Below are 72,089 nucleotides of genomic sequence, written 5' to 3' on the forward strand. Positions count from 1 at the left end.
CAGGGGGTGACACAATTCAGCCCATATAGTCCCGTAGATATATATAAAACTGAAAGCCAATGGACTCAAAATTTTGGATCCATTCACAACCCACCAAGAGGACCAGGTGGCTATAGATGACTGAGAAATATTCATCTTAATAAGCAGTCTGTCCATGGCATAAAAGGTATTTGACAAATAGGTAGGGTAGTTCCCCATGACATCAACCTCAAAACCTTTCTGTGTATTTCCAAACCAGTCCAAGTTTAATAACTTAGTATAAATTGAGTAGCCTTGATTTTAAAAAATTTTTTATTTTCTTTTAACTTTTATTTTAGGTTCAGGGGTACATGTGCAGGTTTGTTATACAGGTAAACTTGTCACAAGGGTTTGTGGTACAGATTATTTCATCACCCAGGTACTAAGTGTAGTACCCAATAGTTACTTTTTCTGATCCTCTCACTCCTCCAGCCCTTTACCCTCAAGTAGGCCCAAGTGTCTGTTGTTCCCCTCTTTGTATATATGAGTTCTCATCATTGAGCTCCCACTTATAATTGAGAACATGTGGTACTGGGTTTTCTGTTCCTGCATTAGTTTGTTATGGATAATGGCCTCCAGCTCCATCCATGTTCCCTCAAAAGACATGATTTTGGTCTTTTTCATGACTCCATAGTATTCCATGGTGTATATGTACCACATTTTCATTATCCAGTTTGTCATTGATGGGCATTTAGGTTGATTCCATGTCTTTGTTATTGTGAATAGTGCTGCAGTGAAAATTCACATGTATGTATCTTTGTGGTAGAATGATTTATATCCCTTTGGGTATGCACCCAGTAATGGGATTGCTGGGTTGAATGATAGTTCTATCTTTAGCTCTTTAAGGAATCACCACACTGCTTTCCACAGTGGTTGAATTAATTTACACTTTCACCAACAGTGTATAAGCATTCACTTTTCTCTGCAACCTCTCCAGCATTTGTTATTTTTTGACTTTGTAATAACAGCCATTCTGACTGGTGTGAGATGGTATCTCATTGTGGCTTTGATTTGCATTACTCTAATGATCAGTGGTGCTGAGTTTCTTTCATATGCTTGTTGGCTGCATGTATGTCTTCTTTTGAAAAGTGTTCATGTCCTTTGCCCACTTTTTAATGGTGTTGGTTTTTTTCTTGTAAATGTGTTTAAGTTCCTTATAGATGCTGGATGTTAGACTTTTGTCAGATGCACAGTTTACAAATATTTTATCCCATTCTGTAGGTTGTCTGTTTACTCTATTGATGGTGTCTGGCTGTGCAGAAGCTCTTAAGTTTAATTAGGTCCAATTTGTCAATTTTTGCTTTTGTTGCAATTTGCTTTTGGCAGCTTTGTCATGAAATCTTTGCCCATTCCTATGTCCAGAATGGTATCGCCTAGGTTGTCTTCCTTTGGGTTTTATATTTAGGTCTTTAATCTATCCTTGATTTTTGTATATGGTGTAAGACAGGAGCCCTGTTTCAACCTTCAACATGTGGCTAGCCAGTTATCCCAGCACCATTTATTGAATAGAAAGTCCTTTCTCCACTGCTTGTTTTTGTCAGCTTTGTCAAAGATCAGATGATTATAGGTGTGCAGTCTTTATTTATGGGCTCTCTATTCTGCTCTATTGGTCTGAGTCTGTTTTTATACCGGTGCCATGCTGTTTTGGTTACTATAGCCCTGTAGTATAGTTTGAAGTCAGGTAACATGATGCCTACAGCTTTGTTCTTTTTGCTTACAATTGCCTTGGCTATTCAGGCTCTTTTTTGGTTCTATATGAATTTTAAAATAGTTTTTTCTAGTTCTGTGAAGAATGTCATTGGTAGGACAATGATAGGAATAGCATTGAATCTGTAAATTGCTTTGGGCAATATAGCCATTTTAATGATATTCTTTCTATCCATGAGCATGGAATATTTTTTCATTTGTTTGTGTCATCTCTGATTTCTTTGAGCAGTGTTTTATAATTCTCATTGTAGAGATCATTCACCTCCCTGATTAGCTGTATTCCTAGATATTTTATTCTTTTTGTAATAGCCTTGAATTAATTACAATTGTTAGCCTATATTGCCTCTTGGAGTATTAAATTTAACAGCTGCCTATTAAAGTAAGTTGTTTCTTCTTATTTATTTTAAAATTGATTTGTCAAATACTGAAGTGTGCCCCCAGATTTTTGTATTTTGGAATTAGATATAAATGGTCTTTTTTTTTCAACAAATGGTCCTTTTAAAATTTGATTATATTTTTTTCAGATTTTGCACTTCTATATCCATGATCTGTGGTGTCAATCTATCCTTACTCAGCAATTCTTTTATTCTCTTAATCATCTTACAGCTTTACAGCCTTTTCTAGATCTTTACTTAGGATTAAGCAGTCAAGATTCTAACAGGAATTTGAACAAAGGTAGGATAACATTCTCTAATTTTTTTCCAGTTTTTAGTATGAGGATGTTACTATTTTTCACTTCTGTATTCATGGTTTTATCTCTTTTTGCTTTTATCTAGTTTTTGGGCTGAGGTAACATATTAGGTAAAAATCTTCTGGAAATAATCCAAATGGGCTCCTAAATCCTGTCCCTATGTCGGAAATCACAGCTTGGAACTCATTAGCCATATGTATGATTCCCAAATTGCAAGTCTTATACTTGATCCATCTGCCCACAGCCTCATTATATCTTCCTGCAGCTTATCAACATCAGTGTGGTGTTGCACTATCCAGTGAGCCTAGATGCCATGTATGAATGGTACATTTTTTCTATGTACTTCCTTTACTGCATAATTTTGAAATGTTAAATTCTAGCACAGATTGTTTCCACTTCTCTATCCAAAGAAATGACAAGAAATTGAATTGAATAAATGTTCATTATGTACCAATAAATGCAAGGTATTAAATGGGGATAAAAATTAATGCAGTCTCTACTTTCCCTTCCAGTCAAGAGAGGAGACAGCCATGTAAACAATTAACCTTAACAAGTGAAATAAAATAGTACAAATTCGATTTAAGTTTGGGACATGGCTTCTAACTGGGTTGAGTGCATAAGCCTCAAATGTAAGAGACAGTTGAGCTGAGCCTGGAAGAGTGAGCAGGCTTTTGATAGATACGGTTGCCTGAGGACAAAGTCCACACACACAGCTGGGGAGAACATACAGTCTCAGAGAAATGGAGCTAAAGCCCTGATCACACCATGCCTGGAAACCACCCTATCTATGTATTCCCTATTAAGTGAGATTATACATTTCCTTACCATTTAGACCACTTTGACTTGATTTTTCTATTACTTGCACTCGAATTGATATAACATCTCTAACACTCAGCCTCTATTTGTAACTGTCAGCTAGGCATCTTCAAATGGATGTCTCAATAACACTTTGTGTTAGTATGAGTTGTCTGAAAAGTAGACGGGATTAAACATACAAGAGATGAATTAGAGCTATCACTGGCGAGGGAAAATGAGGTGGAAGCCCATGAGGCAGGGATAGCTGTCAAACTGGTGGATATGTGAATTTGATAGAATCCACATAAGAGGGCCCATCAGGGTGGCTCACGCCTGTAATCCCAGCACATTGGGAGGCTGAGGCGGGCAGATCACTCGAAGTCAGGAGTTTGAGACCAGCCTGGCCAACATGGTGAAACCCCGTCTCTACTAAAAATACAAAACTTAGCCGGGCTTGGTGGCGTGCGCCTATAGTCCCAGATACTCAAGAGGCTGAGGTGGGAGAATTGCTTGAACCCGGGAGGCAGAGGCTGCAGTGAGCCAAGATCATGCCACTGCACTCCAGTCTGGGCTTCAGAGTGAGACGCTGTCTCAAAAAAAAAAAAGAAAGAAAGAAAGAAAGAAAGAAAAATTCACAACAGAGAAGGAAGGATAGAGGGTTGGGTGAAAGAGCCTTAGATTGCTATGCAGTTCTAAGAAGGTTCAGCTAAGTCGATGGAGAGTCCTCAAGCCAATATTGCTGATTAAAGGAAGAAATTTGGAAATGTATCTGTACAGCTTGATCAGTATACCTACCACACCCAGTCACTGGCTAGGAGCAGCCCATGGAAGGTGTGGCATGGGCCTGATTGACACACTGGATGTCAGAGAGCAACAGTACCTAGGGTTTTTGGTCAATCAAGCTACCGTAGTCAGCGAATTTTGAGAGCTGCACATTCCTGACCTCCACACACCTCAACCTCAAAACAACCAAAGTGAATTCAGTTTTCCTTGCTCCCAACGTTCCCTCTCTGCCTATTTTCCCTACCTTCCTAGTCATCCAAAACAGAAATTACACAGTCATCCTTGATCTCTTCCTCTTCTTTTCCCCTCATACCCAACAATACTCCTATCTGAATGAATGTTCCTCCATCATGCCTCTTGCACCCACCCCTGCTTCCAGGCTCACTGTCACCTGCCTAAGTCAGGCTTTCATCTCTTCTTGCCTGTGCTGTTGCACTAGCCTAAGAAGAACTCACTTCTGACCCCCAATCCAGTATTCTTTTCATTACATCAAACTACCTTCAACACGTCTATAGTTGGAAAGACCATCTAATTCATTCCTCTTCAGCCTTTTTTCCACCCTAGCACACCTGAGAGATTCGGATATGCCAGTCTCCTCCCCAAATGACAATTGCTGACAATTTTCAAAAACCCTTGCAGAGAGTTAAAGGAATCATTCTTTCATCAGGGTACACCATAATAACTGTTCTATGCAAGGTCATTTCTGGTTTTAATTCTCTAAACCTTTTTATCCCCCATTTCCTTCTCCAATAGGTAATCAGTCTAATGTGTTGGATGTGTATCCTTTTATTTACATGTGAAGTTTTTTTTCAAGAGTTGAAAAGGGGGCTCTCATGGAGGCAGGTAGCGCGAGGCTGGGGAGGGCTGAGCCGCGCTTCATGCCCTGCGCTGCCCAGACTAGCGAACAATACAGTCAGGATGGCTAAAGGTGACCCCAAGAAACCAAAGGGCAAGATGTCCGCTTATGCCTTCTTTGTGCAGACGTGCAGAGAAGAACATAAGAAGAAAAACCCAGAGGTCCCTGTCAATTTTGCAGAATTTTCCAAGAAGTGCTCTGAGAGGTGGAAGACGATGTCCAGGAAAGAGAAATCTAAATCTGATGAAATGGCAAAGGCAGATGAAGTGCGCTATGATCAGGAAATGAAGGATTATGGACCAGCTAAGGGAGGCAAGAAGAAGAAGGATCCTAATGCTCCCAAAAGGCCACCGTCTGGATTCTCCCTGTTCTGTTCAGAATTCCACCCCAAGATCAAATCCACAAACCCCGGCATCTCTATTGGAGACGTGGCAAAAAAGCTGGGTGAGATGTGGAATAATTTAAATGACAGTGAAAAGCAGCCTTACATCACTAAGGCGGCAAAGCTGAAGGAGAAGTATGAGAAGGATGTTGCTGACTATAAGTCGAAAGGAAAGTTTGATGGTGCAAAGGGTCCTGCTAAAGTTGCCCGGAAAAAGGTGGAAGAGGAAGATGAAGAAGAGGAGGAGGAAGAAGAGGAGGAGGAGGAGGATGAATAAAGAAACTGTTTATCTGTCTCCTTGTGAATACTTAGAGTAGGGGAGCGCCGTAATTGACACATCTCTTATTCGAGAAGTGTCTGTTGCCCTCATTAGGTTTAATTACAAAATTTGATCACGATCATATTGTAGTCTCTCAAAGTGCCCTAGAAATTGTCAGTGGTTTACATGAAGTGGCCATGGGTGTCTGGAGCACCCTGAAACTGTATCAAAGTTGTACATACTTCCAAACATTTTTAAAATGAAAAGGCACTCTTCATGTTCTCCTCACTCTGTGCACTTTGCTGTTGGTGTGACAAGGCATTTAAAGATGTTTCTGGCATTTTTTTTTTTTATTTGTAAGGTGGTGTTAACTATGGTTATTGGCTAGAAATCCTGAGTTTTCAACTGTATATATCTATAGTTTGTAAAAAGAACCAAACAACCGAGACAAACTCTTGATGCTCCTTGCTCGGCGTTGAGGATGTGGGGAAGATGCCTTTGGAGAAGCTGTAGCTCAGGGCGTGCACTGTGAGGCTGGACCTGTTGACTCTGCAGGGGGCATCCATTTAGCTTCAGGTTGTCTTGTTTCTGTATATAGTGACATAGCATTCTGCTGCCATCTTAGCTGTGGACAAAGCGGGGTCAGCTGGCATGAGAATTTTTTTTTTAAGTGCGGTAGTTTTTAAACTTTGTTTTTAAACAAACTGTAGAACTCTTCATTGTCAGCAAAGCAAAGAATCACTGCATCAATGAAAGTTCAAGAACCTCCTATACTTAAACACGATTTGCAACGTTCTGTTATTTTTTTGTATGTTTAGAATGCTGAAATATTTTTGAAGTTAAATAAACAGTATTACATTTAAAAAAAAGAGTTGAAAAGGGATCAGTTATTAAACATGAAGCATTAAAAAAATTATCTAAGAGATGAATGAAGGATAATAAATATATGCAAACTTATAAAATCAATTACTAAAGCAAAATGTATTTTAAAAGTATTTCTTAGTGAAAACAAGTTTTTAAATCAGGAAGAGAGGATTTTAGCTGCCATAATAAAAGTAGCACAAACCTCATGTTTGCTTGTAGATTCTCTGGTTCTGAAAGTCCACATCAATCTCTGGAAAGTGGCTGAAAGGCCTCCAAGGAATTGATAATCTCATATCATCTCTTTATCCCGTAGTTGGAATCCTGAGGACTTTCTCACTCTTTTATCTTTATTTTATTTTTTAGAGACAGGGTCTTGCTGTGTTGCCCAGGCTGGCCTTGAGCTCTTGGGCTCAAGCAATCCTCCCACCTGAGCCTCCCAAGTTGCTAGGATTACTGGCATGCATCACCACACCCAGCCATCTTTATATCTTTGTATTCTTCAGTGGAGGCAAATTCAGGTCAACAGATTTGATTCTCAACCACCTGACTTTAGCAAACTCCTTGGCCTGCCTCTCTAAAGATGTCTCCTAGGCACTGGCAGTTTTCCCCTCAAAAGTTTTGAATACAAAATTATCTACCTTTATAGAGTGGGCAGAGGCCTGTCTTTTGGCACCACCTCCCTCTTTAGTGTCTTCCAGGTTATCACTATCGACCCTAGGACCTCCAGGTGGAAAGAGCTTTAATAAAAGCTCCCAAGTACAATGACTTCTCCATTTCCCTACCATGTGCTGGATCTACATATGCATTTTTTGTTTGGGTTTTTTTTTCTATTAAAAAAATTGATAGTTTTATTTCTTAGAGCCATTTTAGGTTTACAGAAAAAAATGGGACCGAAATTACAAAGAGTTGCCATATTCTCTTCCCCTGCACGCCTATACGTTCCCCACTTTCAGCTCCCCTATTAGTAAGATCTTGTACACAAGTAGTACATTTGTTACAGTTGTTGAATCTATATTGATACATTATTATTAACTAAAATCCATATATTATATTTGGATTTACTCTGTGTGTTGTACATTCTATGAGTTTTGACAAATGTATTATGACATATATTACATGACATGTTACATGACATGACATTATGACATATATTATATGACATATATAATGTATATATTTAATGACATTATGATAGATATATGACATATATCTATCATTCATAATAGATTTACTACCCTAAACATCCCCTGTGCTCCATCTATTCATCCCTGTCTTCCCACCTTCAAATCCCTGGGAACCACTGCTCTTTTTACTGTCTTCATAGTTTTGCCTTTTTCAGAATGTCATAGTTGGTATCATACAGTTTCTTTCACTTAGCAATAAATACTTAAGGCTCCTCTATGTCTTTTCATAGTTTGAGAGCTCATTTCTTCTTATCACTCAATAATATTCCATTGTGTTTATGTACCATGGTTTGTTTATCCATTCACCTATGAAGGACATCTTGGATGTTTCCAAGTTTTGGCAATTATGAATAAAGCTACTGTAAACATCCTTGTACAGATTTTTGTATGGATATACACTTTTAAATTATTTGGGTAAATATCTAGGAGCAGAATTGCTGGACTGTATGGCAAGACTATGTTTGGCTTTGTTAGGAAACTGCCTTCCAAAGGGGCTATACCATTTTCTATTACCACCAACAATGAATATTGCTCCACATTCTCATCACCATTTGATGTTGTCAGTGTTTTGCACTGAAGCCATTCTAATAGGTTTGTAGTGGTATTTCATTTTAATTTGCAATTCCCTAATGCAATTTAATGTTGACATTTTTTCATATGTGTATTTGCCATCTGTATATCTTTGGTGAAGTGCCTGTTCAGATCTTTTGACAACTTTTTAATGGGAATTTTTAAGTTGTTGACTTATAAGAGTTCTTTGTATATATTTTTATTTCACTTTTAGTTAACAAATAATAATTATATATATTAATGGGATACATAGTGATATGATACCTATAATATCTGCTGATCAGATTGGAATAATTAGTATATCCATCACCTCAAACATCATTTCTTTGTGTTAGGAACATTTGATATCCTCCTTCTAGCTATTTGAAAATACAAAATATATTAACTATATTCATCCTATAGTGGTATAGAACACTAGAACTTATTCCTTCTATCCAGCTGTAATTTTGTGTCATTTAACAAATCTCTTCCAATCCCTTTCTTTCCCCTCCCCTTTCCATCCTCTAGTGTTCTCTGTTCTACTTTTTACTTGAACGAGATCAAGATTTTTTAGTTTTCACATATGCATGAGAACATGCAGTGTTTAATGTTTGGATCCTGGCTTACTTCATTTGACATAATGGTCCTCCAGTTCTACCAATGTTGCCACAAATTACAAGATTTTATTCTAATGACTCCAATATAATGATTTCTTGCCTTTGGACAAATTCCCAGTAGTAGGGTTACTGGATCATATGGTAGTTCTATTTGTACATTTTCCTTGTTTTTTGGCTTGTTAAGTGAAGTGTTGTGAGTGGAGAAAGAACAAAGAAATCTGTAACTTGTTGTGATCAATTAGTTGTATCTATTTGTAGTGTTTTAGAGTCCTCCATACTATCCTCCATAGTGGCTGTACTAGCTTGCATGTTCACCAACAGTGTATAAGAATTCCCTTTTCTCCTCATTCTCACCAGCATTTGTTATTTTTTGTCTTTTTTATAATAGCCATCCTAACTGGGGTGAGATGATACCTCATTGTGATTTCGGTTTGCATTTCCCTGATGATTAGTGATGTTGAGCATTTTTTCATATATTTGTTGGCCATTTGTTGTCTCCTAATAAATGTCTGTTCACATCATTTGCCCATTTTTTAATTGGATTGTTTGATGTTTTTGCTGTTGAGATGTTTCCGCTCCTTTTATATTCTAGATATTAATCCTCTGCCAGATGAGTAGTTCACAAATATTTTCTCCCCTTCAACAGGTTGCCTCTTCATTCCGCTGATTGTTTCTTTTGCTATGCAGAACATTTTAGTTTGCCATAATCCCACTGGTTTATTTTTGCTTTTGTTCCTTGTATTTTTGAGGTCTTATTCATAAAGTCTTTTCCCAGGCCAATGTCCTAAAGCATTTCCCTTGTGTTCCTCTAGTAGTTTTGTCATTTGAGGTCTTACATTTAGGTGTGTGATTCATTTTGATTTTCATATAGAGTAAGAGGTGGGGGTCTATTTCATTCTTCTACATATGGATATCCAGTTTTCCTGGCACTATTTATTGAAGAGACTGTCCTTTCCCCCAGTGTTCTTGGCACATTTGTCATAAATCAGTTGACTATAGATAGATCGATTAATTTCTGGTTTCTGGGTTCTGTTTAGTTGGTCAATGTGTCTGTTTTTATGCCACACCATGCTGTTTTGATTACTACAGCTTTATAGCATATTTTGAGGTCTGGTAGTGTGACACCACCAACTTTGTTCTTTTAGGACAGGATTGCTTTGGCTATTTGGGGTCTTTTTTGGCTCCATACAAATTTTAGGATTTTTTTCTTATTTCTTTGAAAAATGTCATTGATATTTTGCTAGAAACTGCATTGAACCACTTGATTTCTTTGGGGGATATGGTCATTTTAACAATATTAATTCTTCTAACCCATGAGCATGGACGTCTTTCCATTTGTTTATATCCTCTTCAATTTCTTCCATCAGTGTTTTGTAGTTTTCCTTGTAGAGGTCTTTTACCTTTTTTGGTTAAATTTACTCCTAAATATTTTATTATTTTCTGTAGCTATTGCAAATTGGATTGCCTTCCTGATTTCCTTTTCAACTAGTTTGTTGTTCATGTGTAGAAATGCTACTGAATTTTGTATCCTGGCACTTTACTAAATTCGTTTATCAGTTCTAGGAATTTTTTGATATAGTCTTTAGGTTTTTGTGTATATAAGATCATGTCATCTGCAAAAAGGGACAATTTGACATCCTCCTTTTCGTTGTGGATGCCCTTTATTTCTTTTTCTTGCCTAATTTCTCTGGCTAGGACTTCCAGTGTTATGTTGAATGAGTGTAGTTAGAGTGGGCATCCTTGTCCTGTTCCAGTTGTTAGAAGAAAAGCTACCATCTTTTCTCTATTCAGTAAGATGTTAGCTATGGGTTTTTCATATACAGCATTGATTACCTATATATGGGTACTTTCATCCTATACCTAATTTATTAAGAGATTTTAGGAATGCTAAATTTTATCAAAAGCTTTTTCCGCATCCATTTAGATGGTTTTTGTCCTTCATTCTGTTGATGTGATGTATGACATTTATTGATTTGCAGATGTTGAACCATCCTTGCACTCCTGGGTTGTATCCCACTTCATCATGATGTATTATCTTTTTGATGTGTAGTTGGATTCAGTTTGCCAGTATTTTTGTTAAAGATTTTTGCAGCTATATTCCTCAGGTATATTGGCCTATAGTTTTCTTTGTGTGTGTGTGTGTCCTTTTCTGGTTGTTGGTCTCATGGAATGAGACAGAAAGAATTCTTTCCATTTTTGGAAATAGTTTGAGAATAATTGGTATTAATTCTTATTTACAGGTTTGGTAAAATTCAGTGGAGAAGCCACCTGGTTCTCAACTTTTTTTTTGGAAAGACTTTTTACTATCACATTACTTGTCATTGGTCAGTTCAGGTTTTCTATTTCTTCTTGATTCAAATTAAATGTGTCCAGGAATTTATCCATTTTCCCTAGGTTTTCAAATTTATTGACATGTAGTTATTTATAGTATTCTCTAATGAGGCATTGTATTTCTTTTGTATCTGTGTGATGTATCCTGTTTTGTTTTTGGTGTTATTTATTTAGGTCTTCTCTCTTTTCTTCATAGTCTAGTTAATGACTTATTGATTTAGTTTCTTTCCAGAGAACCAACTTTTTGTTTCATTGATCTTTTGTATATTTAGTCTCTATTTTATTATTTCTATTCTGATCTTTATTATTTATTTTCATCTATTAATTTGGGGTTTGTTTTGTTCTTGCTTTTCTACTTCTTTATGGTGTATTATTAGGTTGTTTATTTGGAATCTTTCTAATTTTTTGATGTAGACATTTATTGCTATAAACTTGCGTCTTAAAACTGCTTTTTCTGTGCCCCATAGGTTTTGCTATTTTGTGCTTCTATTTTTGTCTGTTTCAAGAAACTTTAAAATTTCATTTTTGAGGCTTGATACAGTGGCTCATGCCTGTAATCCAGCACTTTGGGAGATGGAAGCAGGCAAATTGCTTGAGCCCAGGAGTTTGAGACCAGCCTGGGCAACATGGCAAAACTCTGTCTCTACAAAATTACAAAAATTAGCCAGGCATGATGGTGCACACCTGTAGTTTCAGCTACTTGGGAAGTTCTGAGAGGATAGATTGAGCCCAGGAGATGGAGGCTACAGTGAGCCATGGTCACACCACTGCACTCTAGCCTGGGTGATAGAGTGAAACCCTATAAATAAATTCATTTTATTCTTTATTTCTTCTCTCACCCATTTGTCATTCAGGAGCAAATTGTTTAATTTCTTTGTACTTGTAGTTTCAAATGTTTCTCTTGTTATTGATATCTAGTTTTATTCCATTGTGATCACATATGATATTTGATATAATTTTGATGTTTTAAATTATGGGGGAGCTCTCACCTGTTATCCTAACACTTTGGTAGGCCAAGGTGGGAGGATTGCTTAAGGCTAGGAGTTTGAGACCAGCTTCGACAATAAAGCAAGAATGACAACAATGCCTATAATACAAACATTTGTTTACTTAATGGTGTTGCATAAATTCTGTAGTCTTCCTTCATTCTTTTTTGTTGTTATTTTCGTCTGCATCTGTTATTTCAAAAGACCTGTCTTCAAGTTCAGAATTTCTTTTTTCTGTTTGGTCTAGTCTATTGAAACTCTTGATTGTATTTTTAAATTTTATTCACTGAATTCTTCCACTTTAAGACTTGTTTGTTTTTCCTTAATGATATTTATCTCTTTTTAAATTCTTCCTTCAAATCATGAATTGTTTTCCTGGTTTCATTAAATTTCCTATCTATATTCTCTTATATTTCACTGAGTTTCTTTAACATTATTATTCTGAATTCTTTTTCTGGCATTTCATATATTTTCTTATGATTGGGGTCTCTCACTGGACAATTATTATTTTCCTTTGGAGGTGACATATTTCCTTGCTTTTTTGTGGTTGATGTCCCTGTGTTGATCTCTCTGCATCTGGTGGAAAATTTGCTCCTTCCGATTTTATGGAGTGAATTTGCAGGGAAATATTTTTTGTATAAATGGGTCTTGGGATGTCAGTTTGATGGGGTGTTTCAGCCTTGGTTCTAGGTGAATACAGTAGTGTATTCTTAGTGTAATTTCTTCAGTTGTAATCCACACTAGTGGCATTAGCGACGTTCTCAGTGGCCTAGGCTGAGATAGTTTGTGGCAACACCGGTGCAGATTTTCCAGGGGTAGGCTCATTGGGCTGTTTCTTAGGTCAGGGGCACATGCATGTGCACACAATGGGTTGGCCAAACTGGGGCCTGGCTCACTGGGATGGGGGCCACAGGGCTATTACTCTGGCAGAGCACATGGGCATGTAGTTGCTTGGCTGGCCTGGAGGCATGTCCACAAGGGGCAGCCCACAGGGCTGTTTCTCAGGCCCAGGACATGGTCACAGGGCTTCTCAGCTGGCATGGGTATGTGCCTGCTGGGGGTGGGCCACAGGGCTGCTTCTTTAGCTTGGGACATGGATGTACAGCTGCTTGGTTGACCTGGGGGCATATTTGCCAGGGGTGTCCCATGGGGCTGTTTCTCAGGCTGGGATGTGGATACAAAGCTGCTCAGTGTGCCTGGATGCATGTCTGCTGCGGGTAGGACACGGGGCTGTTTCTCAGGCCCAGGACACAGGCACACAGCTGCTTGGCCAGCCTAGAAGTTTGCCTTCCAGGAACAGCATGCATAGTTGTTTCTCGGGCTCTGATTGTAGGAGCTGGGCCACTGGTCAAGTCAGGTTCTTGTGTGTAGGGGATGGGGCACCTCAGGACTGTTTCTCAGGCCCTGGGCAGAGCCATGTAGTCACTCTGCAGGCCTGGGAGCATGTCAAATGTTCAGAGACTTGAGGGCCTCCTCTGCATGGGACAGGGTATGCAGTTTGGCCAGCTCAAGGGCGAGTTCACCCTGAGCAGGACTGTTCCTCTGGCTGGAAGTGAAGGTGGCAGGAGGAGGTTTCCCTGCTGTTCAGGACCAGCATCACAGCCTGTTCCATGCTGCTGGGGTTGTGGCATTCAGCCACTGGTGTGGGCTTTGTGAAACGAACATGGAGCCCAGTGCTATAGAGGTGCAGTAGCTACTGGCTCCCAAACAAGGGCACACTCCAGAGGTGGCTCTAGTCTCAAGACGGCATCATGTTGCAGCAGCTTGGGTCACAAGGAATGGGCTGGGGTGGGGAGTGCACACCTTGCGCTCCTTATCCAGGGCAATTCAGTTGCATGAATTCCCAGCAGCTCTCCAAACTGGGAGACTGTGTGATTCTCCTGTAAGGACTGTAGGTGTTTGCTGTGGCAATGAGGGCTGGTGGGAATCTTCTGCTTACTTTTTCCCTGAAATAGGAAGTCCTTCCTGACTCCAGGCAGATCCGATCCAGGTGGAGAAGACAGGGCTGCAGAGGCCAGATTCCTCCGCACTGTCCTCCTAGACTTCCAATCACCACAGGTGCAACTCCACTCCCCCATTGCACTCCAGCACTCTATCTTTGACACTCCAGTGAAATCTTAGCTGCTTATTCAATTGCCTTGGTCCTCTTTTGTTGAAACAAGGGATGAATGCCAGGCATCTCTAGTCAGCCACCTTTCTCGGGAAAAGTAATTTATGTTCTTTCCTTTGTATATTTTGGATACAAGTCCTTTATCAAGTATGTGTTTTGCAAATATTTTGTCCCAGTCTATGGCTTATCTTTTCACTCTCTTAACAGTGTCTGTCACAGAGCAGCAGTTTTTAGTTTTCATGAAATCTAAGATCGATTTTTTCTTTCATGGATCATGTGTTTGGGTTATATCTAAAAGTCATTATCAAACTCAAAGTCACCTAGATTTTCTCTTATGTTATCTCCTAGGGGTTTTATAGTTCTGCATTTTATATTTAGGTCTATGATCTATTTTGAGTTAATTTTGTGGTAAGTATAAGGTCTGTAGCTAGACTCATTATTTTACATGTGTATGTCAGTTGTTCTGGCATCATTTGTTGTAAAGACTACCATTGCTCCATTGAATTGCCTTTTCTCCTTTGTAAAAAATCAGTTGACTGAATGTATGTGGATCTGTTTCTGGGCTCTCTATTCTGTTCCACATCTCTTCACTTTTTATCAGTGTCTTTAAAGTGGATTTCTAACAGACAACATATATTTGGATCTCATTTTTTTATCCTCTCTGATGGTCCCTATCTTAATCTGTGTATTTAGATCATTCACATTTAAAAGATATTAATGCAATTGAGTTAATATCTATTATATTTGTAACTGTTTCCTATTCATTGCTCTTGTTCATTCTTTCTATCTGCCACTCTTTTTCTGCCTTCTCTGGTTTTACTTGAGCAATTTAAATTATTCCATTTTACCTCATCTTAGCATATCAATTATACCTCTTTCTAGAAAATTTATTTAGATATTCCCTAGAGTTGCAAAATACATTTATAACTAATCTAAGTCTAAGGACAACAGGAGGCCATGGGAGGGTTTTCAATACAGGTGTTCCTCTATTTAAGATGTATTTGAGTGATAGATCAGATGTGTTTTAGTGATAGATCACTATGAGTATAGTGTGGAGAATAGATTGGAGGGGAGTAAGAGTTGAAGTGAGAAGATTTTTTAGGAGATAGTGGTAGTAGGCAAGAAACGATGGGACTCTGAAGGAGGATGGTGGTAATAGAGTGGCAGTATGGACAGACACATAGACAGATACCAGAGATAAGCAGTAGGTAGAAGCAACAGGACTTGGCAATTTGATTGGATATAAAAGATTCCTCTGTTTCCAACTTGGAAAACTCAGTGAATTATGTGACTTTTATTGAAACACCAAACACTGGAGAAGGAAAAGGCAGGGGAAAAGATCCTGAGATCAGTTTTGGTCATGTGAAGTTTGAAATGAAGTGCTTACGGCATCCCCACAGATAAACAGGTATAAGGTTTGAAGCTCGGGAGAAATTTCATGGCAGGAGATACAGAGTTAGGGGTTACCAGCCTATAGACAGGAATGGATGAGACTGCCCAAGGAAAGAATGTAAAGTAATAAGGGAAGAGGGTGTAGGTTAGAGCTCTAAGAATTCCAATATTTAAGAGACAAGCCGAGAAGGAACTATGGAAAGGAAAGAATAAATAGCTGGAGGAAAAGGAGAAAAATCTGAAAGGTATGGTATCACACAAGCCAAGTGGAGAGAATATTTCAGAATGAAGAGAATGTCTGAGGCTCATCTTCACAGGTAAAGAAACTGAGATTAAGAAAGCTTAAGTACATTACCCAAAAAGGCTCACACACAACTCAGGATTCAAACCCAGATCTCCAACTGTGTTCATAACAACTCCATCTTTATGGGCCTGTTTCCTCATCTGTAACACACTGAGAAAGTAGAGTAGGAAGACAGAATTAGACTGGATAACTTCTATGATCCCCTTCAAGTTCTATAGGTGTACAACTACCAGAGAAAGTATGGGATAAAGTATATGAGTAATCATTGGTGTGCCCTTTAGTTTTTTGTTTCTTTATTCCTAATAGTAGGACAGACCAGACATGCAATAAATATTTGCTGACTTGAATATGGGTGTACACAATTATTGCCAAAGCAAATTCATAGGACACCATTAAATGTCCATTAATGCAGAAGGCATTAGAGGCACAGATGAAATCTGTTAGTAAATAATCATTAATTGCCCAACATCCACCCTGCCAAATGCTGTTTTTATTTTTTATTTTTTCCCCACTTGTTCTTACGTGGCCTGGCCACACAGAGAAAGAAGCCCAGCAGCAGCTGTATCTATTAGCAATATTATGATATGAAAACATGAAAACTGGTTTTAAAATGTGATTGTGCAATATGTGTGGTTGCAGGATGATTCTGTATATCTGTAATTTGCACAATAAATTCATCAGGGATTAGGACTTGCTCTTTCCAGGGCCTGGAAAGAATGTTTGGATTTAGTTTTATTGAGAAAGATGACCCTACCAGTGCATACTTTCAAAAAAACCTCCTTTTGTTCAATCACCCAGGGCAAGAACCAGACAGAAATGGATGGCCGCTTGTTGGTGAAGGACTCACAGTGAGGCAAGGAAGATCTCTTCTTCATCATGTTCCCTGTCATTGACTTCCATGCTCCCTTAACTCTATGCCTGATCAGAACCCACAAACCAAGGAGACACACCTGGTCTTGTTGGTCCATTTGCTATTTTATAGTTGAATTTCACCTCAGCATTCTACATAGAAGATTTGTATTTTTTTCAATCACATGCCCTAATGTAAATTCCATGCATTCAAGACAGTTGATTGGTTTCCAAAAAATTAAATACAGAATTACCAAATATATAATATAACAATTCCACTTAAAGCAGGGACTTTAACAGATCCTTGAACACTAATGTTCACAGCAACATTCATGGCAGCTAAAAGGTAGAAACAACCCAAGTATCATCAATAGATGAATAGACAAATAAAACATGGTATAGAGGATATGGAGAAAAGGGAACCCCTGTACACTGTTGGGGGGAATGTAAATTAGTACAACCACTGTGAAAAACAGTTTGAAGGTTCCTCAAAAAACTGAAAATAGAGCTATCATATGGTCCAGCAATCCCACTGCTGGGTATGTACCCCAAAGAAAGGAAATCAGTATATCAAAGATATATCTGCACTCCCATGTTTGTTGCAGCAGTGCTTACAATAGCTAAGAATTGGAATCAACCTAAGTGTCTATCAGCAGATGAATGGATAAAGAAAATGTGATATGTATACACAGTGGAGTACTATTCAGCCATAAAAAAGAATGAGATCCTGTCATTTGCAACAACATGCATGGAACTGGAGGTCATTATGTTAAATGAAATAAGCCAGGCACAGAAAGACAAACATTGTCTGTTCTCACTTATTTGTTGGAGCTAAAGATAAAAACAATTGAACTCATGGACACAGAGAGTAGAAGGATAGCTACCAGAGACTAGGATGGGGAGTGGGGGGCTGGTGGCAGAAATGAGGATGATTAATTCGTACAAAAAAATAGAAAGAATGAATAAGACCTAATATTAATATTTTATAGCACAACAAGGTGACTATAGACAATAATAATTGTACATTATAAAATAACTAAAAAAGTGTAATTGGATTATTTGCAACACAAAGGATAAATGACTGAGGGGATAGACATCCCATTCTCCATGATGTGATAGCTTCACATTGCATGCCTGTATCAAGACATCTCATGTACCCCATAAATATATATATATACCTACTATGTACCCACAAAAATTTAAAAAATAATTTAAGTATGGTATATACATACGATGGAATACTATTCAGCCTTAGAAACAGATGAAATTCTCATATGTGCTGCAACATGGATGAACCTTGAAGACATTATGGTAAGTGAAATAAGCCAGACACGAAAAGGACAAATACTGTATTATTTCACTTATATGTGTCACCTAGAAGAGTCAAATTCATGGAGACAAAAAGTAGGATAGAGGTTACCAGAAACTGGGGAGAAAGGGAAATGGGGAGTTATTGTTTAACAGACACAAAGTTTCCACTTGGGATAAAGAAAACATTCTTGAGATGAATAATGGTAACGGCTGCACAATAATGTAAGTGCACTTAATACTTAAAACAGTAAGTTTTGTGTTATGTGTATTTTATCCCATTAAAGAAATACTATGCCTACAACTTCTAGTATAATAGAAAGAGGCTGAGTTTGAAGACAAGAGGAAGAGTCCTAGCTGTGCAATTTGGGGAAAGTCATTTAGCCCCTCAAAGGATCAGTTTTCTCATGTCTAAAATGGGACAGAAGGGATGCAGAAAAAAGAAGTTCTAAGAGGAAAGTTTATAGCAATAAACACCAAAATCAAAAAAGAAGAAAGATCTGAAATAACACAATATTACACCTCAATAAATTACAAAAAGAACAAACTAAGCCCAAAGTTAGAAGAAAGAAGGAAATAATGAAGAGCAAAGCAGAAATAAATGGAATAGACACTAGAAAAATAGTAGGAAAAAAACAATACAACTAAGAGTGGCTTTTTTAAAAGATAAACAAAATTCAAAAAAGAGAAGACTCAAATAAATTCAATCAGAAATGAAATAGGAGACATTACAACTGATACCACGAAAATACAAAGGATCATAAAAGACAACTGTGAACAATTATACACCAACAAATTGGATAACCTAGAAGAAAAGGATAAGTTCCTAGACACACAACCTACCAAGACTGAATCATGAAAAAATAGAAAATCTGAACAGACCAATAAGAAGTAAGGGCTTTAAATCCGTAATAAAATGTATCCTATCAAAGAAAAGCCCAGAATGTGATGGCTTCACTGCTGAATTCTACCCAGCAATTAAAGGATTAAAGCAATTCTCAAACTCTTCTAAAAAATTGAAGAAGAAAGAATAAAATGAAACAATAATCACTAGTTTGCATGGTTGTTCTGAGGTTTAGAGATAATATGTATAAACAACTAACATAATATCTGGTCTCCAGTGAGTGCTCATTAAATGGTATTCTTATGAACCTAAAAAAATGCACATTTCAGCCTGGTATGGTGGCTCATGCCCATAATCCCAGCACTTTGGGAGGTCAAGGTGGGTGGATCACTTGAGCCTAGGAGTTCGAGACCTGCCTGGGCAATATGAAGAAATCTCATCTCTACAAAAAAATACAAAACTTAGCCAGGTCTGGTTGCACACACCTGTGGTCCTAGCTACTCGAGAGGCTGAGGTGGGAGGATCACTTGAGCCCAGAAGGTTGAGGCTGCTGTGAGCTATGTTCAGGCTACTGCACTCCAGCCTGAATGACAGAACGAGACCCTGTCTCAAAAAAAAAAAAAAATACACATTTCAATACAAAGAATAATACATGTAAAGAACAAATTCACTTTTCAAAATTTGAAATTATATACATAAATTGTGTAGGTCACTCTTACCAATAACTATTTGCTAAAGAGAAATTGTTTAATACCAAAATACCTTATTCTAAACTTTGCTTTCACCATCAACTCTAACTTGGTCATAAATCACAGCAATAAAGGCTGCCTCCGTGTGAGTCTGAATGTCTAAGCTCCAAGAGCCAAAGGATGATTTTTTTTTCATCTATCTTTGGGTTCCAGCTTACAAATATTTTCATTAAACATTTAATTACTTTGCAATGAAGTTACTATTTCTCTGTTCAGTGCCCAATTTAAAGCTAAACAAGTGGAAAGATTTAATATAATTTAATATAATTCTTGCCTCGTAAACTATCTAGGGTTGGAATTAATCCCTAAATTACCTGTATGTATACATAACTTTAGGAAGACACACTAAGTAATAAGCAATTCCTTTTGTGCTGTTTTGTAAGGTTGAAGGCAGAAAAACAGCTTCTGTTCAGAGGAGGCCCCCAGTGAATTAAGGTTAAAAGGATTTGCCCTTGCAGGACCCCAGGTCTCTAATTGGGGACTTCAATTCCTGTAATCCAGAAGGATTGAGACCAGACGCTTCTAGATTATTGCCAAAGCCCACAGGTGACTCAAAAGGAAAAAACAATTAGTGCCCCAAAAACCCTTCAGATAGAAAAGAGGTATTTAATGAAACCTGAAGCAGGCCCAGCCAGGGCAAGCTTCTTAGTGAATATTCAGCCATTAGCAAAAGGGAAGAAAATCTATTTATTTCCCTGTTCAGTTTTAATTTCACTAAATATCTGAGGTTTTTCTTTCTAGGGTACATTAATTTGCTACTTTAAAGGGACTACAAGGGTGATTAGATCCATATTTAAGAAAGATAGTTTTCTTTGCAATGCCACAATCTTTAATAGTAATAAAAATAAAACATATCATATAAAGAATTCAAATTCTATACATTTTTATTCTTGTAACACATAAGCCTGTGTGAAGAATCTAAAATCTTACAAACCCATTAAACTGCAAGAACAATTCAAGCAGGAAAGATTAGTATGGAAGGAAGGTTCTAGAAGCTAGGCTCCAAACGTACAGTGGTTCTCAACCTGGGCTGCACACTGGAATCACATGAGGAATTTTTTAAAATACCCATGCCCTGTACGCACCCCTGAAGATTGTGACGTACTTGGTCTGGGGGCAGCCTGGACATTAGGAATTTTAAAATCTCCCCAGGTGATTCTAAAGTTCATCTAAGGCTGAGAATGACCTCTTTAAAGAAAAGTCAACAGGAGGATTGAAGACAATCATCTATCCCATTCAGGACCAGTTGCTGCGTGATTTTCAGGGCCCAGTGCAAAATGAAAATATGGGTCCCCTTGTTTCAAAATTACTAAGAATTCAAGATGACGAGAGGCAAGCATTAAACCAAGTGTGGGGTTCCTCTAAGCACAGGGCCCTGTCTGACTGCCCAAGTCACAGGCCCATGAAACCGGCCTTGATTCCATTCTTTACTAAACCAAACTTTTATTTTTTAGGAACTAGTTTCTTTGGAATGGTGAGGAAATATGTCATCTTCTCAATATGGTATTCACTGTGTCTCTAGGATCCCACAAGTAACTAATCTCTGAGCAATATCATTGTCTATTTAAACAGCCTGATTTGCCTTGAAAGCTCCCTCACTCTGTCAAGATGAATAAAAGGCAGAACTATAGAATGATTTTATGGGGACATTTGGGAATTTCACTTCATAACCTCATCTACAATAAAAAAAAACTTACCTATGAAATATTAACTCTGAACGAAGGCTTCTTGGTCTAGAAAATAAAACATCTGGACGCAGCTGCTCATGCCTATATTCCCCACACTGGGAGGCCAAGGTGAGTGAATCGCCCTGGGCAATAGAGTAAGATCCCGGTCTCTACAAAAAATGCAAAAATTAGCCAGATATAGGCCGGGCGCGGTGGCTCACGCCTGTAATCCCAGCACTTTGGGAGGCCGAGGAGGGCGGATCACGAGGTCAGGAGATCAAGACCATCCTGGATAACACGGTGAAACCCCGTCTCTACTAAAAATACAAAAAAATAGCCGGGCGTGGTGGCAGGTGCCTGTAGTCCCAGCTACTCGGGAGGTTGAGGCAGGAGAATGGCGTGAACCCGGGAGGCGGAGTTTGCAGTGAGCCGAGATCGCGCCACTGCACTCCAGCCTGGGTGACAGAGCGAGACTCCATCTCAAAAAAAAAAAAAAAAAAAAAAAAAAAAATTAGCCAGATACGGTGAAGCATGCCTATAGTCCTAGCTACTCAGGAGGCTGAGGTGGGAGGATCACACGATCTGGCCACTGCACTTCAGCCCGGGCAACAGAGTAAAACCTTGTCTCAAAAATAAATAAATAAACACAACAAACAAAAATCCTTGAGTCTGGAATAGTCTCTTTTAAAAACTCACTAATTCTCACATCTCTGCCCCATGCATCTGGCAATTATCACACTACAAATTTTATTTGCCAACATCTATAGTAAAGATTCAAACTTCCAAGCCTCCATTTGTTTAACAAATTGTTATCTATTTACCAAAAGATACAGTATCTGTTTACCAGTATGTATAGTTCTTATCTATTTACCAATGTTTATAGTATATTAAATATTACTATAATTTGTGGGAAAACCTGATAATCAAATAGTGTAGAAACTGCCTAATTGCAAATTTTGTCACTCTAGTCTTTTCAGGTTAAAGGATCACTTTTTTCCCCCTTCCACATTATACAATGTTAGGAGAGCCCCCTGCTGTCCAAAGTAAAATTCTAATTTCAGAAAATTTAAATAAATGGAGCACAATGCCTGCCTTCTCCTCACCCAGTTTATCCTCTTAGTATCACTGCTCTTGGAACTAATAGGGGAAGATTTAAGATTAGAGAGAATTAGAAAAAAGCTGTGAAAAACAGGCTTTGACTTGGGAGGGAAAAAAAAGACTCCTAGTTAGATAGATCTCAGATGCCCAATCACCCCAACACACACACACACACACACACACACACACACACACACACACACACACGCCTCAGCCTCTACCCAACATTTCTAACCCTTCATTTCTCATTTGCATTTTGCAATGCTCCACTGTCTGGGATTCGTTAGGTTGAAACGAACCAGAAACTCAGGGGATGAGAGCCCAGCAATCTGTGTTTTAATAAGCCCACCAGGGGATTCTGATGCATGCCAAAGTTTGAGAAACACTAATTTGCAACATCACCTCTTCTGATGAAATGAGAGATTTCATTTCAGAGGCACACAATCTGAATGTTCATAAGTGACTCAAGGAGTTTGTTACAAATCCAGATAGATTTGCAGGCCCCACCTCACCCTCAGATATTTTGATTCAGTAGGTCTACAGTAGGATCCAGAAATCTGTATTTAACAAGCACCACCGGTGATTCCAATGCAAGTTAATGGAAGGACCATACTTCCTAAGTCACTGATATAGGGAGTGGGGTGGGTAGTTCTAGAGCATGGAGCACATTAGGAATATGTTAGACTTGAGTGGGAAACCACAAGGTGGGAAGCATTTAAGATAGCATGGGAGTCCTGGTTCTTTGGGAGAAGGGTGCAGAAAAGGAAGCTGGCACTGGCCAAATATAAATTGTTCTTGTTTTAAAATTTTTGCCTGGGTTTTGTTCTGCTTCATAAAAACAAAAGACCCTACTTCCTTCTCATGTCTATTACTGCATGGCTCCTTTCTACAAGCCCCAGAAATCAGGCTACAGTTATTGTGAAAGTCATTATGGTTTAATTGAGCTTTTGTTGACTAGTCAGAGAAACTAACCATCATATATGATCATTTTTATGGGAATGTGTTCCTATAAAACAAATATTTAAAAGAAACTTTTGGAACATAACCCGTTTATAAGTTGGGAATTGGCTGATTTTATTTAATTTTTCGTAATTTTGTCTTGAACTTATAGATACGCCAAATAGTGAGTAGGGAAGAGTTTTACAGTGAGTGGCTGCCCAATTAAAGTTTAATTTGATTTAAACTTTAGAATATGTAATCACTGATATATATAACCCTAAGTCTTACTGAGTACATAGTAGTCTTTTTATTGCTTGCTGTCCCACGATATACAATAAATGGCAGCTGCATACATTAATGTACAGAATATGCATTATATATCTATATCAATATTGAATACATCACACATGCACAATGTATTATATAACTGCCTCATATGCATATATTACAGGTACTTTATATAATATAGAATGCATATGTATAACCAATTTAGGAACAAGCAGTATCATGAGATGTTACATGGCAGTACACTCTGTTTTTAAGAGTTTGGCCCTGAAGAGATTAGAAATATATGAACACTGAGTCCAATTATTCACACAACTATTCAAAACAGTATTTTGGGGAAAAACATATGTTCAAAACCTCCCCTCAAAGAATATTCCAAAACTTCAGTGCTAAACGAAACCATGATCAAATGCTAGATTCTGAACAGCAAATATGATCTGTGGATTCCAAAGTGGATCAGATAAGAGTGGACCAAGCTAAAGCCATTCCCTCACCTGCCCTGCAAAAAACAATTTAAAGTAACCTTATCTCCAAAGGGGGAAAAAAATCATATTATTCTAAAACAGCAAACCAAAATGATTAGCCTGAAATACTTCCTCTATGTGCCCCATGTAGAACTCTGATTTTTTACCTCCTCTTCCCACAATACTTCCAAGGAAGCAGATAAGAAGAGAGCCCCCCACTAACTAGGCTGAGCTTTCTCTGTTTAGGGAGAAGGTGGGTGTTGCTCAATAGGAAGAAACCCTATATTCCTGATTTACCTGGCCAACCCAACCCATCCTCCCCTGGGGACGTTTCTGGCAACCCCTTTCTTCTTGGACTGCATCCAGCTAACACCCCATGTGAGAAACAACTGCCACTTTAAGCTGATCACACCCCTTAGCATTCCCAACTTAGGTTCTGTTCTGAGTGTTAAGGGTCCCCAAGTGGATATTTTACCATGGAATCTGCATTTTTTTCCCTTGGTCTTTTGAAACATCCATAAACACCTAATAACTTTTCTTACCAGAAATACTGCAGCAATTGTTTAAAAAAAAAAAAAGCCAACAACCTCTAATGCAATTTAGTGCTTTGGGACCTCCCTCTCCTGCCTCCATTGCACCCTTCCAAATATAGCCCTTCAACAGCTAAGGCTATGCCAAAAGTTTGTCGGGCCGACCAAACAAAACAAAAACTCAGGGCATTTAGGTAGTAAATACCATATTCCTCAAGAACACTCCCAGGAAAGCCTTGATAACTTTCAGCAAAAGCAAAAGCACTCCTTTGTAAGATGAAAATGAATAGTGATTTAGAGATGAAGTAGGTCTTTTCATTCCAAAAGTAGATGTACCTGGGAATTAAAAGCCCTCTAAGGCCAAGGAGGGTAAAGCCCAAGAACTTAGGTTTTCAGCACAAGCAAAAGATGACCATCTCCACTGCCTCCAAGTGGCGGTTAGCTCTTGCTGCAGAGCACCAGCACCACCTTGTGTGCAAAGGCGTTTTGTTTTGTTTCCTCAAGAACCAACTAGAAGCCTACACTCTGCATTCTGAATCACAGAGTCTTTACCAGATTTTCAGAAGAGGCTGCAGGCAGAGAAAGACCGAAAAGACTGTTCCTGCCTCTGGCCAGAAGGTGAAATCTTGGGAATTATCTGTCAGCACTATGTCCAGTACAGTCTTTAGCACGTTGTAACTCTTTGTTTACTCGCTTGACACCCCACTGACCCTGAACTCCCAGAAAGAAGAGACTGTCTTCCATCTTTTTATTCCCAGAGTATCCCAGCCCTTGCCACAGAGTTGGCACATCGTAGAGATTTAACAAATACCTGATATATGAAAAGGATTCAGTAGAATTTTTAGGTGGGAAAACAAATTAAATCTAACATCAGTACCAAACGTCTTCCTCCAAATAGCTCTGCAGGTTACATTGTAAAATTTACCTTTAGAATTTGATCAAATACAAGAAATGAAACCAACTTTGAGACACAAAAGTGCATTGATGTGTCTGGAAATTTCAATGGAAAATTAAGTGATTTCTAATTGACTTGCCTGAAGGATGAATTATGAAAGCGAGCATTTCTGAAAATAGGTAACAAAGCCCTAATACTCAAACTTGCCAGAATTATCCTACAAATTCTCATACACCTAAATACATGTCATATATTAGTACAGCTTTAGCAATAATTTGGGCAATCTTATGATGATAAAACAATCTAAGAGCACTTATAACTACTCAGCTTCTTTCTAGGAGTCCTATGTAATGCTCTAACATTCAGAAAGTAAGTAAAACTGAATTATTAAAAGCCACCCAATGTGGAGTTTTGTCTGATACAACAAAAAAATTACAGCCAATTCACACACACCCTTCATCTGTCAAGAACCACAGCAGTGAATTCAGCAAGCCAAGAAAACTTTAACAAAATTACACAGGCCTCAGCGTCCAAGAGCAGTCTCTCCATCCAAAACTCTTACAAATTCCAAGGCCAGAGAAGAGTGTGATTAATCCTAACGAAAATAAAAACCAGCTGCCTGAAGCACTATAATAAGTATATATAAAAATTTAAGAACAATGTGATTTAAGTAGGGCCAGAACAAGGCACAGAACATAATAGTAAAGAGAGGTCAGTCTGAGAATAACTCCAACCTACTTCTGACTCTCAAAGTTCTGCTTTAACAACAGTTCAGAGAAAATGCTCTCTGATGTACTGATTTCTGACCAAAAAATTTTCAAAGGTAACAGTCATTCCTATTGGGATTCAATAATAAAAATCATGTAGGTGCCATCATTATAAAGCCCTGAGTACTGAAACAGCTACACCAAAGTCCTGGGGGAAAAGTAAATATATTTCATCATGGATGAAAATCACAGTTTTCATCTGTTTAACACACTCTTAGTCCATAAAGTATATGAGATTTATATGGTGGCCCTCTATGCTTCTAACATAATTATGATTTTCCTTTTTAAAGATGCCAACTAAATCTTAGAAAATAGGTGTCATTTTAGAATTTCAAGAGGAAGAAAATAAAAAGGAAATATTAAATCTTAGAAAACAGTTGTGTCTGAAAATTTAATTTTTTTGTAATGGGCGTTTATACAATTCACACTGAGAATTTTTATACATTCACAATGAGATATCACAGTGAAAAAAGGCAGTACTAAGATACCTGGTAATACCAGCAATGCCAACCTAAAATAAATACTCAGAGCTCCAACAACAGCTGTGGGGAAACTTTGTGTCTATTTTCTTTTAATATTTGCAAATTGAGGGCACACCAGAAATGCTAAGGTGCTACGTGGACATTTGTGTTTGTTAATTGTCAGAGCAGCCCCAGGAATTACAGTGAAATAACTAACTCCCTCCTTTCTCAGATGAGGAGGGCAGGACACAGGGAATTCAGAAAACCTTATCAGGATCACACCAGGCACGACTGAAACTGGCAGGTGGAGAGCCTGCGTTTCAGTCAAGTTGAGGGTCTTTCATGTAGCTGGCACTCTGCTAGGCACTGTGATATGAAAACAGAATGCCACAATCCCTGCCCACAAGCCTTGGAATCTAATCGGGAAGAAAAGATACACTTATTAAACACGTATGAGCCAGGGGGCATGATACACACTTACAAAGCACTTCCAATCTCTTGTGTCTCTGAAGGTACAGCTGCACTTCGTCACCACCATCAGAATTAAATGGGACTGATTGTCCAGATGCAACAGCACAACTGAAAGTTGAGGCAGGCCGGGCGCGGTGGCTCACGCTTGTAATCCCAGTACTTTGGGAGGCCGAGGAGGGCGGATCACGAGGTAAGGAGATCGAGACCACGGTGAAACCCCATCTCTACTAAAAATACAAAAAAATTAGCCGGGCGTGGTGGCGGGCGCCTGTAGTCCCAGCTACTCGGAGACGCTGAGGCAGGAGAATGGCGTGAACCCGGTAGGCGGAGCTTGCAGTGAGCCAAGATTGCGCCACTGCACTCCAGCCTGGGCGACAGAGCGAGACTCCGTCTCAAAAAAAAAAAAAGAAAGAAAGAAAGTTGAGGCATTTACATGGTTCCTGATTAAATCCGCTGAAGAGCAAAGAAATTCCTTCAGCACTCAATGGGTTTCAGGGTATAAGGATATTCTCTAACTCCATGGTTCCTAAATGTGTGTACATAAGGAACCATAAGGGTTCTATTAATGTCTACTAAGAGATTGCTGTAGGCTAGGCCTGTGTTAAGCTCATTACATATATTACCTCATTTAATCCTCATTACAAACAAGAAACTGAGAGTTAACTTACCCAAAGTCACTGCTAGGAAATGGTGGCAACAGGACTAGAAGACAAGCCTTAGACCCCAGACCCCATGTTCACAGTGCAGTGGGTCTCCACCCTGGCTGTACATTGTACATTTGTATCACCTAGGGAGCTTAAAAACAAACAAACAAACAAACAAAAACTTGGCTGAGTATGGTGGCTCATGCCTGTAATCGCAACAGTTTAAGAGGCCAAGGTGGGAGGATCACTTTAGCCAGGAGTTTGAGACCAGTCTAGGCAAAAAAGTAAGACTGCCCCCAACCCCCATCTCTAAAAAAAATAGAAAAAACTAGCTGAGTGTGGTGGCATACGCCTGTAGTCCCAGCTACTCAGGAGGCTGAGGTGGGAAGATTGCTTGAGCCCAGAAGGTTGAGGCTACAGTGAGCCATGATCATGCCGCTGCAATCCAACCTGGGCGAGACAGCAAGTCTCTGTCTCAAAAAAAAAAAAAAAAAAGTGCCAATTTCTACACCAAACCCAAAGAACCAGAATCTCTGGGAATAAAGTTAGAGTACTGCTATTGTTTTTAAGTACTTCCCGGGGACTTCCAGTGTGCAGCCAGCTCTGAAACCACAGCTATTTCATGCACTCAGAGACTCTGAAATACGGTCTGGCTGATTAAACAATCAGCCCAGGTGATTCTAATACACAGGGTCCATAGTCGCAGTTTGAGAAAAACTCATCTAGGGCAGTGGCTCGCAAACTCTAGCAGGGATCAAAATGACCCGGAAGGCTTACTGAACCAGTTTGCTCGGCCAACCTCCAGAACTCCTGATTCAGGACTTAAAGGGTAGGGCCTAAAATATGCATTTCTAATAAATCCCCAGGTGATCTTGATGATGCTGGTACCAGGAGACTACACTTTGAGAATCACTTTGATTTTCTGAAAAATCTCAGAGGGAAAAGACAGGTAGATAAGTGATTATTTGAGTATCTGTATAGGTATCTCTATTACACATTTATAGGAATTTGTTTATTCTTTCTCTTTTTTTTTTTTGAGACAGAGTTTTGCTCTAGTCACCCAGGCTGGAGTACAATGGCTCAATCTTGGCTCACTGCAACCTCCACCTCCTGGGTTCAAGTGATTCTCCTGCCTTAGCCTCTGGAGTAGTGGGGATTACAATGTGCGCCGCCACACCCGGCTAATTTTTGTATTCTTAGTAAAGATGGAGTTTCATCATGTTGGCCGGGCTAGTCTCAAACTCCTGATCTCAGGTGATCCACTCGCCTTGGCCTCCCAAAGTGTTGGGATTACAGGCGTGAGCAACTCCACCCAGCCTATTCTCTTCTTTGATAAACATGTATGGGTTTCCCCAGTATATCAACCACTATACTAAACTCCGGGATTTGAATATGTATCCTGCTCTCAAGGAGCTTATAGCCCAGAATCATAATTACATGTTGTGACTAAAGAAAATAAGAGTCCATGAGAACCCAAAGAAGGGAATGCCTGGCGGGGGGCGAATGGCTCATCCGTGTAATCCCAGCACTTTGGGAGGCTGAGGTGGGGGGGAAATCACTTGAGGCCAGGAGTTCAAGACCAGCCTTGGAAACATAGTGAGACCCTGTCTCTACAAAAAATAAAAATAAAAATAAAATTAGCTGGGCATAGTGGTAGCTGTAGTCCTAGCTACTCAGGATGCTGAGGCAGGAGAATCACTTCAGCCCAGGGGTTTGAGGCTACAGTGAGCTATGATTGCACTGCTGCTCTCCAGCCTGGGTGACAAAGTGACACCCTGTCTCTAAAAAAAAAGCAGGGGACAGTACTCACCTCTGCACAAAAATAGGGAGGGTTAAATAAAGACTTACTTCATAGTGGCAGTAATGCTTGAGTTGAATGTTAAAAGTGAAGTAGATGTTACCTGGGTTGACAGGATGAGGAAGGACATCTTAGGTTGCCTTGGAAATGTCAAGCCATAAAAAGGCAGGTACATAGGATCCAAGGTGGGGTGGAGTGAAATTTAAAGGTGAGCAGAGAAGCGACCATGCAGGATGGTGAAAGAAGTTCAGGCTTTATCCTGCAGATAATGGAGAGTCCTTAAATGGTTTTAAGGTGGGGAGTAACACAATCAGATTTTCACTTTAGAATACCCACTCAAGTAGTAGTGTGGAAAAGAGAGAAATGAGGACAATATCTGAGTCAGGGTGACAAGTTAGGAGAGAGTTCAGGCAAGAGAAGATTAGGTGTGAGCTAAGGCAATATTAGTGAATGTTTGCTAACCTCTGAACTATACAACACTACTGAGAAAGATTACTTTCCGTTTTGGAATGTTGTGTTCAGAATGCCTATGGACTGTCCGGGTGGAAATGTCCTGTTGGCAACTGCATAAATGGATCAGGAGTTTGGAAGGGAGATTTGGGTTAGAGACATGAACTTGGGAATCATTCACATAAAGGTGGCAAAGTACACCGCAAGGCAAAGAGGGCAAGAAAAGAACAGAACAAAAGTATGGAAGACACCAAAATTAAGAGGATAGGAGAGATGTAAAAACCAGAAGGGGAGGCTAAGAAGGATCAGAGAGATAAGAGAAGAATTAGAAGACAATATTGTCATGGGAGCCAAAGAAAGAGTCACAAAGAGAGTAGGAGTGGCCAGCAAGGGTAAATTAAATGCACCTGAGAGATCAAGAAAGATCTGAGAAACATGAAAGATTCCAATGGATTTGGCGATTAGGAGGTCAATGATTGCCTTTGTCAGAGCAATTTCAGGAAAGTGGTAGAACTAATGTTTCATTGCAGTGGTTTCTAAAGCAAACGTGAGATGGGAAAGGGAGAAAACAGGTACAATTTATTTTTTGAGAAGCTTAGCAGTGAATGAAAGAAATAAATGAGGTAACAAGACAAACGCTAATCTAACCTGGATGCCAGAAAAAGGCATCCTGAAGGCAGCTCCTTCTAGTTCATTCCCACAAGCTATCTGCCTCTCTTGAGTCATGGGGCTGCTAGGACCTTCAGGCAACTGGTTATGGATGAGGCTGTAGCTACACAAGGTCACAGTAGAATGACCTGATGTGAGGTTTCCTTCCCTGTAAACTGAACTCAGAGGTGAGAACCAAAGGCAGTGAATACTGGAGAGAGCTTGGCATTTGGCAAACTATGGCTCCTACTGATGATCCACCTTGACTCCATGTGTGAGTACTCTGGTCATCCTGACCCACAAAAGCCAGGAGAGAGCCAATGGTAGGCCTATGTCTTCCCTGACTTCTAAGCTAGCAAGGTACAGGAATGGCAGAGAGCAGAAGGCCTCCTCCAGCATCTCTACTCTACAGGCCTCTACAGCATCAACTACCAGGTCAAAGACCCCGTTGTCTTGCATTTCTGCAGGATTCTTGCCATTTAAGACACACTAGATCAGGTGCAGCAGTGCACGCTGGTAATCCCAATACTTCGAGAGGCCGAGTTAGGGGGATCACTTGAGCTCAGGAGTTTGAGACCAGCCTGGGCAGCATGACAAAACCCTGTATCTACAAATACAGAAAAAATTAGCTGGGCATGGTGGCCCATGCCTGTAGTCCCAGCTACTTGGGAGGCTGAGGTGGGCAGATCGCTTGAGCCCAGGAGGTCAAGGCTGCAGTGAGCCGAGATCGTGCCACTGCACTCCAGCCTAGGCAACAGAATGAGACCCTGTCTCAGGAAACAAAACAAAACAAAACAAAACAAAACAAACAAACAAACAAAAAACAGCAGCAACATAGTCTGAGCTCTAAATAAGCCCAAGAGAAAAATAATACCTTACCTAAGGTTTCCAAGCAGCCAGAAAGCAGTGGAACAGGTAGAATGATTAGAATGCAAGCCCAGCTAGGTGCAGTGGCTCACGTCTATAATCCCAGAACTTTGGGAGGCCAAGGCGGGCAGATTGCTTGATCCCAGAAGTTCAAGACTATCCTGGGCAACATGGCAAAACCTCATCTTTACAAAAAATACAAAAATTAACCGGGCATGGTGGCATGCACCTGTAGTCCCAGCTGCTCGGGAGGCTGAAGTGGGAGGATCACCTGACCCTAGGGAGGTTGATGTTGCAGTGAGCTGTGAGTCTGCCACTGCACTCCAGCCTGGGTGACAGAGTGAGACCCTATCTCAGAAAAAAAAAAAAGAAAAAAGAAGGCAAGCCCAGTGAAACAGAGCTGCTCCTGGAGGAAGCAGATGAACACCTGAGTAAATAATAATAAGAGCACTTAAGACATCATAATGCAACACCTTCCTCTCTGAGAGATGAAAGGAGATGAGAGAGAATACAGATACTGATTGGGTCGCATATGTGAGGTGAACCATTAAAAGAACAGGTTCCCCAATGGCCTCAATTATGTGTGCAGGCTGACACATTAGCTGAGAGGGGATAATGATGGGATAGGACACATGAGGTGCTGCTAGACCAAATAACACTATTATGCAGATCAACTTCTACAAATGTATTATCTTCAACCTCCACTGGATCTTCATCAGTGTGTTATTTTTCACCAGCCATACTCAGCAGCAAGGGTACACATACAGAGGAGGTGGATGTAGGGAGTGGGATTTGCAGTGAGAAAGGGTTGAGGGTACTTATCTCATGCTTCTAGGCCAGTATTTTTCAAATATTATATCGCAACTCATCATTGGGTCATCAAATCGATTTAGTGGGTCATGTACAGTACTTTTTAAAAAATGAAGCTAAATAAAATGGAACAGAAAATAACTGTGAATCACATTTAGCAACTTTTGTCTCAGTTAAATACATGCATATATATATACGGTATATGTATATATGGTATATTCATATATATATATATATATGGTAGAATTGTACTTCTTTGTTTTTCTTGAAGTAAGGCATGGCAAGGTAACCTGCTTTGACCAGTGAAAAGTGAGCAGAAGAGCTATGGGGCTTGCTTCAAGAGTTAGTGCACTGTTAGCCACATCTCTTGTGCTTTGTCACTGCATTAGGCAATGACATCACTTCTCCATCAGCCTTAGTCCCAAAACAAAGAGACATGGAACACAGCCTTCAGCCAATCCACAACAGATATGTAATATAGGTAACAAATATGTTTATGTTACCATAAACCATTATGATTTGCGGTTTATTTACTACTGCAACATAACTTAGCCTATCCTGCCTGATAGAGAAGTCAAGTTTAGAAGGACATGATTCGAGACAAAAATGGAAGAATCAAAGAACATTTTATGTGTAGGTACTCAATATGCCCTGATAGTCTGTTAAAAAATAGTTGGCAGGTGATTGAGTGCTAACTATATAATAAAAGGAAAGGTAGACAAAAGGGAAATAGAAATGTTGATAGAAGCCCTGAATTGGGATTCAAGCTGCTCCTTTGAAAGATAAATTGAAAGAAGTGCAGAGGAAAGAAGGCTCATTCAGTGAATGGAAAACAGGATGAGCCAAGGGTAGTAAGAATGGCATTCAGAGTGGAAGCTGAAGGTGAAGGTGGGCATAGAAATGAGACCCAGCCTCTCCAGAACAGATTGTTCATGTTAGAATAGAAGGAAATAAAACTTAAAAAGGAGGGTAAGATCCAGTTTTATTTTTTTGTTTTTTAAACCAGAACATTTATTGAATGACTAATCATTGAAATTTTTTTTTTTTTTTTTTTTTTTGAGATGGAGTCTTGCGCTGTTGCCTGGGCTGGAGTGCACTGGTGAGATCTCAGCTCACTGCAACCTCCGCCTCCTGGGTTCAAGAGATTCTCCTGCCTCAGCCTCCTGAGTAGCTGGGATTACAGGCATCTGCCACCACACCCAGCTAATTTTTTGTATTTTTAGTAGAGACAGAGTTTCACCATGTTGGCCAGGCTGGTCTCGAACTCCTGACCTCGTGATTTGCCTGCCTCAGCCTCCCAAAGTGCTAGGATTACAGGCATGAGCCACTGCAACCACCCAAATCATTGAAATTCTTAAGATGAACTGGATGCTGCAACAGCTGCCCTCTTTGGTTTATGTGTTGTTCCTTCATAGAATCAATGCTTGAATCTGCGATATACAATTTTTAGGTGCCTCATTGGACCAGTCCCAGTGCTATTTCGTCTTTTAGCCTTGGCACCCCAGTTGCACTTCCTCTTGCGCTTGGCAAGGTAGCCACGTTTGCCACAGGTTGACTTCTGAAGGTGGTAGGCCTTGGAGCTGCAGCAGTGGCACAACATGTGCATCTTCTTGTGACGCTTTCCCAACAATGACATTCCCTTCATCATATCGCTTCTGTGGCCGACACCAAAGAGATGGGAAGAGCAGATCCAATTTTAATGGAATCTTCAAAGTTATGCAGAAATGTTTATAATATGTAAAGCCCTTAGTGCAATGTCTACTCATAATTGAAGGCTTGGCCAATATTAGTTGCTGTTGTGTTGCTGTTATTGTTGATATTGTTGTACAATGAAGAGCCACAGGAGACTTTTAGGAGATGTGCCACAAAAAGCAGTGCTTTATAAACTTATTTGGCTGTTATGCACAGGATGGACTGAAGAAGGAATAACTGAAAATGAGAAAACTAATGAGGCAGTGGCCTAGGAGTGAGGCAATGAGAGAAGAGGAATGAATAAATAAATTCTACTGCAACTAGTAATTTTTTGTCTGTCAGCCATTTCTCCACATGACACCAAGTGGACACTCATAAAAGCAAAATCTCCCCATATTAAGAACCAGTGATGCAGGGCCAGTGGCATGCTAGTCCTAGTTACTTAGGAGGCTGAAGTGGGAGGATTGCTTGAGCCCAGGAGTTCGAGGTCAGTCTAGACAACTTAGAGGAACACCATCTCTTAAAAAAGAAAGATAAAAAGAACAACAGAAAGAACCTGTAAAAGTAGGGTTTGATAATCCCGTAAGGCATTTAGGGATTACTAAAGCACTCTCCAGGGTGATGTCTATCTCTTGTGCTTTTGTGGAGAGTGAAATTAGGCAGCACAGGTACCATTTATCCAACCCTTAGCCTGCTCTCTTAGACCCTGGACCCTCCAGTGTATCCACAGTAATACCTTGGAGGGCATCTCCATTCTTCAGAAACACTGCCTTTATGAATTCCACCAAATGCCATAGAATCTACCCAGGTGCCAGGTGCCAGGTGGGAATGAAGCCTTCAGCTTCTGAAAAGAAGACAGAACCAGTCAGTCTCATGGTAACTGTCCCTCCCTCACTTTGATGGGATTGCCTCCACTTCTGCATAGAAGACAAGCATTTTGACATGTCTGAGAACTTTAGCCAATGGCACCAAGGCTGACTGGCCTTCTTTCAAAAATTGCTTAGTTGACTTCTACCAAGTGACTTTATAGTGCTGCAGGTTAGAGCAAGTAACTTACAAACAGTCCCTGTGGTTCTTAATGGCAGTGTTCAGGAAGGAAATCTTGGGAAGCTTCTGAAGTGTTTTGTGTCTCAGTTTGTTGCTCTATGTGCCAGGAAAACAATCATAATCGCTCACAGGGAGATTTAAGTCTTAACTAATGTTTGCAAAACACCTTGACATCTTCTAATGAAAGTGCCACATCTAAATGGCATATAATTAGGGGCAGGCTTGTACCTATGACCTTTGAGAAAAGAAACGCACAAAGAAGTAATAATTTGCACATCTATCATTGTTGTTCATTCCATGATCAAATTCTTAACAAATACATATCACCATCCTAACTTTCTGGTTAAGAAAGCAAGTCTTTAATAGTTAAAGATAAAGCACTTAAAATTACTACATCACCTTCTACTCCTATAGCCAAGGACACACCTGCTTTTACCAGACCAGCAAATCTGAGATCCAGTCCAACTTATTTAAACACAGCAGGGAGAAAAAAAAAATCCCAGACCCAAAAAGGTAAATGACTTGCCCAAGGTCGATCTAAATTTGGCCCCAGAAACTTATTCCAATTTGACAGCTTCAATTTTTAATTTTTCAAAATAGTCTGAATTGACAAGTTAAGTCACCAAAAAATAATTTAAAAAGCAGAAGAAAAAAATTTTTTTTGGTTGGGATATCAAGCTAATGTGAAATAGAAGTTATTCTGTATGCCAGCCAGAGTAAGGACTCTTGAAACGTCCTAATTAAGTGGATATGAGCCAATGATTTCTCTTCCAAAATATTTTAGTTTTGCAAGTAATGTCCCTTCCATGTCTGAAAAAGAACATTTCTAAATGCATAGCAGATTTCTCGTATTTTCTCTGGAAGCCTTCCCCAAGCTGTTTCATAATAGGTGACTTGCTACTCAAACCCATGATGATCCCACAAAGCAAAACTTTCACAAAACATTCCACTTCTTGGCTCCAGACACTGCCGCATATGGATAGGTCTGGTACCAAGGAATCCTCTTGAAAACTCCCACATTCTTACATTTAAATGCCCGATTTATGCACTCTTCCATCAAAAGAGCTTTGTGAGAGGTGAAGTTATTTTCTTTAATCTCATTTGCTAATCAAAAACTGTGAAAGAACTGTGATTTTGCTCTAAAAATACCATGATTTATAGGCAGTAGCTGCTTAGATACTGACGATCATTTTCCTCCAAGGTAAATGTCCTGGCCATCTGTACAATAGTACATTTTACAAGATTCTGGTAAGAATATTCCTAAGAAGGGAATTAAATTATAAGAATATTTACTTCATTTCAGCAGTTTTTAGTTATATTGCCATGTATGAAACTTAAAAACACTGAAGTTATTTATGTATGGTAATGTGGGTAATATCCTACTGTTGGGTTATTTTGTTTTTATTTAGTTTTTAGTATAGAAATATATTTGAATTAACTAATTCCCATTTTTTTAACAGAAAATTATACTGATTTTTTTCTTTCTGTTTGGGGAAGGGAGACTCTGGATGGAAAATTGCTCATTCCTAGAGAAGAAAAATTAAGATATTTCTCCCTTGATAATTCACACAATGTTTTTTTACTTCATTGAAATAAAAATAGCATTAATTATAAATACATTTACAGATTCCATTACTCTATACAATTTTTTAAAATCCTGATTAAATGGTATAATAACCCTGAAATATACAATTGGCTCTTTATTGTTTAATCCCTAGGTTGGCAGCACCAACCACCAAGCAGAGTCACAGGCCAGTCACCATAACTTCATGCTCACTGTGAGAAGCATATGTGGAAAGCAGATCTGGTAACGAAAACCAGGCTGGGAATGCATGTGGTTCCTGATGGTGCTTTTCCAGAAAGAGTTGTATCATAATAGCAGCATTTCTAAGGAGAGAAAATGGAGGAGAAAAGGAATGAAGAAACACCTTTGTTGTTGAGCAACAATACAAAGAAAAGCTGGGTGCGGTGGCTAATGCCTATAACCCCAGCACTTTGGGAGGCTGAGGAGTGTGGATCACCTGAGGTCAGAAGTTTGAGACCAGCCTGGCCAACATAACCCATCTCTACTAAAAATACAAAAATTAGCCAGGCATGGTGGCACATGCCTATAATCCTAGCTACTCAGGAGGCTGAGGCAGGAGAATCATTTGAATCCAGGAGGGAGAGGTTCAGCAAGCCGAGATTGCATTTCTGCACTCCAGCCTGGATGACAGAGCAAGATCCATCTCAAAAAAAAAAAAAAAAAAAAGAATGCTATGCTATGTAGGGGTATGGGGAACCAAGACTCTGTATAATAGATGGCATAGGGCATAGATGTGCAGCTTTCCTCTCGGAAACTTCACAGACCTCTGCCTCTCCCCATTGACTATATGGGTATTACACACTTATGCCTGGGTACAAACTCCTGTTCCACACCTACATGCTTTGTGACCTTGCTAAGCTATGTTACTCCTCTCTACCTCAGTGTTCTCATGTGTACAGTGGGGTTATTATGACTTACCTCGTAGCGTTAATGTGATGATTAAATAAAGTCATATATGCAAAACATTTATAGAGTACTACCCAACATGTTAATAAGGACTTTCTGTTTTAGCCATGTGTATTATTACTAACATTTCTACTTAAAAACTAAACTAAGTCCAACTAAAGTGTCTTTATAGATGAAGAGAAACTAGTTGATGACATACCAAATATAATTATTGATGTCATTTCTATGCATACATGACATTTATCCTTCTAACCACTTCGACCACATTCTCAACTCTTAGAAGATCACTCAGAGAACACAAACATGTCAGACACAGACACAGACATAAATAAAACACAAAGCATCTGTGATCAGTACATGACTGAGGGTCACACAGAATGCTGGTGATGCAGAAAAGAGACAGCAATTCTGTCTGATGGGGAGGAGTCAAGGAACACTTTACAACGGAAGTGACATTTCAGCTAAATCTTAAAGCCACAGATTGTTTGAAGGGGAGAAAAGTTGCAAGGCAAGATTCTACTGCAGGACATGGGAACCGATAGCCTGCTGTGAAAGGAGCAAGAAAGGAGGGAAGGGAAATGGGAAGAAATGAGCCTAGAAAGCTGGCCCATATTATAAAGAACTGTGCAAGACAGGCAAATGTGATGAGGAATGATGGTTAATTTTACGTGTTAATTTGACTCGTCCACAGGGTGCCCAGACATTTGGTCAAACTGATTCTAGGTGTATGTCTGTGAGGGTGTTTCTGGATGAGATTAACATTTGTTTGTTTGTTTGTTTGTTTTTGTGAGATGGAATCTTGCTCTATCACCCAGGCTGCAGTGCAATGGCACGATCTCAGCTCACTGCAACTTCTGCCACCTGGGTTCAAGCAATTCTCCTGCCTCAGCCTCCCAAGTAGCTGGGATTACAGGCACCCACCAGGCCTGCTAATTTTTTTGTATTTTTAGTAGAGGCAGGGTTTCACCACATTGGCCAGGCTGGTTTTGAACTCCTGGCCTCAAGTGATCTGCCCGCCTTGGCCTTCCAAAGGGCTAGGATTACAGGTGTGAGCCACCGCACCCAGCCTGAGATTAACATTTGAATCAGTAAACTGAGTAAAGCAGACCAGCCTTCCCAACAGGAGTGGGTCTCATCTAACACACTGAAGGCCTGAATAGAACAAAAAGGCTGACCCTGAAGTGAATAAGGGGGAATTCCTCCTCCCTAACTGCCTGCAAGCTGGGACATCATTTTATTCCTGCCTTCAGACTCAGATTGAAACATCAACTCTTCTTGGATCTTGAGCATGCTGGTATTTGCACTGGAACTACAAAATCAGCTCTCCTGGGCCTCCAGTGTACTGACCACAGATCTCAGTTTGTCTTAGCCTTCATAATCATTTGAGCCAATTCCTCATAATCAATCTCTTTATGTGAATATATATTATATATATGTAAATATGTAAATGTATATATGCACACATAGGAGATATATATATATCCTATTCAGTCTACTTCTCTACAGTACCCCAATACATGGGGGGAAATATCAAGTGTCCCTATCCATGGCTATCTCCCTCAGTTGCCTTTTGAGGACAATTCTGTGACTGCACATGGATGCTTTTACGTGTTGCCAAGGCTAATAGGTAAAGCTCCAAAAGTGAGGAAGAGAAAAGGGGGCAGAATGATTTACCAAAGTGGCAGCATAAGCTTCTCTTGAAGAAAAGACTCAACTAAAAGGCAGCAGAAAGAGGATGAAAGAGAAGTGGGCAGTGTTTGAGGAGCAGTTAAGTAAAAGAGATGAGGGGGAAAATGTAGCTTAGTGTGTGACTTGAGAGAGAAATCTGTGCAGAAGGATTTGGGGGATGTTTTGCTGGGAGCTATGGGGGAAGAATTTGCCAAGGAATTCACTCTGTGCCCAGAAGGCTCCAATAAACCCCAATACTGCTGTTTGAAGTTAGATTTATGTTTTTTGAGGTTACCATGCTGAGGGAGGCCTTAAGGGAGGAGCTGAAAGACACAGTTTTATATGAGTTGTTCAAATAACACCTTTGAATTGTTCAAAATGAGCCCTTCAGAAAAGGTAAAAATATTATATTTAGAAAAGCCTACTCTTCGCCAAAAACATGACTAGAACTGATAAACAAATTCAGGAAAGTTACAGGATATAAAGTCAACGTACAAAAATTAGTAGCATTTCTATATGCCAACAGTGAACAATCTGAGAAAGAAACCAAGAAAGTAATCTCATTTACAGTAGCTACAAATAAAATAAAATACCTAGGAATAAACTTAGCCAAAGAAGTGAAAGATCTCTACAATAAAAACTATAAAACATTGATGAAAGAAATTGAAGAGGACACAAAAAATGGAAAGATGTTCCGTATTCAAGGATTTGAAGAATCAGTATTGTTAAAATGTCCATACTACTCAAAGCAATCTATAGATTCAATGCAACCCCTAGCAAAATACCAATGACATTCTTCACAGAAATAGAAGAAATAATCCTAAAAGTTATATGGAGCCACAAAGTATGGCTCCAGATCTGGAGTCAGAATAGCCAAAGCAATCCTGAGTGAAAAGAACAAAGCTGGAGGCATCATATTGCCTGATTTCAAATTATACTACAAACCTATAGTAACCAAAACAGCCTGGTACTGGCATAAAAACAGGTACATAGACCAATGGAACAGAGTAGAGAACCCAGAAATAAATCCATGCATTTACTATTGCAATGAATTTGTATTTATTTGCACTATTTTCTCTAATCCTGAGTGAAAATCAAAAGGCATATTGATGACTACCAGCTATATTCTGTGAATGATATTGTGCTATTTGAATTACAACCTCTTTTATTTGCCTAGGCGATGCTCCATCAATACTTACTCCAAAACAAATTTTCCTGTATTTGTGTTCTACTGCTATGTGACAAATTACCACAAATTTAGTGGCTTAAAAAACCACACACATTCACTAGTCCTATAAGACAGTAAAAAAAAAACCCCACTTATTATCTTGTAGTTTCCATGGGTCAGGAGTTTAGGCACAGCTTGTGTGGATCCTCTGCTCAGGGACTCACAAGGCTACATTCTCATATGGAGGCTTGACTCCGGGAAGAATCCATTTCCCAGCTCTTCCAGTTGTTGGTAGACTTCATTTTCTTGTGACTGTATGACTGAGGGCCCTGACTTTTTGCTGGCAATTGACTGGGGGTCCCTTTCAGGTCCTAGAGGCTGCCTAAAGGTCTTCAACACATGAGCTTTCTCAATGTGGCTGTTTATTCATCCAGCAAGGAGAATCTCTAGCTCCAGTCTACTAAGATGGAGTCTGATATAATGTAAGATAATTACAGGATGATGTCCTATCATCTTTACAACATAGTATAACATACTCACTGGAATAACATTCCATCATCCTTTTACATTTTGTTGGAAGCAAGCCATAAGTCCTGCCTACCCTTAAGGGGAAGAGATTACACAAGAGTGTGAATTACACTAGATTACACTAGGAGATGGGAATCATTGGGGCTCACCTTGGCATCTATCTGACACTATCCATATTATGCCATACAAATTGTCAACTAAATGAAAACTTTTCTATAGCAAGGGTTCATATAAAAGGCCTTAAACATTTCTCATTCATATAGATACATATCTATATAGACAGATACAGAAATACATAGACACACACACATGCATATCATACACATACTATCACAGAGCTTGAGAGAACAGTGTATGAAGTTGGACACCTGGTGTCTCAAATGTCTGTAATAACTACTTCAAGACTTAGTGGCTTAAAACAATCACAATCTTATCTTGCTCATGAGTCTGTGGGTCAGTATTTGGACAGGGCACAGCAAAGTAGGCTAGCTTATCTCTTCTCTACCAGCTGTCTGTGGGGCCAGGATGCCCAAGAAGGTATCTTTACTTGCATGTCTGCAGCCCCACTTAGCATAGCTCAAATGGCTGGAGACTTGCTGGAACAGCCAACTGGGGTCATCCTTGTGGGGCCTTGGTTCTTGTTGGCTGAAGTTCTCAGTTCCTACAATTTCAGTGCATTTCCCTGTCCATGTGGCCTCTCCACATAATCTCACTATAGGGTCTCTCCAGCAAGGGAGCTGGACATTTTACATGGCGGCTAGACTCCTAGAGGCAGAAAATAGAAGTAGAAAATTTTCTTAAGGCCTAGGCTTCAAAGTCCCAGAAAGTCAGTTCTACCACGTTCTGTTGGTCAAGGCGATCTTTATGCTTCCATTGTCTCTTTCACATCTTCTTACAATGTCTTAGTAAAAAGACAATGCAATGTAGAATACAAGTGGTAACAATGTGCATACTTGTCTCATTTCTGATTTTAAAGGAACTACAAATGTTTCCCCATTTAACATGACGTTTGCACTAGGTATTTAATAAATTTTTTATCAGGATAAAGAAATTATCTTCCATTTCTATTTTCTAAGTGTTTATTTTTAATGATGAAGGCTTTTTCTTCAAGCTTTGATATGATCAAATGGATTTTTCTCATTTAATGTATAATGGATTTTCTAATATTAAACCATCCTTGCATATCTAAGATAAATCCAACTTGATTACTATGTACTATTTTTGATACAATGTTTGATTCAATTTGCTAATATTTCACATTATTGTATTCATATTCACCAGCAAAGTGAGCCTATAATTTTTCTTTCTCATAATGTGTTCCTGGTTTTGTTTTGAAAGTTATGCTAGCTTTATAAAACAAATTGGGCAGTATCCTTTCTTCTTCTATTCTATAAAATAACAAATATTTTATCTGTCCTTTAAAAAACTCATAGAAATTTTCTGCAAAACTATCAATGTTTTCTCTGTGGAAAGATGTTTTTAATTGACAAAAATTGTATATATTTAGAGTGTAAAACATGATGTTTTGATTATGTATACATTGTGGAATGGCTAAATCAAGCTAATTAACATATCCATTACATTCCTCACATACTGCTATGATTTGAATGTATGTGTCCCTCCAAAAGTACATATGTAGGAACTTAAACTTTAAGGTGATGGCATTAAGAGATGGGGCCTCTGAAAAAGTGATTAAGTCATAAGTACTCCACCCTCATGAATGGATAATAAAAGGGGTTTCAGAGTGCTGCCTGGCCCTTCCATTTCTTCTGCTATGTGAGAACACAGCATTCATCCCTGGTGATTAGTGATGTTGAGCATCTTTTTTTTTCTTGAGATGGAGTGTAGCTCTGTTGCCCAGGCTGGAGTGCAGTGGCATGATCTCACTCACTGCAACCTCTGCCTCCTGGGTTCAAGCAATTATCCTGCCTTAGCCTCCCAAGTCGCTGGGATTACAGGTGCACACCACCACGCCCGGTTAATTTTTGTATTTTTAGTAGAGACAGGGTTTTACCATGTTGGCCAGGTTGATCTCAAACTCCTGACCTGAGGTGATCTGCCTGCCACAGCCTCCAAAAGTGCTGGGATTACAGGCGCATTTTTTTTTCATATACCTGCTCAGCATTTCTATGTCTTCTTTGAAGAAATGTCTATGCAGATCCTTTGTCCATATTTTTAGTTTGGTTATTCATTTCTGTGGGAAGATTTTAACAACTGTTTCAATTACTTCATTACTGCAATAGTTTAAGACGACTCAAGTCTTTCCTTTCTTCTAGTAAATTATATTTTTTCTAGGGTTTTATCCTTTTAATCTAAATTTGCAAAACCACTGGCATAGAGTTGTTGATAGTATTCTGCTATGTTTAAATTTCTACTTTATCTTATTTATGTTCCTCTTTTTATTCATAAACTTGGTTATAGCTTCTTCCTTCTCTTGATAAATCTTGTCAGCAATTTATATTGTTAGTTGTTTTGAAAACTTAACTTTTGTCTTTGTTGGCCTCTATTTAATCTTTGCTTTATATTTCACTTTTATTGTATTTTCCTTCTGTTTTCTGTAGGTGTATTGTCTTTTTCATTCACCAATATCTTAAAATGGGCGTTAATCTCATTAATTTCAAGTCTTTGTAAATTTCCTAGAAGCAAAATTTTTCTTGCATCCTGCAGGCTTCTACATAGTAATTATTATTCTTCTAGGGTTTTTAAATTTATGCTTTTTAAGAAAACTATGAGTTACTCAGCAAATTGTGTTTTATAGATTTTGAAATCGGCAGTATTAAATTTTTTACATTTTTGTAACTAATTTCTAACCTAGTTGCATTGTGGTCAGAGATTATCAGTGTATATAATAGCTAACCTCTGAAATTTACTGAGGCTTTCTTAATGGTCTAGTACATGAATAATTGTTGAAGATATTTCAAAAGTGCTTGATAATTGTTGGATACAGAACTCTATATTCATGCATTAGATTAAGCTTATTAATTGTGCTGTCCAGTTTTTCTTTTCTTTTTTTTTGAGACCAAGTCTTGCTCTGTCACCCAGGCTGGAGTGCAGTGGTGCAAGCTCTCAGGGGGAGCACAGTGGTGCAATCTCGGCTTACTGCAACCTCCACCTCCCACGTTTAAGTAATTCCCATGTCTCAGCCTCCCAAGCAACTGGGACTACAGGTGCACGCCACCACACCTGGCTAATTTTTTGTATTTTTAGTAGACACAGGGTTTCACCATGTTGGCGAGGCTGGTCTCAAGCTCCTAGCCTCAAGTGATCTGCCCACCTTGGCCTCCCAAAGTGCTGGGATTACATGCATGAGCCATCGCACCTGGCCCAGTTTTTCTATATCTTTGCTGCTCTTTGTCTGCTTGGTCTAACAAGTAAGAGCAGTTACTTGAAATCTCCCATAGTAACACAGTAATCATGGATTTATATATATCCGTTTCTTTCTACAGAATGCTTAATATATTTTGAGGCTGTTTTATTCAGTGCATACATGTATTAAATCACTATATATTCAGTATATGATGACCCTCTGCAACCCTAATAATATTTTTTATCTTCAAGTACATTTTATTTTATAGTAATATAGGCCAATAGTTTTCTTTTTGCTTTGCCCAGTTTGTCTTTATTCATCTTTTTGCTTCCAAATTTTGTGTCATTATTTTAAGACGTGTCCCTTATATGTCTGGATTTGTTGAAATACAACGTGTCTTTGTCTTTTAAGTATAAACTTAGTTCATTTTTAGTTATTGTTATTATTATTGACATATTTTGACCTGTTTTTACCACTTGAATTTGTTACTTTAGACTGTTCCTTTCTTTTTTATTTTTCCTTGAAAAAAAAAAAACTGGCAAGGAGTGGCGGCTCACTCCTGTAATCCCAACACTTTGGGAGGCTGAGGTGGGCAGATCACTTGAGTTCAGGAGTTCAAGACCAGCCTGACCAACATGGTGAAACCCCACCTCTACCTAAAAAAAGAAAAAAAAAATCCAAAAATTAGCCAGGCATGGTGGCAAGTGTCTGTAGTCCCAGCTACTTGGGAGAATGAGGCCTGAGAACTGCTTGAACTCAGGAGGAGGAGGAGGTTGCAGTGAGCTGAGATTGCACCACTGTACTCCAGGCTGAATAACAGAGCAAGACTTCATCTCAAACAAACAAACAAAAAAAAGAAAAAGAAAAAGAAAAACTAAACTACCCATCTGTCCCCCTTCATAAGAAATGAAATTTAGGCTGGGCTTGGTGGCTCATGCCTGTAGTCCCAGTACTTTGAAAGGCCACGGTGGGTGGATCACTTGAACCCAGGAGTTCAAGACCAGCCTGGCAACATGGTGAAACCCTGTCTCTAGTTAAAAAAAAAAAAAAAATAGCCAGGCATGGTGGCCGGTGCTTGTAATCCCAGCTACTTGGGAAGCCGAGGCATGAGAATTTCTTGAACCCAGGAAGAGGAGGTTTCAGTGAGCCGAGATCACGCCACTGCACTACAGCCTGCATCACAGAGGGAGACTCCGCCTCAAAAAAAAGAAAAAGAAGAAGAAAAAAACTAAACTACCCACCTGTCCCCCTCCATAAAAAAAAGAAATTTAGGCTGGGCATGGTGGCTCATGCCTGTAATTCCAGTAATTCGGGAGGCCAGGATGGGCATATCACTTGAGCCCAGGAGTTCAAGACCAGCCTGGGCAACATGGTGAAACCCCATCTCTACAAAAAATACAAAACTTAGCCTGGCCCTGTGGTGGTGTGTGCCTGTAGTCCCAGCTACTCAGGAGGCTGAGGTGGGAAGATTACCTGAGCCGGGGGGTGGGGGATGGGGGGGGATGTCAAGAATTTCAGAATTAAGTCATCACATTCTCCATTCTCTTTCCACACTTCTCCCTGCCCCCACCAAAAATAAATAAAAACTGTGTCAGGGTTTCAACTAAAATAGTTCTGAATTTTTACAGTAATTTGGGGAGAATTATCAGCTTTGTATTCTGAGTCTTTCCGTTCAAGAACATGATATATGTTTCCATTTATTTAGATGCTTACTAATGCCATTCAGTAATGCTTCACAGTCTTTTTTCTTTTTCTTTTTTCTTTTCTTTTTTTTTTTTCTGAGACGGAGTTTCGCTATTTTGCCCAGACTGCAGTGCAATGGCGTGATCTCAGCTCACTGCAACCTCAGCTCACTTGAACCTGGGTTCAAGCGATTCTCCTGCCTCAGCCTCCTGAGTAGCTGGATTTACAAGTGCACACCACCAAGCCTAGCTAATTTTGTATTTTTAGTAGAGACGGGGTTTCACCGTGTTGAGCAGGCTGGTCTTGAACTCCTGACCTCAAGTGATCCGCCTGCCTCAGCCTCCCAAAGTGCTAGGATTACAGGCGTGAGCCACCACTCCCAGCCTGCTTCGTAGTCTTTTTCATGCAAATCATATATATCTTTTATTATATTTATTCTTACATATCTTATGATTGTGTTGCTGTTGTAAGTAGCATCATTTTTTAATTATACATTGTCTAGCCATTTGTTTAGGTTTAGAAATGCAATTGACATTTGTACATTAATTTTATATGTCATACCAGCAATCTTGCTGAACCATAAAATTGATTATAATTTTATTATTGTTTTTCTATAAATTTTCTTAGGCTATCTATTAAGACAATCATATTGTATGCAAATGTTGACAATATTTCTTTCCTTTCTAGTTCTTTCTCTTATCTAATTGCATTAGCTAGAATCTCCAGTATAATGTTAAATAGATGTAATAAGAGCAAGTATACTTGTTTCATTCTTACTTTAAAGTGAATGGTACTATTAGGTTGGTGCAAAAGTAACAGTAATGGCAAAAACAGCAATTACTTTTGCAGCAACATAAATAATATTCACCATTAGGTATTATGTTTGCTGTAGGTTTTTGGTAGTTACCCTTTTTCCAGTTAAGAAAGTTTTCTTTTATTTCTAATTTATTCTAAGTTTTTATTATGAATGGGGATTGAGCATAATCGAGTATTTTTTCTATACGTATTGAAAAAATTATATTAATTTTCTTATTCAATATTTCTAAAAGGTCAATTATATTACCTTTTATGAACACAGATGTTCAACTATCTTTTTCTTTCTGAGATTAACCCAACTTATCATGATATCTATGATAATCTAAATCAATTGCCTATTATTGTCTTTCTTTCACAGTGTTTGTCTCACAATGTCCTTCTGTGGTTAAACTCAATACTAGGTAGGGAATAGTTTTTTTTAAATGTTGTTTGAAGAGTTTCTGTAAGTTTGGAGTTGTCTGTTCCTTCAAAGCTTGGTAAAATACTATGAAAAGCGACCTAGGTCTCATGTTGTTTCTGTGTGGGTAGAGGAAGAACAGAAAGAAAAAATTGTTAATCACCGATTCAATTTCTTTAACACTACTTCTTTGATATGCTTCCATCTTTTTATTTCTTCTTGAATTTATATTGGCAAGTGATATGTTTCTAGGAAGTTGTCTATTTCATCTACATTTTCAAGTTTATTGGTATAAAGTCCTTTGTAGTTTTCACTTATCTTTAATTTCTGCTGAATGTGCACTGTATCTTTTTTTATTTCTAACACTGTTTATTTATTTATTTTTCTCTTGTTTCTTATCAGTCTGCCAGAGGTTTGTCTATTTTATTAGTCTTTCCAAAGAACTTCATTTTAACTTTATTTTTTCTATTTATTAATGTCTACTTTTATCTTTATTTCTCTTCTCCTATTTTCTTTGGATTTATCCTGTTGATCGTTTGCTATCTTAAGTTGGATGCTTAGCTTACTAATTTTCAGCTTTCCCTTTTTTCTGATGTAAACATTCGAAAATAGAAATTTCCCTCTGCTTTTGCTATATTTCATGAATTTCAATTTGGTATTTTTATGGGTAGTTCTAAGCATTTACAAATTTTAATTTTGCCTATATTTATATTCATAAATTATTTAGTAAAGTGCTTTTAAATTTCCAAATATATGAACTTTACTTGAGTTTAATTTTAACTTTTCATTGAAGAATAATATGCATACACAAAAAAACATAAACGCACAGCTCAATGAATTTTCACAAATGAAATAAAACTATGTCACCAACATCAAGATCAAGAAGGAGAACTTTGCCATCACTCCAGAAGCCACTCATATGCTTTCTTCTAATCACTGTCCCTTCCCAAGAGTGAACACTCCCCTGACTTCCAACAGCATAGATCTGCCTGCTTTCGTATTTCATGTGAATGGAATCATACAATATGTAGGCTGTCTTGTCTGGCCTCTTTCGCTCAGCGTTAAATTTTGGGATTCATACATATTGCTGCATGTAACTGTAGTATGTTGTCATTGCTGCAGAGTCATTCATTTTATTAATGTACCACAATTTCTTTATCCATTCTACTGTTAATGGACATCTGGTTAGTTTCCAGTTCAGGCTATTCTAAATAGTGCTGCTGTTAAAATTATAGTACATATTTTTTGTTGAACATATGCATACCATTTCCACTAGTGTAAATGAATTATTGGTTCATAGGTTATATGTATATTCAGCTTTAGTTGATATGGTCAAACATTTTTTACAAAGTGATTGGACCAATTTATACTCCCAACTAAGAAGGTTAGTTATTTTTGTAGTTGACTTCTAACTTAATTGCATTATACTCAGCAAATGTGATCAATATATTATCAATTCTTTGAAATTTATTGAGAGTTGCTTGATGTTAAATTTTCCACAATCTTCCATGTGTGCTTGAGGACTCCTTTCCCACCAATCTCTTTGATGTCTAGTTTATCCTTCCCATATTTCCTTTGCACAAATGAGCAGATTCACATATATTTTCTTATATCTCTTTTTCTTATGTAAATGTCTACCACCATATGTTTCAAGAATTTTCAAGATGTTCTATTTTTATAAGCTGCTATTTTCATTACTTTTACGTCTGATTTTGGATTAACTAGGGACTTTCCCTCTCTTTCACTGTGATGAGAAAAGTATAACCTCTATATCTGTATTTTTAGTAATTATGCTTCTATTTTTAACTCTCGTACTTGGTTCATGTCTAAAGGTAATTCACATGTCAACTTTTCTCTAAACAATTCCAGGACCTTTATAATCTCAAAAAAAATGTTTATTGATTGCCTGCTATTCGTTAAGGACTGTTCTATGCAATTTACTTATAACAAGTCACTTAAGGTCTCAGAAGTTAAGAAATTTGCCAAAGTTACAAAGATATCAATTCACGAGACTGAGATTCAAGCCCAGGAAGTCTAGTTTCATATTCTGTTATCTTGAAAACTATATTTAACCTGAAATGTGACTTAGGATCCTCTCTTCTCGTGTTACACGTTATTCTTGTCTAGTATTTTTATTCAGTTTTTTCTTTGCTCACAATTTCTTATCACATCTCACACTTTTCTTTTGAGAACAGCTTTCTTGTTCCTGAAGTACATCCTTTTAGAAGTACCTTTAGTGAGTATCTGTTGAAGGTAAAAAATTCTCAGTATTTATTAGTCAGCAAGTATATTTATTTTACGATAGCTGAGCTGATATTAACAGTTATGTTCTCTCACAATTTTGAATATATCATTCCATTGCCTTTTATTTTCTATGTCACTGATGAGAATTCTCTCACTGTAATTATCATACCCTTTGCAAGTAAATTGGCTTTTCATTTTTCTTGCTTTTGTAAATTTCTTTTTGCCTTCAGTGTTATGCAGCTGCACCAAGATATAACCGATGGTGAATTGCTTTCTGAAAATGTTGCTTGGAATTCATTATATCTCCTGAATCTGAAGATTTATGTATTCATCAATTCTGAAAAATCTTTACACAGAATCTCTTTGAATAATATCTCTCCCATTCTCTCTATTCTTCCCTTTTGGAACTCTAATTAAATGGATGTTAGACCTTCTTATCCTATTCTTATTAATGAATATTTGTGATGGTTAATTTTATGTGTCAACTGTACTGAGTTATGAGGTGACCAAATACTTGGTTAAACACTATTTATCTTCTCCTGTCCTTGGACTAGGACTTACACTCTTGGTTCTCAGGCCGTCAGAATTAGACTAGAACTCACATCATGGGTTCTCCTGATTCTCAGGCCTTTGTACTTGGAGAGGAAGCATGTCACCAGCTTTCTGGGTCTCCAGCTTGCAGATGGCAGATTATAGGACTTCTCAGCCTCTATAATCATGTGAGCAATTCCTTATAATAATCTCTTTACATATATATATATTGTATATATATGAATATATATGGTTTCATTTCTCTATGGTTCTTTTTCTCTACAGAATCCTGAACAATACAGATTAGGCACAAAATTAGGCTTTATTATTGTTTTAGTCAATGTTAGTTTCAATGAAATAATGTTTCATTTATGCTTCATATTTTAAAAACTCATTTGTATTTACTTTCCTCTAATATGCATGCATACAGATATGGTCTATTGATTTGTTGATATTTTCTGTATTAATTTTAAGGACTTTTATATACTAAAAAAATTAGCCAGCTGAGTGCAGTAGCTCACGCCTGTAATCCCAGCACTTTGGTAAGCCAAGGCAGACAGACTGCTTGAGCTCAGGAGTTCAAGGCCAGCCTGGCCAACATAGTGAAACCCCATCTCTACAAAAAATACAAAAATTAGCTGGGCATGGTAGCATGTGCTGTAGTCCCAGCTACTTGGGTAGCTGAGGAAGGAGGATCGATTAAGTCTAAGAGAGTGAGATTGCAGTGATCCGAGATTGGGCCACTGTACACTCCAGCTTGGGGGACAGAAAGGAAAGAAAGGAAGAAAGAAAGAAAAGAAAAGAAGAAAGAAAGAAAGGAAGGAAGAAAGAAAGAAAGAAAGAAAGAAAGAAAGAAAGAAAGAGAGAAAGAGAGAGAGAGAAAGAAAGAGAGAAAGGGAGAGAGAGAAAGAAAGAAAGAAAGAAAGAAAGAAAGAAAGAAAGAAAGAAAGACGGAAGGGAGGGAGGAAAGAAAGAGAGGAAAGAGGAAGGGAGGGAGAGAGGAAGGAAGGAAGGAGAAAGAGAGAGAGAAGAAACAAAAGGAGAGAGAAAGAGAAAGAGAGAGAGGAAAAAAGGAGAGAAAGAGAGAGAAAGAAAGAAAGAAGGAAAGAAAGAAAGAAAGGAGGGAGGGAGGGAGGGAGGGAAGGAAGGAAGGAGGGAAGGAAGGAAGGAAGGAAGGAAAGGGAGAAAGAAAAGAGAGAAAGGAAGGAAAGAAAGGAAGGAAAGGAAGGAAGGAAGGAAGGAAGGAAGGAAGGAAGGAAGGAAGGAAGGAGAAAGGAAAGAAGGTAGCCATCGTCAGTCTTTAAGTCTATTTTCCCCCAACTGACCCATTTTCTTTTGACTTTGTTTATGATATATTTTACAGTGCAGCTATTTTAAACTAATATGTAGTTAAACCGATCTAACATTTTTTTACATTGTGGGTTTTAAATTTGAGATATTGCTTTAAAAGGCATTCTCCATTCCAACTCATAAAAAAATACTTCCATGCTTTTCTCCTGTACTTTTATGACTTAATTTTTAAGTAGTGGATCCACTTAGAATTTCTTTTGTTACAAAGAGTGAAATTCATATCCAGAGTTATTTTTTCCAAATAACCAGCCAGTTGTCTTAAAGCCATTCACTCACTGATTCATCAAATAAACCATCCTTCCTACACTACTTACATATTTGGACCAATTTCCGGATACTCTCCTTTGCTCCGCTGATAAGTTCCTTCACTAGTATCAATGGCATTAATTAGCATAGTTTTATATGTTTTAAATATCTGTTAGGGAAAGTTTTCCTCCACTCTATTACCTATTAGTGCTATATTTCATAGTTTAGCTAGACTCACGTGTTATATTTTAACTAGTAACTTTAGAATCAGCCTATCTAGTTTTAAAAAAATAGGTATTAAGCTGGGCATGGCGGTGTACACCTTCCTTCCTTCCTTCCTTCACGTAGTCTGAGCTACTTGGGAGGCTGAAGCGGGAGGATCATTTGAGCCCAGGAGTTTAAGGCCAACCTGGGCAACATAGTGAGACTTCATCTCTAAAATACAGACACACACATACACACACACACACACACACACACACTCTATTCTATCCAACAGACATTTGATAAATATTAGAAACAGAGAGTTTTGGGTTATATTCCCTGACAAGTACATATTTTCTTTTATACGTCTGCTTATAAAAACTGGGGATCCGAAGGAGTTATCAATCTTGAATAAAATGTATCCCAGTTACTTACCACCTTTGTACATTTCCTGAACATGTATTATATAAAGTGCACTTTGCCAAGTACTACTTATGTACCTTAACTCATTTAATAATTGTAAAAGATAGGTATTGTTTCCATTTCATAGATGAAAAATTAATTGCTATAGACTAGATATTTGTGTCTCTCCCAAAATTCATAAGTTGAAACCTAATCCCCAGTGTGATGGTATTTGGAGGTAGGGCCTTTGGGAGGTGATTAGGTCATGATGGTGGAGACTTTATGAATGTAATTGGTGTCCTTATAAAAGAGGACATAGAGCACTCTCTCACCCCTTCTGCTATGTGAGGCACAGCAAGAAGACGGCCATCTATGAACCAGGAAGTAGGCCCTCATTAGATACCGAATTTACTGGCATCTTGACCTTAGACTTCCTAGCCTATAAAACTGTGAGAAATAGGCCAGGCATGGTAGCTCACGCCTGTAATCCCAGCACTTTGGGAAGCCGAGGTGGGCGGATCACCTGAGGTCAGGAGTTCAAGACCAGCCTGGCCAACATGGTGAAATCCCGTCTCTACAAAAATTCAAAATTTAGCCAGGCACGATGGTGGGTGCCTGTAATCCCAGCTATTCAGGAGGCTGAGGTGGGAGAAGTGCTTGAACCCAAAGGTAGAGGTTTCAGTGAGCCGAGATCACGCCATTGCACTCCAGCCTGGACGACAGAGTGAGACTCTGTCTCACAAAAAACAACAACAACAACAACTGTGAGAAATAAATTTCTGTTGTTTATAAGCCACCTAGTTGTATGATATTTTGTTACAACAGCCCAAATGGACTAAGAAATGAAGGTTCTGGCTCATGTCCATAATCCCAGCAGTTTGGGAGACCAAGGCAAGGGAACCCCTGAGGCCAGAAGTTCAAGACAAGCCTTGGCAACACAGCAAGAACCCCATCTCTTTAAAAATAAATAAATAAATAAAAATAAAAAAGAAAGAAAGAAAAAGAAAGAAAGAAATGAAGGTGCTGATGTCTTCTCACAGATAATCACAGGGTTACTCAGTAATAAAATCTGGCTATTTGATTTGCTAAAACCAGAGATCTATGTCATCTCAAAGACCATGTTCTTTGCCCTATTGTAAATCATTGATCCTTAAAAATATCAAACATCTGATATGGCTTTTAGATGTTTTGATGGTACTATCATTTGAATGTTTGTTCTTCCTAAAGTCATGTTGAAATTTCATCTAAATGTAACAGTATTAAGAGGTAGAGCCCTTAAGAGGTGATTGCATCATGAGGGCTCTGCCCTTTTGCATAGATTAACCAATTCATTAATTAATGGATTAATGGGTCATCATGGGAATTGATCTGTTATAAAAGGCAGTTGGGCTCTCTCCCTGTAATGCCTTCTGCCACGTTCTGACATAGCACAAGGCCCTCATGAGAAGCTGGCTAGATGTCACTTTGGAATTGGGCTTCCCAGCCTCCAGAATTGTAAGAAATAAATTTCTTTTCTTTATAAATTACCCAGTCTCAGGTATTCCGTTATAGCAACAGGAAACAGACTAAGACAAATGATGTTGTACTTGTAACTTTGATTTTCAAATTTGTTACTTTAATCAATTTGTGAATCAAAAGTCAAAACTGAATTGCCTCTTCAATTCAGTGAGGGAAATGTTGGTCTTTTTTATTAAAATGCTGCTGCATCCAGCTGGGTGCAGTTGTTCATGCCTACAATCTCAGCACTTTGGGAGGCTGAGGCAGACAGATTGCTTGAGCCTAGGAGTTTGGGACCAGCCTGGGCAACATGAGGAAATCTTGTCTCTACAAAAACATTAAAAATTAGACAGGAGTGGTAGCATGCACCTGTAGTCCCAGCTACTTGGGAGGCTGAGGTGGCAGGATCACTTGAACCCAGGGGGTTGATTCTGCAGTGAGCCATGATCATGCCACTGCACTCCAGCCTGGGTGGCAGGGCAAAACTCTGTCTCAAAAAATAAAAAATAAAATGCTGCATCAGTTAGATATTGTAGAAAAATGGCCACTCCAGGGCAACCAGATGACCTTGTATGTATTTACCTAGGCCATGCAGGAAAAGAACTAAACCACAGCCAATCTGTGTCTTGGCTTGGCAAGGAAGAACAATTTGTGACGCTCCCAGAGAATAAGAGCATGGGAGGCTTGTGAGGGACTGCTCCAATTCTATCTTCTAATTACTTCCCTATCTCCCCTGAGAAGCTGTTGTGAGACAGGTTCTCATTACCTCCTGGATTCTGATGATGTTCAAGTCTTTCTGTTTCGCCCTTCCACCTCGGAATAGAGCTGCAGAATATAAACCCACTTGGCTGCAGTTTAGAATTGGCTTCTTTTTCAGTGGGCTATCCCATAAATCTCTGGTCCCTTTTGTTTTGGTGTTGTCCTTTTTTTTTTGGTGGGCGGGACAAGGACCATGGAGGAACTTTCACCTTTTCCCTGTCTATGTAACTAATAAGCTATCTGAATATAGAAGTAGTACATTGTATCCTTATGACCAAATCATTCAGCTCTTGGCCTTGCCTTCTCTTGTATATGCTTCACAGATATCTACAAAGAAAAAAAGCAAAAGTTGATCCCTGCTTCACACCATACATAGAGTCAATTTGTGATGAACTATAAACCTAAATGACAAAGATAAAATAATAGAATTTCTAATTTCTTAAGACTTCTTCTTTGACCTATGCGTTATATAGCATTGTTTAATATTTTGGAATTTTTTTGTTATTGATTTCTGGTTTAATTCCATCATGGTATAATATACTTTGTATCATTTCTATTCTTTTACACATCATATACTTTGTATCATTTCTAATTACATACTTTATATCATTTCTATTCTTTTGAGTTTAATATAAGTATATATTATATACTTTGTATATATTATATACTTTGTATATATTATATACTTTGTATATATAATATACAATATACTTTGTATGATTTCTATTATTTTAAGTTTATTCAAGTATGATTTAAGGTCCAGAATATGGTTTGTCTTGGCAAATATTCCATGTTAGCTTGAGAAGAACGTGTATTTTGCTGTTGTTAGATGAAGTACTATATAAATGTCAATATTAGATCAAGTTGACTGATGACACTGTTCAGCTCAACTATATTCTTACTGATTTTTTTGCCTGTGTGAATGATCAATTACTGAAGGAGAGATATTGAGGTCTCCAACCAGAAGAGTGGAGAGGAAGTGCTCTATAGCCCTATGATTAAGTCTTTCAAGGAGCCTGTGTCCCCAGGCTGTAGTCTCTTTTCTTCCCCTTAGGTGATACAGAAAGACTAGAGGAGGCTGGAGGTGGAGAATTTCCTTTCCCTCAGGTCAGATAAGGCCCTGGTAGTCTTTTCTGTTGCTGAGTAAGCCTCTGTTATGGAGAACACTCTGGGTGTATTTCAGCATGGTTGCTTTTCCCTTCTGCCTGCCAGAAACATGAAGAATTTGCTTGGCTTTTTACTGTAAGAATCTGGTGGAATTCCTGGAGGTAAAACTCATAAAAGGAGACTTCCTAAGAGTGCAATTCTCAGAAGTTTCTCGCTTCCAAGCTAGTTCAGACTCAGCCTACAACAATTAATCAAAGTTACTGCTTATGCATTCTTACCAATTGAATGACTCCAGCAGTTTTTAATTTCAGCAAGCTGATCCCAGCTATGATTTTCTGTATTAACCTGTCACTCCAGATTTTGGGGTGCTGGTTTGTCCTGTGACCTCAATTCTCTGACAGAAAAAATAAGAAAAGTAATTGATTTTTCAGTTTGTTCAATTTTCATCCTTATTGTAAGGACAGGAATAATAACTTCCAAGCTCCTTACATGTTGGAGCTGAAACAAGAAATTCTAACAATAGAGCTTCTAAGTCAAGAAGATAACATTGCAAAGAAATCTCATGTCCATGGATAGGCAAAGATTTCTTTTTTTTTTTTTTTTTTTTTTTGAGACAGAGTCTCGCTCTGTTGCCCAGGCTGGAGTGCAGTGGCACTATCTTGGCTCACTGCAAGCTCTGCCTCCCAGGTTCAAGCCATTCTCCTGGGTTAGCCTCCCGAGTAGCTGGGACTACAGGCGCCCACCACCATGCCCGGCTAATTTTTTGTATTTTTAGTAGAGACGGGGTTTCACCGTGTTAGCCAGGATGGTCTCGATCTCCTGACCTCATGATCCGCCTGCCTTGGACTCCCAAAGTGCTGGGATTACAGGCGTGAGCCACCACGCCCGGCCCAAAGATTTCTTAAACTGGACAAAAAGCAGTTTAAGATGAGTCAGATTTTGTTAAAATTTAAAACTTCTGTTTATCAAAAGAACCATCAGAAGAGTGAAAAGTCACAAGCCACAGAATGGAAGCATACACAGTCATGCATCACATAATGATGTTTTGGTCAATAACAGGCCACATATATAACTGTGGTTCCATTAGATGATAAGACCATATTTTCACTGTACTTTTTCTATATGGCTATGTTTAGGTACATAAATACTTTCCATTGTGTTACAATTGCCTGAAGTATTCAGTAGTGTAACATGCTGTACAGGATTGTAGCCTAGGAGAATAGGCTATACCGTACAGCCTAGGTGTGTAGTAGGCTATACCATCTAGGTTGATGTACGTATATGCACTCAGTGATGTTCACACAACGATGAAATTTCCTAACAGAGGCATTTCTCAGAATGTATCCCCATTGTTATGCAACACAAGACTGTATTTAAGATACGTATATCTGACAAGGAACTCATAGCCACTTCCATAAATAAGAACAAGACAAAATCAAAAACATAGCCAAAAGATTTGTACAAGCACTTCATAAAAGAGGCTATCCAAATGACCAATAAGCACATGAAGGCCAGGCATGGTGGTTCATGCCTATGATCCCAACACTTTGAGAAGCCAAGGAGAAAGGATAGTTTGAGTTTTGAGACAAGCCTGGGCAACATAGGGAGACCCCCATCTCTACAAAAAAAAAAATTTTTTTTTTTTTAAACGGAGTCTAGCTCTGTCTCCGAGGCTGGAATGCAGTGGTGCAATCTCAGCTCACTGCAACCTCCATCTCCCGGGTTCAAGCAATTCTCCTGCCTCAGCCTCCTGAGTAGCTGGGATTACAGGCATGTGCCACCACACCCAGTTAATTTTTATATTTTTAGTAGAGACGGGGTTTCATCATGTTGGCCAGGCTGGTCTCAAACTCCTAACCTCAGGTGATCCGCCTGCCTCAGCCTCCCAAAATGCTGGGATCATAGGTGTGAGCCACCATACCAGCCAAAAAAATTTGTTTTAATCAACCAGTCATAGTGGTGTGTGCCTATAGTCCCAGTTACTCAGGAGGCTGAGGCTGGAGGATTCCTTGAGCCTGGAGGTTGAGGCTGCGGTAAGCTATGATCACACTACTGCACTCCAGCCTGGGTTACAGAGTGAGACTCTGTCTCTAAAAAATAAAATAAAATAAGCATATAAAAAGGTACTTAATATCATTACTCATCAGAGAAATGTGAAACAAAACCTCTATGAGATACCACTGGACACTCACTAGAATGATTGGTTTTTAAAAAACTAACAATACCGAATACTGGAGAAGATATGGAACAATGCAAGAACTTTTACATATTGCTAGTAGGAGTGTAAATGGGTACAACAATTTTGGAAAACTGTTTGGCAGTATGTACTAAAGCAGAGCATTCAAATACCCTATTTTCCATCAATTTAACTCTTGCAATTCATTGATATGTGTGCGCCAAAAAACATGTACAAGGAAGTTAACAGCAGAATTATTCACAATAGCCAAGAACTGGAAACAACTTAGACATGCTTTAATAGTAGAAAAGATAAATAAATTGCAGTCTATTCAATGGACTAATAAAATATAGTAAAGAAGAAAGACAAACCAGTTATACATGCAAAGAAACTTGATGAGTTCCACAGACATAAGGATGATTACAATAGAGTGCCTACTGTATGATTGCATTTCTATAAAGAACAAAACCATCAAAAGTTAACCTATGGCAACAGAAGTCAAAATAGTGTCTGCCCTTTGTAAGGATGAGTAATGACTGGAAGGGAACAAAAAGGTGGCTTGTAGGGTGCTGGTAATGTATTAATTATATTTTGATCTAGGTAGTCATTAGTGGGATATGTTCACTTTGTAAAAATTTATCAAACTGTCTCACTATTGGTACAATTCCCTGTTTATATGTTATTCTTCAATAAAAAATGTTTATTCTACTCCCACCCCCACTGTCATCCGCAAAAGCATTTTTTAGGACTTCATAATTCAAAACTAGGTACTAACTGTATTTGTAGAGCTAAATGTTCACAGAATCTGGTAATTTATGGTCTTTTATGAGGTCTCCTTTCACCCACACCCCTTGACTATGAAAGCCTTAACAAAGAGGCAAGTCTTACTAAAACAATTCCCATGTTCTTCATATTCCTAAGGCTCCTCTGACATGAGTCCAAAAATCCAAATCACAGCTGGAGGCTTTCTCATAAGCCCCATATGAGCACCTTTTGTCTTAAGTGTGCTTTTTCTGTATGTGCAGTCGAGCGTTTTCCTACAGGAGCCATTCTGGCTGCTCTTTCCCTGCTGATGTTTCATCTTTGTTATTTCAAACGTTTCCTATCACTTTTTTAAAAGTTGTTGTGAAATATCAAGAAAATGAATGTGATCTCAAAGCCGTGGAGAAACAGGCTCAGGATCACATTGTCCTGAGGCAAATAGCAGCTGCGAGGGTCAAGTGGTTTTTTGGTTTGGTTTCCCAACTCAAAAGGAAATGTTAAAACTCACCATTTTGTTTTTATTTTGCTAAACCCAGAGTCAGATGGCCCCAACAAACCAAGACTGACATTGTACAGAGCATATACCTTACCCCTGAGGTCCCCAGGGTCCTAGCTGCATGCCCTCTAGGGTAGTTCAGTCTACCTACCGTCTAGGCCTACTGTCATCTGATTTTCAGTTCAGCAAATGTCTTAGATTAGAGAGTTAAATTTTTAAGCTATGGCCAATCCACACTTTAAAGCAATCATACCCATAAATAATCCATGTAAGTGTTTATGCAGTCGTTCTCTTCCCACTTCCTTCTTTCTAAGTGTTTTGTATTTACAGGAGTACTTCCAACTCTGCATTTTTATTCATATGTACAATTTCAGATTTCTTTCAAACCTACTGCTATTATATAAGTGAGTTCTGCCTCCACTTACTGATTTGTGGTCTTCATTTTAACAATGTTTTATTTTCTTAAAATCCTATAAAACACAATATCTTGACCAGGAAAAAAATGAAAAATGTTGTACAATGACTAAAAATACATACAGCAAAATCTAAGTAATCCAATGACATTCATTTTTATTTCTCAGCTTAATAAAGTTCTGCTTATTGTTCTTAAAAACAAACAAAAAAACCACACCTTTATTAGTATCATGTAGAAAAATCCTCAAAGGAAAGCATTTGAATTGATTCCTCAAAAATTATATTTAGAATTTTTTTTAATAGAAACATTGTAAATGGGTCAAGATTCTATGAGGAAAGGATTTTGAATACACTTATGTTCTCACCTTTTAAAAAAGTGGATGACTTTTAAGTTACAAAATAATTCTTTAAAAATGTTTCTTTAAGATTCTTTTCAATAATTTTTTTTTTTTTTTTCTGAGATGGAGTCTCACTCTGTCACCCAGGCTGGAGTGCAGCGGCATGATATTTGCTCACTGCAACCTCCGCCTCCCGGGTTCAAGTGATTCTCATGCCTCAGCCTCCCAAGCAGCTGTGATTACAGGCACCCGCCACCATGCCCAGCTAATTTTTGTATTTTTAGTAGAAACGAGGGTTTGCCAGGTTGGTCAGGCTGGTCTCGAACTCCTGACCTCAGATGATGCACCCGCCTCAGCCTCCCAAAGTGCTGGGATTACAGGCTTGAGCCACCATGCCTGGCCTCTGAAAAGAGGCAACCACCATCTTGCTGTGTGCTCACATAACCTCTTCGTTGCGTGTATGCGGGGAGAGTAAGCTTTGGTCTCTCTTCTTGTAAGGATACTAATCCCATGACGGGGGCTCTACCACCGTGACCTCATCTACACCTAACTACCTCTCAAAAGCCCCATCTTCAAATATCATCACATTATGGGGACAGCATGCTGGGGGGATGGGCACAATTCAGTCCATGGCAATCTACTTCGTTTGAAGATATTTGTCGTAACGTATTAAAATAAACCTTAGTAAAAACAGTTTTTAAAATATAGATGCATTAAATGTAAGCCTGATAGAAACAAATTATCATTAGTAAAATATTTAATTCTTCAATCAAATATTTATGTTCGATAAGTACTTTATCATATTATTTAATTTGGAGCTGGAAAGGTTCTTAAACATTATTAAGTCCACTTTATCAAATAAGGACGTATACTTCCAAGAATGCAAATGACTTGCTCAGGGTCACATAGATATCAAAGCTTTTGGTAGAATCAAGATTAGACCTCAGATCACCTGTCCCTAAACCAGGGTTCTTTCCATGAAGCCATACTGCATAACACATGCTCTTTTGTTTTCAATTTTTTTTCAAAGTTAAATATGCGTATGACTTAAAGGGTCATGCAGTTTTACAAGGTTTATTTCAACAAACAGGAGCCCTCTTTCCCAGTTCCATTTTCCATTCACTACAAATTTCTCTTAACACTTTTTTCCAATGTTTGTGGAATTTACCTCCTTATTACTAAATATGCTTATATTGCTATTGTGATTATTCTTTTGTAGGTATAATATAGAGGCTCTCCTTTTGCAGTGCTCTATTATACACACACACAGAGAGACAGAGAGAGAGAGAGAGATTTCTTCCACCATCTTTCTAATAAAAATACCTTGTAATTTTGCATAGATAAATATCCCATATCTTATGACTATGGAAAGACTATTGAGTACTAAGCCATGTGGTACACTGTTGCTTTTCCTTTCCTCCATAACTTTATGTACTGCCTGGAGTTAATGTGTCTTGCTTTTCGTTTGCTTGGATTTTAAGGTATGTATCACTAATTCAACTATAAACTCCTCTCTTATGTAAACCTTCTCTCCATACATTCAAATGTGTAATGTGTTTTACTAATTGATTTTTAGTATGTGAATAAAAAAAGGTGTCATGTGAATAAAAAAATAACAGATTCCTAGAGGTGGAATTACTGAAAATAGCCTAAGAGTATTTTTAAGAATCTTGATACAGTTTTCCAACTTACGTTGCAAAAATATCTTAAGAATTGATGCATCCACAAGTGACATAGAACAAGTGCCTATTTCACCATATTCTCAACAGTATTATAATCTCAAGTCTGTGCTAACTTGATCAGCAAAAAAACAAAAAACTACCTGTTAGTTATGTTATGTTTATGACACTTGTGAGACTGACCCGTTTTCCAGTTTTATTAGTTGATCTTTCTCTTTTGTGAAATTTTGTGCATATCCTTACTCCATTTATCTAATGTATTCTTGATGGTTTTCTTATAACTTTATGTAAAGCTCTTTGTATAACAAATGTAGCTATCTTTTGTCTATAATGTTTTCTTATAACTTTATGTAAAGCTCTTTGTATAACAAATGTAGCTATCTTTTGTCTATAATGTTTTCTGTAAATGCTTTCTCAGCAAGTTTGCCTTTAAATCTTTGTTTCTTTTTTAACATAGAGTTGTTTCCAGGAATTCTTAAAAATAGAATACACTTAGGAGAAAAAAGGATGGTCATGGTGAACTTTAGAATTCTCTTTCAGGCATGTGATTTCATAGGACATTAATTATTCATCCCTAAGAGGGTCAAATTTCCCAAGATGAAGTTTTCTACAGCTAAGCCAATACTTTTGCATAACATTTAAAAGCAAATTGACAATTAACCTTCAACAATAGAGCAATGATGTAAGATGACCCTTGCAATAAACACTGTTTAGAAGTCAGGTTGCTCCATTCAGCACCAGCTGGAACTACTCTGTAGAATAAAATGTGCATTACTCTCTGCTGTTTCCAATGCCAAGCACAACTAAGGTCATTACCAATTTGTAGCAAAAATTTCAGAACAACTAACAGACCATAACCAAAGTGTACAATTCCTACATTGCAAACAAAGCCAAAAAAGATTGAGTTGTCACTGATTTCCACATGTGGAGCCTTACTTTTTCGGTACCTATATTTTGAAAACAAGCATCTTTCCTGGGTAGGCCACATAACAGGATTTAGGAGAAAAATAAAAGAGACCTTAAAATAAAAACTATAAAAATTATTACAACCTTGAGCAAGCTTCAGAGAGTCCTAGGACATTTGCTTATACACCTGGGCATTTATGAAAACTAGAGGAAAAGAAAAGATGCATTTGTTATGACAGTAACACTCCACTTTGCTTTGCAAGAGGAGAGAGTCCTACCGTGGTTTCTCTGCCCACACCTGACATTCAAGGGCATTTTGCAAAGGAAATCAGTGAGGATGAAAATCCAAGTCACTTGATGGCTGCGTGATTCAAAAGGCAAAACCAGTCTCCTCTTCCTCTTATACCCAAATTGGAGAAAAGTTATAACTGTGAGTTTACAGAAGACAAGATGAATGGTACTGTCACAATCATAGTCCCCACAGTTTCTGATATCTAAGACAGTGAACCAAGTCCAAGCCAGATTTAGTGCATTCTCACATGCCCCGGGCTTGTAAAGGTGCAAACTTGAAAGGATTTCACTTCTGTGCCAAACAAGCAATAGGAAAAGGTTTATGGATTTTATTTTTGTAACAATAGTAGAATTTTTGCTTGCACTTCATAATTTATAAAATGGCCTTCACATAAACACATTATCTTATTAATTCATTTAAATGGTGCCACCACTCTGGGAGCTGGGTACCTCTATAGGTATGCCCAACGTATCAAAAGGTGCCTTAAATATTCTAAGTATTCAATAAATGCTTTTTGAATAGATGTGTATTAGGTGAACTTCCCTCTTCAAATTGACCACATGAATAGGTGAGCCATCACACCTCAAATGTAAGGAAGTAGCAGTGATTTGTTATTTGACAATTCACCCATGCGCGCGCGCACACACACACACACACACACACACACGAAGTAGCATGATGCATTAGGTGGAGGGGATTAATTGTATTTTATTAAATAAGTCACATTAGTTACTATGCCTTTTCCTCACTCAAATCCAACCAATTCTGCTTTTTAACCCTTTAACAAGGTCTTCTGAAATACATATTTTTTAACTAGGCAGGTGTAAGAGTATCTGGCCCGTTAGTTATTCCTTGATTGGCTAGGTTATAATATGGAAAGCTGACAGTTTTGGAAGTCCATGAGTACAACATAGTGCTTCATAAAGGCTTGCCATAGTGATACAAATAGAGTCCAAGGGGTAGGGTTGGACAATCTCCTGTAGTCCTATCCTGCTCTACAACCCATAATTCTAAGAGCATGAAATTGAAAACTTGGAAGTTTAAAATGACTTCACTGGCAACATGTGGCTAAGAGAGGATCTCAAACATTCCTTTGAGAAAAATCAAGAAATCTTATACCAAAATGTGGGCAAAATAGTATTAAGAGACAACGGTGTCTGAATACAAAATAGTAACATCAGATAATACACGGTATCCACTACAAGACAAACAAATGAGAAGATCTTAGATATTTGGAATTGAGAAAGTGAGACCATCAGCAAAAAATATTTGATGTAGTCCGGGCGCGGTGGCTCATGCCTGTAATTCCAGCACTTTGGGAGGCCGAGGTGGGCAGATTACCAAAGGTCAGAGTTCGAGACCAGCCTGGCCAACATGGTGAAACCCTGTCTCTACTAAAAATACAAAATTAGCCAGGCGTGGTGGCACACACCTGTAACCCCAGCTACTCGGGAGGCTGAGGCAGGAGAATCGCTTGAATTCAGGAAGTGGAGGTTGCAGTGAGCCCGTTGCACTCCAACCTGGGCAACAAGAGCAAAAACTCCATCTCAAAAAAAAAAATTTAATGTTATAATTCATTTTGCTCACTATTTCTCCCATGGCACTTCTTTAATTCTTCCATTATACTGCAATATTTTTTTTTTGGTCCATTGAGGCATTTTTCTTATAAGCATGTATTACATCCCTAGAAAAAGAATCCAAGAATTTTCCCTCCTGTGTGTTTTTGTCTTGCTTCTTCAAGGTCTGTGATGCCAGCTGAGGTGGTCAGCACAATAAAACCAAACTGATGAGACAGAAGCATATTATTCTGCCATCTTTCTAGGTCTTTAGGTTGCACATCAAATCTGGGGCTGATCACTCCACACTTGTTTAACCTGACTGTGAGGTTCACAACAATTTTCCCAGCTCTGTGATCATCAATGATTTCAAATTTGCCAATGTAATCATGTTTCATCACAGTTACAAACTGGATAATGCCTCTGGAGCACAGCCTAATAAGAACCTGGTGTTTGTCTCTCTTCGACATTGTTGATGCTCTTGAAAGCATCAGCCAGGACATTCATGTGCACAATTATGGCAGCATGGAAAGAAAATGTGTATACTGGAATATTTACGGGAATGCCTCTCCCATTAGAGCTTTGGCTCCTGGCATGTAACCATTCATCATTCATCATGTATTCCCAGAAATGGGAACATTGAAGATGATTTTTTTTTGTTTCTTGAAGGAATAAGTAAACAAACTCATTTTACTTTTTCTTTGCTGGTCTTTCTTCTACACCCTTCTTTATCCTTTGATCTTTCTTTCTTTTTCACATGTTCGGATAGAAATAGAAACACCTATGTTCTAGCCCTGGTTCTGATATTTACTAACTCTGTGGGTCACTCTTGTTCCTAACAAAAAATGGGAATAGTAGCACCTGTCATTCCCTAACTCTTTGACAGAAATGTCATATAAATTCTGGTGAAATTGTACATGTGAAATCATGCCAAAGGCTTCAGGAGAAACAATTAGATAAATCGGAGGTAGTGTTTTGATCATTTGTACTGACTATCATATACTGCTCTGCGAAACTAGGAAAACATTAGGAAAAGCTAGAAGTGAATAGGTAGGTGTAGCAAGGGAACAGTGGTGAACTCTAAGTGTCATCAAAGGAGAAATTAATGCACCATCAAATCATTTTTTCCCAGTTAAAAATACAGTGTTATTAAAATGGTTCTCTGGGAGGCTAAGCAAAACTAAGCCAAAAATGGACAGTTAACCACAGGATACATCTGAGTTTCTGAAAGACTCTAAAGTAGTTATACCCCTTTATGAGACCAAGTCATTTTCATAAGCAACATTTTACAGACTTTCTTAAAAATGGGATGAGAAATTAACATCCTCATTACCACCACTACTCCCTACCTCCCACTCCAGCTTACCTCATTCTGCTTTATATCTAAAACAACTTGGGATCTGACTCTTAGATAATTGCAACAGTTCTCTTAGTGACTTTCTCTCATGGGGCAGAGGGGGCATTCCTAGTTAGGTGTTGTTAGATTGCAATTCAGAGCAACCTCCTTCAACGGAAAGTCTATCTAACTAGTAACTGGCAGATGTATATCACGAAAAATAAACTGTAATAGTAGGAAAAAATAAAGGGAGATTGGCTCAGAAGGGTCTCAGCTACTGCCAGAATTCCCCCACGTCTGCAGTAAAAGATAAAAAGCAGGAGAAAGGTAACTGCTTTCCTATAAAAATGAACTTGCTCATTTGTGAAACAAATAAAACACAGCTTTATATTGCTTTATAAGAGTCCTTGCTTCTCATAGGTATTATAGCTATGAAATGCTTGCATGTGCTGTAGCAGCAACACAATTACATGGAAACATCTAAAGGTAAACTGCCTTTTTCTATCAAACTAGAGACTTACACTGTTCTCTCTTCTGTGCTCCAGACTTTGACATGAATCGCATTGTTGACATCACTTCTTGTATGTCTCAAGGACCTTAAACTCAAACTCAACAAGCCTCGAAACAAATCACCATGTCTTTCACTCCTCAAGACTTAGTCCTCTCCCAGGAATCATATATATATATGACTTTATACACACACTCACACACACACACACACACACACACGTGTTACAAACCAGCCATTCCTCTGCCCTTGCTGCCTTTGCTACAGGCAAGCTCCCTCCCTCCTCAAGTCCTTGGACTCCTAAATCAAGGCTCTTTCCACCATTTCACCTTGTCCCCAGGAAGTGTTTCTCCATGTAAATGTGGACATTATAATGTGCAAACATACTTAAGACTCAGCAGTTTAGAAAAAGCTGAAAATATGCTCTATTCTCTTCCCATTTTTATGAAAAATTTCAAACACACACAAAAATCAAGAGAATAGAAAATGAACCCCCAAATACACCTCATTCATACCCCCAAATTATCAAGATTTTGCTATTGTATCATCTGTTCCTTTTTCTTTTTGTTTTCCTTTGCTACAGTACTTTATATCAAATCATAGACAACATATCGTTTTACTTCACCAGGCTTCATTATGTATAGTTCCCATAATCCGAATGTGTCATGGAAGGGACCTGGTGGGAGGTAATATAATTGGGGCAGTTACCTTCATGCTGTTCTCACAATAGTGAGTGAGTTCTCATGAGATCTGATGGTTTTATAAGGGGCTTTCCCCCTTTTGCTCTGCACTTGTCCTTGCTACCACCATGTGAAGGAGGACGTGTTTGCTTCCCCTTCTGCCATGATTATAAGTTTCTTGAGGCCTCCCCCAGTCATGCTGAACTGTGAGTCAATTAAACCTCTTTTCTTTATAAATTATCCAGTCTTGGGATGTCTTTATTAGCAGCATGAGAACAGACTAATACAGTAAATTGGTACTAGGTACTGGGGTGCTGCTGTAAAGATACGAAAAAATGTGGAAGCAACTTTGGAACTCGGTAACAGCAGAAGTTGGAGCAGTTTGGAGGGCTCAGAAGAAGACAGAAAATGTGGAAATGTTTGGAACTTCCTAGAGAATTGGACGGCTCAGAAGAAGGCAGGAAGATGTGGGAAAGTTTGGAACTTCCTAGAGACTTGTGAATGGCTTGACCAAAATGCTGATAGCGATACGGACAATAAAGTCCAGACTGAGGTGGTCTCAGATGTAAATGAGGAACTTGTTGGGAACTGGAGTAAAGGTCACTCTTGCAATGCAAAGAGACTAGTGGCATTTTGCCCCTGCTCCAGAGATCTGTGGAACTTTGAACTTGAGAGAGATGATTTAAGGTATCTGGCAGAAGAAATTTCTAAGTGGCAAAGGGTTCAAGAGGAAGCAGAGCATAAAAGTTTGGAGAATCTGCAGCCCGATGATGCGATAAAAAAGAAAAAACCATTTCATTTCTGGAGAGAAATTTAAGCTGGCTGCAGAAATTTTCATAAGTAATGAGGAGCCAAATGTTAACACCAAGACAATGAGGAAAATGTCTCTCCAGAGCATGTCAGAGACCTTCACAGCAGGCCCTCCCATCACCGGCCTGGGGGCCTAGGAGGGAAAAATGGTTTGGTGGGCAGGCCAGGGCCTCCCTGCTCTATGCAGCCTCAAGACATGGTGCCCTATGACCCAGCTGCCTCAGCTCCAGCTGTGGCTATAAGGGGCCAATGTACAGCTCAGGTTGCACATACAGCTCAGGCCATTGCCTCAGAGGGTGCAAGACCCAAGCCTTGGAGTCTTACATGTGGTGTTGAACCTGTGGGTGCACAGAAGTCAAGAATTGAGGTTTGGGAACCTCTGTCTAGATTTCAGAGGATGTATGGAAATGCCTGGATGTCCAGGCAGAAGTTTGCTGCAGGGGTGGAGTCCTCATGGAAAACTTCTGCTGGGGTAGTGTGGAAAGGAAATGTGAGGTTGGAGGCCCCAAACGGAGTCCCCACTGGGGCACTGGGTGGCAGAGCTGTGAGAAGAGAACCACCATCCTCCAGACCCCAGAATGGTAGATCCACCAACAGCTTGCACCATGTGCCTGGAAAAGCCACAGACACTCAACACCAGCCTGGGAAAGCAGCTGGGAGGGGTTGGGGGGAAGTTTTACCCTGAAAAGCCACATGGGCGGAGCTTCCCAATGCCATGGGAGCCTAGCTCTTGCTTCGTTATGTATCTCTAAGCAAAAAATGGACACTTACTTGTATGGCCATGAGGCCATTATCATATTTAACAAAATTAGCAATAATTTTTAGTGTCATATAACAAGAGTTTATGAATAGATTTCCATAATTGTTTCTAAAAACTCTTTTCATAGTGTGTTTGAATTTCATTGTTATGTCTCCTAAATCTCTTTCTCATTTTTATCCCACATGCCACTGGCTTGTTGCAAAGACCAGGTCAATTATTCTGTAAAATGTCCCATATTCTGGATTTATCTGTTTGCTTCTTCGAAGTATCATTTAACTTGTATGTTTCTCCATTTTCTGTAAACTAGAGCTTAGTTCTAAAACCTTGATTAGATTCATGTTCAACTATTTTGGCAAGAATATTTTATAGGTAGTGCTATGTACTTCAAATTGCATCTTATCAGGAAGCTCACAGGTTCATTGTCCCACTTTTAATGATACTTAGTATTACTTTATTTTATCATAATTTATGAATATTCATAAATTCAATAAATAATAGCCAAACACCTACTATGAGCGAGGGACCCTTCCAGATTCCAGGCACATCCCAAGAAATAAAGAAGAAGACAGTAAGGTCTTTACCTTCATGAAGCTTTCACATATTATCATTTTAATAATCGTTCTACACATGCTTTTGAATTTTACATTTATATATAATCTTTATTTATGTATGTAATGTGTGTGTGTGTGTATCAGTCATGTACTTCAAAACAACATATTAGTAAATGACAGTTCTGTGGTGCTATAATATAATAATGAAGCTGAAAAATTCCTGTCACCTAGTGACGTCTTAATGGTCCTGACTCTATGCAGGCCTACACTAGTGTGTGTGTGTGTGTGTGTGTGTGTGTGTGTGTGTGTGTGTTCTTAACAACAAAGTTGAAAAAGTACAAAATAAATTTTTTAATTTTAAAATAGAAAATGAAAATAGAGAGGACTATACTTTCAGGGATCATTTCTATAGCTCATTACTTGAAAACAGAAGAAATGTGTAAAATAAAGATAAGAAGAAAGAAAATATTTTTGTACATCTGTATAATGTGTTTGTGTTTTAGGCTAAGTGTTACAAAACAGTCAAAATGTTTTTAAAACTTAAAAATTTATAACATTTAAAAGTCACAGTAAGCTAAAGTTAATTTGCTATTGAAGAAAACATTTTTCAAGAAATTGGCTGGGCATGGTGGCTCACGCCTGTAATCCCAGAACTTTGGGAGGCAGAGGTGAGTGGATCACTTGAGGTCAGGAGTTCAAGACCAGCCTGACCAACATGGTGAAATCCTGTCTCTACTTAAAATACAAAAAATTAGCCGGGCGTGGTGGCAATCACCTGTAATTCCAGCTACTTGGGAGGCTGAAGCACAAGAATCACTTGAACCCAGGAGGTGGAGGTTGCAGTGAGCTGAGATTGTGCCATTGCACTCCAGCCAGGGCAACAGAGCGAGACTCCCATCTCAAAAAAAAAAAAAAAGAAAAAGAAAAGAAATTAAGTATAGCCTAAATCTACAGTGTTCATACTCTGCAGTGGTGTACAGTAATGTCCTAGGCCTTCACATTCATGCACCATTCACTGACTCACCCAGAGCAACTTCCAGTCCTGCAAGCTCCATTCGTAAGTGCCCTCTACAGGTGTACCACTTTTTATCTTTTATACCATATATCTACTGTACCTTTTCTATGTTTAGATAAACGAATACTTACCATTGCATTGTAATTGCCTGAATTATTCAATACAGTAACATGCTCTACAGATTTGTAGCCTAGGAGCAATAAGCTATACCACATAGCCTAAGTGTGTAGTAGGCTATTACCATTTAGGTTGGTGTAAGTATATATGTTCTACGATGTTCACACAATGACAAAATCACCTAACAATCCATTCTCAATTGTATCCCTTGCATCCCTGTTCTTAAGTGATGTATGACAATATACACATATTTGCATGTATTTGTGTAAACATACCCGCCCACATATGCTTCATCCATTCAGATACTTATCAGATATTGACTAGCTTTGGAGGTATCTATCCAGACCATAACTCAAATTTCCTTCAGTAAGAACTGCCCTCCTGGTTGGGTGCAGTGGCTCAGCACTTTGGGAGGCCAAGGCAGGTGGATTATCTGAGGCCAGGAGTTCAAGACCAGCCTGGTCAACATGATGAAATCTCGTCTCTACTAAAAATACACAAAATTAGCTAGGCGTGGTAGCAGGTGTCTGTAATCCCAGCTACTCAGGAGGCTGAGGCAGGAGAATTGCTTGAACCTGGGAAGGCGGAGGTTGCAGAGCCAAGATCGTGCCATTGCACTCCAGCCTGAGAAACAAGAGCAAAACTCCATCTCAAAAAAAAAAAGAGCTGCCCTCCCCTCATATTTGTACCAAAACCTCTTGACCATAGCTGACTGGACTAGGAATGGACAGTTGATGCAAGATAGCCAATCACAGTCTGTCTCTCTCAAGACTGTGAACAGAGAGACACTTCAAGTGAGAACTGTGGCCTGGGTTCTAACAGCTTTCTAACTTCTGGTTCTTTCCTTTTGTGAAAACTACTGAATGTTCAGCTTCTCCTTGGATTTCATAATATATCTTTTTTCTTCCCTTTCCTTTTTGGTGAAGCTATTCCCAGCTATCTTCTGTTACTGGCAATGAAAAGATGTTCTTTAATTAAGATACTGACTATAACCCATTGCATGAAAGAGTTCAGATGTCATTGTCAAATAATTTTTTTTCTTTCCAGGTGAACGAACTTCTTAATGCCTTTGGACATGAGTCTTCTGGCTAGTCCCATATGTAAATGAAGTAAGCTGCAGCCCATCAAGTTGATTGGTGATCGCAACACTCAAAGCTATGCCTACGAAAAAGCTGTGGCCATGGCTTGCCAAGGTGTTTCCCTTTTCCCTGATTATGAATATCCATCCCTGCAGTTATTCTTTTGATGGGATAATAAAGATAGAAGCATTATCTTCAGATGCCAGCTATGCATTATCATACAAGGGAAGAGAGATCCTAAAAGGAGGACACCAGACCTTTCTCCTTTCCTTTCATTTGACATACCAGAATAATTTATCACTTCAGCAAGTACCATCACATTTCAATAAAAGGTGAGCAGTGGGGTCATGCCAGTAATGATTCCTTGAGAAGGTAGAGGGAAGAAAGGGAAAGGGATGTTTTGTGATGATAGGGTAGGGTATGAAATGGTCATCCATATCCAGTACAAACTCACCCTTCTCATTCACTCCAAGGACAAACAAAAACTCATTTTTACAGAGTTAGAGTAAGATATTCAATGATTTGAACATGAAAACTAATGATTTTCTTTCTCTCTGGTCAGCTATTCTTCCTCTTTCTCAAGAGGTCAAGTTTGTTACCAGCAATCACAAGAGCCCTGAGTTTTTCCACACCAACAAACATGGTGCCACTGGGAAATCTGGGACATACAGAAAGGAGGAGGTGAAAAGAAGTGAGGAGGAAACAGAAATGAAAAATGAAAAGAATAAGGGAAATGATAAAAAGGAAAAATAGGGCTATTAAAGAACTTATATGACAATATCTGAACCTACCCATCAATACTAACGTTACCAAAAGTGAGACATCTGGATATTTTATGCCTTGGCTACCTGAATCTACTTGAAGTCTCTGGCTACAACCACATCTTTACAGGAAACAAAGGGATAGAAAAACAAGTAACTGTAAAACCACACTACAAGGAAACATCAGCCAAATCCAGACATTCTATGGGATGAATGACCTAATGTCTTAGGTAGAGTTCTCTAACAAACAGACTCTGAGACAGAGAGCCATGTGCAGGAGATTTATTTTAAGTGATCTCAGGGAATGTACCTATAAGAGAGAGAGAGGCAAACAGGATTGGGCA

At 38.7% G+C, this 72,089-nt stretch overlaps 3 pseudogenes across 1 annotated transcript; 1 reads left to right on the forward strand and 2 right to left on the reverse strand.

The window, feature by feature from the left end:
- Positions 1 to 4,861: 4,861 nt before the first annotated feature.
- Positions 4,862 to 5,527, forward strand: LOC100582258 (annotated as a pseudogene). Its single transcript, XR_004030892.1, has one exon. The product of XR_004030892.1 is annotated as a high mobility group protein B3 pseudogene (transcript).
- A 27,903-nt stretch (positions 5,528 to 33,430) lies between these two features.
- Positions 33,431 to 34,020, reverse strand: LOC115835930 (annotated as a pseudogene).
- A 30,236-nt stretch (positions 34,021 to 64,256) lies between these two features.
- On the reverse strand, positions 64,257 to 64,647 carry LOC115835931 (annotated as a pseudogene).
- Positions 64,648 to 72,089: the final 7,442 nt, after the last annotated feature.

This window comes from Nomascus leucogenys, chromosome 1a, assembly GCF_006542625.1.
Source record: "Nomascus leucogenys isolate Asia chromosome 1a, Asia_NLE_v1, whole genome shotgun sequence".
Taxonomy (NCBI): domain Eukaryota; kingdom Metazoa; phylum Chordata; class Mammalia; order Primates; family Hylobatidae; genus Nomascus; species Nomascus leucogenys.